Consider the following 60,948-nt stretch of genomic DNA (forward strand, 5'->3'; position numbering starts at 1 on the left):
ACTTTCCTACTAATGCTATCCAATTTTGCTGCAGGAACAATTGTTGCAGACTGACAACGGCAACATGTATCGTTGGGTAAGCAAATCATCAAATTCATAGTAGATTATTAATCACAGTTGATGCTTGTTACAGTACATCGCTTTAGTCTTTAGGAATATGATGAAATTAATTCCCAGAAAGATATGATTATCATTATTAAGTGTATTGCATATATATACAACTGATGGGAGGTGGGCAGCTTCATGAGCAGCAGCAACAGCAAGTAATGGGCAGATGCCGTTAATCTATGGAGGAGAAGATCAGCCAAGTAGTAGCTCCATACTGCAGCTAGCTACTTCATCTTCATCACCTCATTAGTATTATCCCTACCGCCTTCGGCCTACTCATCCTAACCTTCAAGATTATGGTAACTAAATCTTCAAAATCATCATCATGGTTTTAATCGTTATCATGTCATTACATTTTAGAAATCAAATTCGATGGTATTAACAATTTGGTCATGATAATTTTTGCAGAGTGACCAGTTTCGAAGAAGCCAGGCTATGCTGCAGCCCAGAAGATGAAAACTACTTGTGACTTTATAGTTTTAGAACCTACTACTACAAAAGCTTGCTACTAAGCATATTGATATGATGCTGTTTAATTACAAAACTGATATTTCCTCTAGTTTCAGAAACATATTTGTAATGTAATGGTTGTTCTGATTGCTGAGTTAAACATCATTTAATTTGTATACAATGTGTGGGATTTTATACACAGCCTACTCATGTAATGTTTTAAGTGATATTTTACAGACATCTAGTCCCTATTATATGATCTTGTTTTTACCAGTATATAACTAGATGTATGTAGGCATCACCATCACAAGCTATCAGCTACGGCTTGCAAGCTATACATTTGAATCGAGAGATCAGTAAGTTCATAAAATCGCGAATAGGAAAAGGATTATATTCACAAGTCCACAACATTAATAATTTTACTGATACTTGCACAGTTGCATTTCACAACACTGTCCACAAACTTCAGAGAATCACCAACAATACAGGATTGATATCCTCGGGAGATCGAGGAATTTTTACAGTACACACAAGCGGAACAGCTCGACAATAGTTTTGCAAGTTCCAGCAAGAATAACATTAGTAGCAGAAGATAAATACTACTATATGTGTGCAAACTTCCGTGGCAACCTCAGAAACAGACCCTGATGATGGTTAGTCTGATCCTTTCTTTGTCTTCTGTGGTTAGTCTGAGATCAAAATCTAATTTTCTTACTTTCATGGGGCACTTGTGCTTACTCACTCAATCGTCCTTGTTTTATTTTATTTTTTCTTGTTTTGTTTGTAGAAGCAAGATATGTGTCCTAATAACATGATGATTGAACATTTGAACCACTTTGTAGCACTTCTTAAACCATTTAAGATTACAACATTATGTAAACATGTATAATGTACAATTCTTTCTGCTTTTGATATTCGTTATTGATGTGATGTGTGTTATCATGGATTGTTTGGTACAAATAGGTTAAATTTAGACATGTCCCTTTATATCACATTTATGGTCCATCTAAGATGCTACTTGCTCATATGAGGAAACTAGGATGGTCCATTTAGATCATCTTTAGCATGATAGGATTCTAGGAACATAAGTGTGCAACTTTTCTTTTGTTGTCTTGTGGGTTGGAAGATGTTCAATATTGATTGAGGGATTTGTATCTGATCTTAATTCCTTTGACAAGCAATCCTCCCTTAGGAAAGTGGAATTTACATCTAGGTGTAAAACTAGTGCTATTCTAATTGCATAAGCTTCAATTTTGTTATTTGTTTGTTATCCATGGGCATTACTTGTATTCAGCGATATCTTTATCTCATTCATTGAGAAATTGGACCGGTAAATGCAACAATAACAACAAACCCTTGGTCCCAGATTGGATTGGTAAATAACCTAGGAAAGCTTATTTTACTTGACTTTTCTATGTATCTTATGTGTTTAATTATTCATGTTAGTCTATTTTGTTTTGGATTTTGTGGAGCATGAAGGACTGTACACCTGAAGCCTAGTGCTGCAATTCGGCTAAGCAGTCAATTGGTTTCGTGATTTCTTCCATTTACGTCCCTAGGCTTCTTGAACAAAAATGGGTCTTTGTTGAGCAATGTTTTCCTGACAGAGATTATGGAATGGGCAAATAATGTTGGACAAAGGGAGGGTTAGTGTAACACAATCAAGAAAAGTGAATGAAGCCTTCTAGATATAGACCAGACCTATTGACGAGCCTTGTAAAAAGCTTACATTTTTATTGCATGTTATTTAATCCTTTCCCTTTCTTTTTCTGTTTGTGCATGCCATCTGCTATGTCTTAACATATCAGACCACCTTCTTTCCCTTGAAGTTCAGCAATGATGAAATAAAATCCATCCATTTAAAGATTTGTAGCCCTAAATTGAATTTGGTTGCTCATTATGGACTCATGCAGTTACTGGATTATTATCCCTCAAAGCAATTTGGGAAAATGTGCCACCATCTTGGAATGGTTTTCGCGATCCTTGTGGTGATCGCTAGGAAGGAATTGCCTGCAATAACTTGCGAGTGATTTCGATGTATGTCACATAGCCATTACATCTAGAGGCAGCCATAACCATGTATAAAGCATATTTTGATTTGATTTAACAAGTTGTTTCTCAGAACTTTATCAAGCATTGGGCTGATGGGCATACTGTCAAGTGATATCCAGCAATTATCTGAGCTACAAACTCTGTATGATTTCTTATGTGCTCTCTCATTCTCAAACATCTATGTCTTTTCTGATACGGTAGATATATACCAAAAAATTCCGTCATCTTTCCTATATTTACTAATTAAATACTTCGTATATGGTATTTCTGTAAGGTTTTTTTTTTTGGTAACTTATTTTACTTATTAATTATAAAATACGGAGTACTTTATATAGGCAAGAAAAGAGAACATCAGGAAACCCTCTTCACTAGGGTAGCTCACTGTTTAGTATTAAGCTGATATTTTACAGACATCTAGTCCCTATTATACGATCTTGTTTTTACCAGTATATAACTAGATGTATGTAGGCATCACCATCACAAGTTATCAGCTACGGCTTGCAAGCTATGCATTTGAATCGAGAGATCAGTAAGTTCATAAAATCGAGAATAGGAAAAGGATTATATTCAAAAGTCCACAACATTAATAATTTTACTGATACGTGCACAGTTGCATTTCACAACACTCAACACTGCCCACAAACTTCAGAGAATCACCAACCATACAGGATTGATATCCTCGGGAGATCGAGGAATTTTTACAGTACACACAAGCAGAACAGCTCGACAATAGTTTTGCAAGTTCCAGCAAGAATAACATTAGTAGCAGAAGATAAATACTACTATACTAGCTACATTCTCTTAAATGTGCTGGTAAAGTAACAAAAGCATCCCACTAATAATTACATAGCAAAGCATCGAACACGATGTCCAAAATCATCAGGCCAACCAGAAACCAGTATCGATAGAGGGGGAGGGGTTGCTGGAAGTTGAAATTTGATTAACTCCACTCCTTGTTGGACAGTCTAGAAGCAATGAAGTCGTAGCCAAAACTAGGGAAATCCACACACTTGTGGTACTTTTTTAGGAGCCTGAATTCTTGAAACCACTTTTTCCTGCAACGGACCTCCGGATTCCTCAAGATCCTGTGCATAAGCATGTCAAAGTCACTTGGAGGCGGACGAGCAAGGGCGTCAAAGTCAGCCTCAGCAATGAGACTACCACGGTGAGAAAACTTCAGCCCAAGCCATTTAATGTTCACACAACCAATATGATAGACCATGCGGGCTGAGGAACATTAATCGTGAAATAGATCCAAGTCGTACAAGCGACGGACAACAATCGGAGAAGAGTCGAGGAAGGCTAGGATGTCAAGGTTGTCTGGATCCAAGTCAGTGACAGCAGCGATGGGCAATTCAGGGTAGCAGTCCCTGATAGCCCTAACAAACACATAGGACAATAAGTTGCGGTCGACACGGAGAACAACGTATTCTTTGTTGTGTTTCTCATTTAGGGCGTAAAGATGGTTAAGAATACGATCATTGGGAGCCAAAAGGATGGCAGAAGCCGTGGTGAGGAGATACTCGGCGTCCCAAAGCTTGGCAACGGGAAGGGGGTGGTCCTTTTCATCCAATAGCTCAAGATCGCCATCAATACCTAGGTTAGGCTTGACAGAAAATGTTGGTGTCTTACCCCTTTTGCCTTTGTAGTAAATAGCAAGATCTATCTCGTCATCTACTTCTGTGTTAGCATCTTCATCCGAAGAGGACAATTCCAAGTCCGAGTTCTCACCTTCACCAGGGTACTCCATCACCTCACCATTAGCATCAATCACAGCTGGGAACAGAACTAGGGTAATGGTGGTGTTTGAAGGACCAATTAAAATGTCATTACCTTTGGCTGATTTGAGTACAGATGCTAGGGAAGTATCCCATTTAAAATTTTTAGGTTTCCAAGGCAACATCAATCTGAAACCTTCGGGATGAAGACATAACATGTTAATTTCCTTTTCTTTTTTCACAATTGCATCCACGACATCACTGATGGTATCGGACAATTTAAAACCATGCAAAGTTAATGGGTCAGCCCAAAGCGGTTTTACAAATACCTGCAGTTGATCCCAAAGATATGCTGTTACAAATTAATGGAAAAAACACAAATAAAAAACAGAGAAAAAAATCAATACTATATTGTGCAAAAATGTAAAAGTTATCAATATATTTTAAGCATAAGCATTGAATTTTTTTTACTCAAAGACCAAAAAAATAATAAAAGCGTTGGTAAATGCAAAAGTAGATTATCAAATGCAATAATTGTCAAATAACAACTAACCCTATTACGTCTATAAATATTTAAAAAAAAAAGTTAATATTTTGACCTTCATTATCATGTGGCGGTACATAGATTCTCCATTCTATTCTCCAATCTCCCAATCTTCTTACCTGATTCCTCCATTACCCAATTATCATTAATTTCCTCCATTAACAATCATGTTCATGGCCTCATGGGTATACGTCAAATGGAGGATAGGGATAGACTGATACTAGCTATACATTTTACGGACATGTGAGTGGAGAAGGGGTGAGGAGAGAAACATACAGAGTATATGAGTTAAAAAGGTAACAGGGTAGTTTTCTCCTTTACTTTTTTTTTCTCTACTACTTTATAAGTGAGAATAGAAGTTACTGTTCATTGTGTACTTTCAATTGTGCCTTTTTTTTTGTGTCTCACCGTCATCTTTCCTTCTCTCCGTAATTTTCCTCGATATTCTTCCACCTTCTCCCTTTCCTTTTCTTTTTTCTTCTTCACTTCGCGTCAATGGTGTACGGAGCTTCGGTCGGCGCGACAACAAGATTCCCTCCCACAAGAGTTCCTTCACCCGATCAGATGCGACCTGTGCCTGCTTAAGGTATATTTGGAATTTGCTTACATTGTGTATTTTGGTCAATTACTTCCTTTTTTTTGGGGAATCATTGGGGATTTGCATTGAAGATTTGATTTTAATGTGTAGGATTATCAATTTTCTAATGAGAATAGTGGTTTTTCTTTATTTTTTGCTTGTTACTTACTAACTATTTTTAAATTTTCGAGGGTAGGATAACAATGACTTATTAGATATTTTTTCTGGGCTACTTCATTTGCAATATATTTCTCATGATTTTTTTTCTAAATTCTTGTAACTTTCTCATACAATTAATTTTTTTAATGATTTACATTCAAAAGAAATTTTGATAACCTTGATTACTTGAATTTGCATTATGCAGATTTTACTAAAGAAGTTGAAAGAACTATACTTAAACTTGGAACGTCATACATCTGATCAAATTGTTCTCACGGTAGGGCTTAATGAAGTTGGAAACACCAAACTTGTGTTCTGGGAATTGGGTGGCTAGGTGTTTATCAACTCATACTAAGTACTACAGTAGTTGTTTCATGTAAAGTTTTCTTTGTGATTACATATGTCATGTTCAATTGAGAGTTTTAATGAGTCATTGATCTGTATATTGCTCTATAGCCCTTTGGCTACATCAGCATCACCATATAGCCAACTATTGTTATTCCTCTTGTCTTAGGTTTCACTACCCTATTTGTCTACTGACCAACAAGATTTACGTGTCCTATAGGTATCTTTTGCTCTTGTTCATACATTACGTTGCCCTATAAGTTGGTACAGACTTTAGTTCATGGTTAGTGGACAGTACTCTGTAGATAACAAAACATTTTTGTTTTGAAAATAGATGGTGCAGAGGATGCAATGTTGTCATTGTGATGAAATAGATGGTTGTTTTTTTTTTTTTTTTTTTTTTTTATTGTGATTGATGTTAATACTGGTTGGTCTAAAGGCTACAGTTTTGTTAGGTTTAGGATAGTTGTTGTTAATGGTTTTTAATGCTTAATAGTTTAGTCTTTCTTACAGATCTTCTTCCTAGGGATTTCATACATATAGTTGGGGATACTTATTTTTATCGCAACCATATTGAGCATCTACATGAACTTTAAAAAAACTGCCTCAGCCTGTTCCTAAGTATTATCCGAACATGAAGTAATGTAGTTTTGATCTCAAATTAGGAAACCTTTTCTTGATCTATATGGTTTCTCTTTAAAATGAAACTTGATAGTATATTCTTGTTAGGATGGTATTCTGTTTAAGAAATTTCCATTGATTTTTTCTGCTCTTATTCATTTAAATGGCCATTTGATTTTTGTTGATCACTCAGTAACTTATTGAAAATTTTCAAACTTCTCCCTCTCAGTTAATGTCCAGTTTTGCTTGTTTGAAGTTGATTCTCAATGGGATTCCTCAAATTAAATACCACTCGAAACTTTGTTGGGTACTCAGTACGTATTCTGCTTGGTGATAAAAAAGGGTTAGTGTTAATGTAAGTAATTACTATCCTTATTTTTTCATTCCAAAATTCAATCTTTTGGCTTTTTTTGTCAATGGGGTCTTAGTATAATAAAGTAATTCCCATGTAAATGATTGCTTTTAGTGGAAGTAGCTATATTGGAGTGCATTTAGAGCTAACTAATCTTCCACATTATAGGTGCATCAGATATGTTCATCTTAGTATTAGGGTTAATTTGTTTCTGTCATCGACAATGGGATAATTTTTTTGTCTTTGTTAGTCACAAAAAATGTCTGAGATAAGTTGTATAATGCTTAATTAAAAACACTATGTATGAAGATGGCAAGCTTTATATCAAAATTACATTATATTAGGAAAATTAAACTGGTACATGAAGACTATAATAGTTAAGAAAAACATGTTAAGATATATATTAGTTTGGAGTGACTAGAATATCTACCAAGTCAATTAGTAATCAATCATATTTATAAATCTTCCCTAGGAAAGTGTGAACTTGAATGTCGGTGATTCTTCCCTAGGAAAAGTGTGAACTTGAATGTGGATTTTGTAAACCATCCATTCATAATGATGAAAATTTGGCTGCTTAAAATTTTGAGTTATTAATAGTGATCATGTTTAATATGGGACTGGCTTGTTGCAAGCTGCAAAGGTTAGTTTTATGAGAGATGCTATGAAATTAAGCTGTCAAGTGTCAACTTATGGTATGATCATTAAAGTAAATGTTGTAAAGTGACTTTACAGGATTTGGAAATAGCTATAGATGAAAAAAAATGTTATTCCTTGTTTTCATATATCAATTGTAATTTCAGAGTCATTAAATCTAAATGTCACTAATAGAGCAATGTTAATATAGACTGCAGCGACTGATCTTTCAAGAGCTCATGCTGTGATTGGAGTTTGTGATGGACCTATGTTGCTAAAAAGTAGGTGAAACCTGTGAACCACTTACAAGGATTGTTGATTACTTAGTATTACTTGCAAATTAGATATGTATCCCATGTTTTTGCTTGATGTTGTTCTTTTCTTACTCCATGACGCAGAAATGTGATTATATATGTGAAATATTGAAATATTTTAAGTTCATTGCTTTTTCCTGCTTATTTTCTTAAAGATTATTGTTTCTTGAAATCCACACTCATAAATGTCAAGAGCTGTTTGTTATAGCAGAGAAGGGAACATGCATGCCAGAGAAATTGATAAAGCAAATCCTATCTTAAGTAATATTTTTGTGCCTAGCTATCTTATTACACATAGTATTTTTGTAAATTTAAATAAGTAAATATCCAAGCTTAAAGGTTCTTTTGTCATAAAGGTTTGGTAATGTAACATGGCTATTTTTGCACAAAGTTGAAATCTTTTAGATTTTCATATGTTAATTCACAATGATGATTTACGTAATATGGGTACACATGTTTTTATTATGGATAACTACCATAATTGAAAGGAATGATTTATCACTAGCAATTTGTTTCAAACCAGTTGTTCACAACAAGTACAACTTATATTATGTGGTCTCACAAGATTGATTAAGGTTTTTGTGTTTGGCCTTTTTTTGTCCCTTATGCTGCCTTTGATACTTGAGTTGTTTAAGTTTTGTAAAACCTGCATGTAAGGATATGTCTAGCTTATGTATCAAGAAGTGGATACCTCAAGACCTGAGATACTCTTATTATTACTCTTTTCCGTTCAAAGTATTTGGTTGCTTTCTCTTGACTTATGTACATCTTGTGTTTGGCCAATCTATCTGCTTTAATGGAACTTGTGTTATAATCCTTATTGATTTCTGGTGACATATAGTATTGCTGGCTACAAATTGACCTTGGTTTCTTGGATGAGATGTTTTTTTCATTTTAGAATTATATACTCCGATGCTTAGGAACAATGTTCTACAGTTAGCTCCCTGTATTATCAATTGAAACTTTTGTTGTGTTAAAGTATGTTTATCTTAGTATGTACTTGCCAGCTAATCCCTTTTATCCTCACTTCCCACAAATTCTAGGATGAGATGGAACAAGTATCCTTCTTTACAAAGATTGTGAATATGATTACTTTAGTAGCTGCCATTTTAGGTTTTAATTAGGTTTAGTTAAGTTGTTTAGAACTTTGGATTCAACAAATCAACGGGGTAATAAAATTTAGGGTTTTTCTCATTGGTAGCCATATAGATTTGCACATTCTCATTGGTAACAAAATTTTTCCACAAATCTCTTAAATAGCAATAGATTAATAATTTTTCTCTAATAAAGCGTTATTTTAGTAATTTTGACATAATTAAGCGATTAATCATGGTTAATTACATTCCCTTACCACCACACCACCACCCTCACCACCCTCCTATCTAACCCCTACCATCAAAAACACCCAACCACCACCTTCCCACCCCTCTACCTTCCTCTACCACCCTTATTCACATCCCTCCTTCAATTCCCCCCACCCTTGAAACACCTTGCCGCATCTCCTGTGAACACGCGCATCCTAGCAGCCACCATCCAACGCAACAACAACCAACCAATAACTTCCACCACGCCTCTGTCTCCACCCGCATCAATCACACTCACACAAAATGACCCCCTGCCGCCCCTGTATTTGGCACATAGCACCCACTAGTCAAACTCTTCTTAAACGCTGCACAAAACACCAGTGTTTAGCATTGCCTCAAGCACTTAAGCACACGCAGCAGTCCATTAACAATAATAGTCGCATATAGTAGCCGCAAGAGTCAATTTCATCCCTAATTCACAATGAACGCTACATAAAACCATTTCGGGGAGGGAAAGAAAGGATGGTTAAGGGTTTCGGGGTAGGGGGAGATGTGGCTGGGTTGTTCGGTAGGAAAGAGAATGGCGGCAAGCTGTTTTAGCGGTGGGGATTGGAGGAGGTGGCTTGGTGGTTTGGGGGTGGTTTAGTAACTTACACATGATTATTTAACCCTGGTTAGTGATTTTAGGTTATTTAGCTCAAAATTAGTAAAATAATGCTATGTTATTGAATATTTAGATTACTGATGCTATTTAAGAGAATTTGCAAAAAAATTTGTTACCATTGAGAATGTGCAATTTTATATGGCTACCAATGAGAATTTCCCTAAAATTTAAAAGAACTTCATTTTGCAAGAAACCAACATTTATATTGATGCTTATTGAAGAAGTTATTTTATGTGTTCTAATCCTTTATCTCTTTAGTCAAAGTTATTACATGCATTATTAACCAATCCTGTATGAATATGTATGCTGGTGCATGTATAATCATGGTCGTTTACATATGTGACCTGATTTTAAATGACACAAGGCAGCAATTGTTCAATCTTTCCAAGGTTTATATGCAAGGGATGAGAATGTCTAATTCAAAGTGAAGAGTGCAAAACTCTTTACTTGATATACAAAGAAAATGAGCTTCCCCCACTCAAATAACTGTCACCATAGAAAGTTCTTAATTGTGATTCTAATTAGTCATAACTAATGCCCAAAAAAAAAAAAAACTAATATGGATGTTTTCTGTGCGTAGGATATCCTTGTTTCATGCGAGAAGAAATTTTAAAGACCTCATAGATGAGGGTAAGATTGGGAGGATCGACAATCAACAAAACTTACGGTGTCCTTCCCAAGCGTGTCAAACAAGAGGACGACATATATCGCCTGGTGCTATTGAAAGGCTTGAAACAAATCTTCATCAGAGTTAAAAAGTTGGTGTTATACGTTTGTATCGTATATGGATATGTAATACAAACTACTAAACTTAAACTCTAATATGCTGACCAACACCAATGTAAAGGTAGCAAAGGGAATATAAATCCGTTCTCATGATCTTCCTTTATTAAGATACTCTATGTTTGGAAGTTGAATTGTATTATGTGAATTAATCTTTTTAGGTTTGGACAACAACTCCTTGATTTGAATTCATTTGATTTCTCTCTTATTTTGGCTAACAGGGTATTTGTAATTGGTTAGTCATGCAAATTGAAGTTAAACCTATCTTTACATATAAATATCCAAGCTCAGAAGGTCTTTAACTTATTTCGGAAATTGCTTACAACTTTTTTACACAATAACTAACTCTTGCATAAGATCCAAAACTTAATTTTTTTCCGATTAAGAGTAAGGATAAAACTGTGCTATACTACATATCCTACTATTAATTTCAACAAATATTTAATTGGCACGGCGCGCTTCCAACTAGTTAAAAAAAAAGACATTTATCTTATTGCATTCAAAACCCATAATTAATTTAAGAAGGAAAGAATCCAAGCAAAACAAAACACAAACATAAAGAGATATTCAAAGAAAGTTATTGTTCAATTGGAAAATCATTTGATCAATTTTTTTTTTTTTTTTTTAAAAAAAAAGCTAGTGAACAATCCTAAAATAGAAATTTATGAAAAGGAAGCTCACCGAAATGGAGTCGTGCCTCTCGTTCGCCATCATTGCATCGTAATTGTGCGGTTTTGTCTTCATCTCTCTTGCTTTCTCCATAACCCTAAGATGTATTTGGGTAACATTAGAATTTCAAATTCAGAATTTCAAATACCAAATGTTGGAGATGAATACGATTTGTTATGGTGGATAACCAATTAAAAAAAGTAGAAGCCCTATCAACTCTGAATAGATTGATTCATCAAAAAAAAAAAAACTCTGAACAGATTGGGAAAAAGTAAACTGCCAACTCTAAATATTACTACACCAAAAAAAAAGAAAAAAAAAGAGCTTGAAATTGAATGTTTAGTGCCAGACAATTGATTCTTAAGCCATTCAAACTATTGAACAACTTGTGAACAAAAAAGTGATTCCTTTTCACCCGAATTGCAATTAGGTGTTTTTTTTTTGTTTCAAATCACAATCAAAGTTTTCAATTGGAATTCTAAACCAAATTTTTGCCCCAAATGATTATTTAGAATGAAAAACTTTGATATTAAATTACCAAATTGTTATAATGATTAGATTCAGACGAAATTGAAGCTTTCAAAACTTGAAACTTGCTTCAAATTGAAGATGTGAAACAGGTCGGGATGGGTCAGACTTGTGAACCCGAACCCGATCTGTTTCAACCCGTCTAACCCTAAACCCATTGAAAATACGAACTCAAACTAAAAATTAACAAGAGTAAGAAGAATCATTCCCAAACAGAAACACAATTCAGAGCAATTATATCAATTCGAGCAACTATCTCAGATCGAAGTTCAATCAGAACAAATTGAATAACAAATTTAAGTAGATGTAATATCTCCGCAGAACAAACAACAGCTGAACAATAAGAACATATTTAAGTAGATGTTGTAACAACAGCAGAACAAACTGGACAGTACAACAGCATCAAACAACAACATCAAAATCAAACACTTTCAAACTAAATAATTAGAATAAACTCAAATAAAACTGGAAAAACAATTGAATCGAATGATACCTCCGCAAGAACAGCAAGTAGGTAATTAAACAGGAGGAACAAAAACTCCCAATTCTGCACAAAAATAATAACTAATTAGGATGGCATTATTGCATTATGACAATGAAGAAGACATGTATTTGAAATTCTACCAGCACACTCAATCTGACTCACATTTTTGTGTTAGTACTCTTAAAAACATGTTGTATTAATCAATGAACCCATTATACAGCAAGAAGATAAGCCCCAGCTCCAAACACAAGACAACGAAACACCGACCACAAAATACTCCTTTTATCTCAAACTCTCAAGAAGTTGTCAGCTTCTCTACTCTTATCCGAGTATCAAAAGTATGCATCTCATATTCTAGCACTTTTACATCCATCTAACATTATATATTACACTCATATATATAAAAAGGTCAAAAATTTTACACTCATCTGTCCAAATAAAAACCCTGAAAAAATCGAACCAAAAACCCCCTTAATAAACCTCACAGATTTCGAACCCTAAAATCCCCTAAATTCAAAAACAAAAAAAAATCGACAAAAACCCCTGAAATTCGAGTAGAATAGCCCCAAAATTTTGAGTAGAACACAAAATTTCGAGCCAAATAGCACCCAAAATTCGAACAAAGTAGCCCCAAAAATTCGAACCAAAAACCCGAAACCCTAATTTGACAAAAAAAACCTATATTGAACCCCAATTTCACCCAAAAATTCGACACAAAAACCACCAAATTTTGAGCCTAAATTAAAATCTCAATTTAAAACCATATTAAAACATCCAAATTTCACCCTAAATTTCGACGCTTCATGAAACCGAATTTCAACCAAAAATCGAATCGACAACATGAATGAAACAAGAAAACAACGAAAAACGGCCCCAAAATTCGAACAACAAAGAAGAGCAATATACCACATAATTCGAACATTAAAAAGGGAAAAAGAAACACCAAAATTAACAACATGAATATAAATAACTGAGATGAAGACGAAGAAACAATATAGAATATAACAGATAATCAATTACAGTACCTTGTTATGTTGTTAGAGAGAAAAAGTGTTGATTTTTTTTTTTTTTTTTTTTTTTTTTTTTTTGAAGAGAAAAGTGTTGATTTTAGGATAAAGAAGAGAGTGAGGATTCTGATTTTATTTTACTTATTTATTTTTATTAGATGATTCTTTCAGGCACTAACTACTATATGCACCACCTTAGTTACCTAAATGCACCACACCAAAAAAAAAACTAATAAAATATACTAGTATGTATAAATTTAATTCCACATTTACCCTTATTATAAAACTAAATCTAATACTTTCTCTATTTTTTAAATTGATACATTTTTCTATTTTGGCAATTTCAAATTAGATGATACACTTTTCAGTATTATCTTTCATTGATCATTTCACTTAATACATTCAACAATTGATACATCAATTTGAAAGGCAAAAAAATGATTAGATAATGAAGCCTATCAAGACGAATATTTTATGGTACTATATTCTCTTTTTTTATATTTTTTGTTGAGTTGGACCGGTTGTGATAGGTCCAGTCCGGTCCAATTTACTGTGCTGGACTGAATTTTGAGCCAACCTAAAAAGTAAAACATGCACGGGGCGTTTGGTTGGAGGGATAGAGATAAGAAAGATAAGTTAGATGGATAAGGATATGGAATTAGTAGGGAAAAAGGATAAAAATAACGAAAAAAGTGCATAAAATGACACAAACTTCACCATTGTGCAAAAAATGACACAAACTTCACCATTGTGCAAAAAATGACACAAAGTTGGCAGTGGTATCGTATATATTATTTACAAGTCACAATGCATGAGAGCTCTCTAAATCTCCAATCGAGCTCTCTTATTAAATCCCACCAACTCACCCCTTTCCATATTAACTCCCGCCAAAACTATTCATTTTCAAATTCAAATTAAAGTTAAAAACATCATTTAAAGTTCTAAGACGAAATTAATTAGACAAGTTTCCAATTAAATCCAAAAAATAATTAGCAGGATAATAAACAGAGTATATACTTTACCTTTTATATACGGAGTACTTCTAATATACATAACAAGAATTGAACATTAAAAATAGCAAACACAATTCTCTACCTCTTTATAATTTACAATGTCACTATCATTAAATTTATAAGAAAATTATAGAGTAATAAACGAATATAATTTGAATAAATCTCAATATTATGTAAGTAATATTATACTCCGTAATTGATATTTTTATTCTCCAACATTCAAAAGTACGAATAAATCAATACTGATGATTATTTTTTCTATTTTCATCCATACACGTTAGCTTGTGTGTCCGGTTTAATATGATATAGAGCATTTTATAATTAAGGTCATTCACACCTGCGATTTATACTCATGATGTTTTTATTATTATCTTACCTACTTTTTATTAGAATTAGAGACGTTTTTATTTAGTGTTTTTTTTTTTTTGAAACCACGTTAATGGTGCCTTATATTGATAATTTGTCCATCAAAACATAAGGGGAGACCTCACAAGGGCAATGGTTCTCCCATATTTGTTCTACACTAAACGGAATTTGACGAGCTAAATTATGGGCTACAGCATTCCCATCCCGTCGGACATGGCACAAAAAAATAATTGGTTGGTTGTCACGAAATAATTTTCCGTAGTTTCATTAGAGTATGAGAGGTGTATTTATACAATCCTAACAAGAGATTAGGGCTCATAAGATAGGCTCGTTAGCTATACAATATACACACTAAATATAGGCCCTAACACCCCCCCAAGTTGGAGCATGCAAATCACAAATGCCCAACTTGCCAAGGAAATACATGAATTGGTTTTTACTCAAAGCTTTGGTGAATATATCTGCTAGTTGATCAGTTGTTTTCACATAAGATGGACTAATAACACCTTCCTGAATCGCATCGCGGACATAATGACAATCAACCTCAATGTGTTTAGTATGCTCGTGGAAGATCGGGTTCTGCGCAATATACAATGCACACTAACTATCACAAAACAAACTCATCGCACGGGATGCACGACTCCTAAACTCAGAAGTAGAGCCTTCAACCACGTCAACTCGTTAGTGATTTTAGACATCGAACGGTACTCTGCATCGGTAGAAGATTTAACCACAGTATCTTGCTTCTTAGTCTTCCAAGAAATAGGGGAACCACCAAGAAACACCAACTAACCAGAAATTGATCGCCGCATCAAAGGACAACTAGCCCAATCCGAATCACACCAACCTGTAATATGTAAATCACAATCTGAACTCAAAAGGATTCCCTGACCCGGACATCCCTTCAAGTGACGCACCGTATGGAGGGCGGCCTCCCAATGATCCTGTCGCGGTTGTTGCATAAATTGAGACAAATATGCACCGTATACGCCAAATTAGATCTAGTAAAAGACAAATAAATCAAACGACCCAAAAGCCGCCGATACATTTCAGGATCAGAAATAAAAAGGGACTATGATCTAGCCAGAGTATGATTTTGCTCAATTGGAGTACCTGCCGAACGGGCCCCTAGCAAACCAGACTCTGCAATAATATCAAGTGTATACTTCCGTTGACATAAAAATATGCCTTCCGGACTTCGTGCAACCTCAATACCAAGAAAGTATTTCAACACACCCAAATCTTTCATATGAAAACAGTCACTCAAATATGATTTGAATATTGAAATTGCTGAAAAATCATTACTAGATATTATTAAGTCATCGACATACACCATAAAAAGAATTTCATATAGGGTTTTATTGGCTAGTAAACTGGAAGGAGTACAATTAATCAAATACATCGCCCCCAAAACACATTCTCCCCAAAAACTTATCAGTAAATTACCTTGAAATATCAAGGCTCGACTCACATTTAATATATGTTGATGTTTTCGTTTCACCCTACCACTTTGTTGAGGTGTACCAACATAAGAAGTTTTAAATAAAATGTCATTGTCATTGAACACGGAATTAAGTGTTTGAATTTCGTACCATTGTCACTCCGCACACATTTGACAGTAACATCAAATTGGCATTTTACCATAGCAAAAAAAGAGAGAAAAGAAGAATAAACTTCAGTTTTATCATTCAACAAATAAACCCAAGCACCTCTTGAATAATCATCAACAATAGTCAAAAAATAGTGAGCACCACAAGTAGACGGCGTCTTATATGATTCCCACAAATCACAATGTATTAATTCAAAAATCGACTAGCCCTATTGTCACTATTGGGAAAACTATCCCGAGTTTGTTTTGCTTGTGGACAAATATCACATGCTTTATTCAAGAATTTTCTACTAGAACTAGTACTAATAGCAAGAACTAACTTGACAATCTTATCCGACGGATGACCCATACATATCTTCCAACAAGTTGTACATATCCTTTATCAAATAATACATATTCTCCACCAAATACTACATATCATATATATGTTTGCCGCTCTTAGGTGCGACCAATACCTTCTCGTGGTAATTCGGTAGTGTGTATAAAGTAGGTTGAATTCATGCGAAAGCAATGTGGATAAAAACATTAGTCATCTTTATTACGGAATAGAATGTAGTCAAAATATTAAATTGGTCTAAATGAGCATGGCTTCTTTGATTAGTAGACAAGTTTGAATTAAAACCTTAGCCGATGGCAGAGCTAAGATTTTTATAATGGTAGGGCACCATACCATTGGAAAATTCGGCCTGACCTAAAGTCATTGAAAAAAAGGAAATTAATCAAGACATATCTACATAGTACATAGCAATTGTGAAAATGTTCTTAATATCATCAAAATTACTTCACAATTGTATTTACAAACCTTAACTATTCCATAACCCATCAAATGAGACCCTAATTCAAGATTTTAAGCAATGACCCATTTATTTACTACCTCCGTTTCATATTATTTGCAACGATTAGACATTTTTCCTCTCTACTTTATGTCAAATTGTTGCAAATAATATGAAACGGAGATAGTTTTTTTTTTTTTCAGTTTAGATCACTAAACTTAATAGATTTTTCGTAACAAAAATACCAATTATAAGTTATAACTAACAACTAGTTATTGGCCTGAACGATGCCCCGGGTCATGTAATGTAATACAATATGAGATTAAAGATAAACTAATTATGATACATTAAAAATGGTTTGCAAATATGTTACAATTAGTGATTGTGCTTTTTTTAGCCATATTAATAATAATTTCATATTAGGTATGGAGTATTACTAAAACTAAAATGATTTTTTTTTAATTAATAGTTATGAACATTTAAAATGGGAATTGAAAAGACCCTGAATCATGTGGAGGTGTGTTTATATATTTTAAAAGCTAAAATATTTTCTCTCATCTTAAAGTTCTTGTTAATTAACAACATTAATTTAAATTGTAATTAATTGCTTTGGTTTTATGAATAGTATAGATGAATAGATGTAACTATACATGTGACTTGGCGTCATGTCATTAGTTAAGAGAAGGTGACATATGGCAACATACATATGTATTGCCATTGACACATGGCAACATAACATGTATTTCCATGAGTTTTAATAATAATATAGATTTAGGCATGTACATGTTAAAAGAAATATTACATCATATAAAAAAATAATTTACAATTAAAGTAGATGAGTCTTGAGTCATCAACTCTTGAAAATGGTCTATCAATTATCTTAACTAGAAAAGTAATATTTTTCAATATTAATAACAAATCTACAAACCATATAAAAGTTCAACTCGGATGCACTGTAGCTTAGTAACAGTAGCTCCTTATGAATAGTAGAAACTGGCGCTATTACACCTTTGCCCTCAACATTAATACATTGCCGATTTTGCCCTCGCTTGCTTTGACTGCAATTATTACTTGCACAGATGGATTTCCTTTTTGCTTGCAGTGGTGGATTTTTGTGACACTGTAATAATTGCAGCCAGCTAAGACGTGAGATTGGTTTGATGGGTGATAATTCAATCATAGTTGTTTATTCAGAGATAAAGAGGGATGACATCTGTAAAATTGTGTACTGTTGATTACTTATTCATTCGTATGGAAGCCCTCTTATTTGTGATTTTGAAATTAATTTGAGTAGTAATCTGGTTATGCTAATGTAATTTGGTAATGGGAGTAGGTGACTGAGGGTTGACCTGTTGTACTACACAGTACTTCTCACTGTTTGGTTACTTAAGTCGATGTTCATGGGCTTGAAAAAAATTGCTTATTTCTGAGACAATATATATAGAGACATACACATTCATTCATATGGGGTGTGTGCGATCTTCTCTGTGTAAGTGCATTTCTGTTATTTTGTTGTTAATGTCATTATTTTCCTTATTTTTCTCAGTTTAGTGTTGATTTTTTTTGAAGAAGAAAAAAAACGCAGGGAATTGTTTTTTGTAAAAGGCGTTTGTATAGTTTGGCTTGCATTTGTTGTTTTCCTTTCTTTGTATACATATTTTGTATTAATCGGTTTAATTGTTCACTATTTTTGTTGTTTTCTGGGTTGTATGGTGATTAGAGATACAATTGACGCATTTGTTTGTGATCTTGCACGAACACCTACTATTCAATTCTGTATTAGTCAATCTAATTTCCACAATTTATGTTGTTTTTGGTGGTGTATCATATTTTAATAAACTCATGTGGGAATTTCAGGTGTCTTACAAGCGTCGAGGTGCTTGTTGGTATTGTTGGTTGGTAGTTGCTTTGCAAGGGTTGTGCTTTTAAATGGTATGTAGTTTTGCGATTCCTTCTTAAGTGTATTGCTTTGGGTTTGCACATTTTAAATATGGTTTTTTTTTTCGGATTCAGTGCTTATTTGTTGAAAGTGTAGTGTTTAATATTTAGGGTGTCGTAGGAAGGTAATATGGTTGCTCATATTCTGTTTGGTTCATTCTGTTATTTTTTGGGAGGGCAGTGGTGGGGCTCTTTGTTGTCTGGGTATTTTTTAACAACTGTAAAGTAGATAAGTGTGGGCCTATGTGTTGGTTAGATGAGGGGATATGAGGTATAAGGTAAAGCAAACAAAAATGTTTACGGTTAAGTCACTGGTAGTGTGTTCGTACATAGTTTCTACTACCTGCCATACCCTCTTAAAAAGGGAGCTGAGTTATTTAATGGTATGGGTTTGCTTGGACCATGTGTTTTGGTTGTAGTGCCTGTTATGGTTTCTGCAGTTGTCCGGCTTTTCCTTGGGGAATGTCCACTTTTGCCTTTGTGTAAGGGATTCCAATCTAAATGTGGTTCTTGCCATTGCAAGTTATGGTTGCTTGACCTAACAAAGTTTTCATTCCTTTTGAACCTCTTTTGCAAAAGATCACTGCTTGGTTGCAGTTCCCAGCACCAGTTTATGGATTCATAGATAGTGCTAGGAATAATGTCTGGGTGTAAGTTGTGCGGTCAAACAATCGAGCACGATTAACATTCTTTGGTGGTGATGCAAGCACGGTTCAAGAATCTCCTGAGAGGGCAGCTCAAAAGGCTGTGAAAAAACTGATATACCTGTTTGGTATTAAGGTGTCTGATTTCACATATGATCAGATTAGACTCCATGAATTATGCATGAAGTTGTTTAGGAATAAATGTGCTGAGTTATTGCAAGAGAAGAAAAAATCCCCTAGACCAGTTGCAGGGGACAGTTCTGGACATATCCTGGTTGGTAATGGTGTTCATATTTCCATTGATTATGCACAAGTATTAGTGATTGTTGTGCGAAAGACTGGTGCATCTGTGACAGTTATAGAAACTACTTGGGTGGAAGGTCATGGCTTTGTTTCATGGGTTATGGTTAATTGTTCGCGTAGTAGTAATGGGATGGAGTGCATTTTCAGTGAGTTATGTCCTTTGGCAAGTGTTGCTGAGCAAAGGGTTGCAAAGAAGGCTGTGTTTTACTTAGCTTGCAAATACAATCTGGAAATAGTTGATGCTAATTATGGGGCTACAGCAAAGATGAGTAGAGAGTGTTACTTACTAAGGGAGAAGTATTTAATCTTAAAGGGACATCTTGAATGATTGGAGAAGACTCCTTAGCTTCCTGTTGCCATGAACTCTGAGGTCCGGGAGGAGAATGTGTCTCAAAATGATGAGGAATTACAGGTGCCTGGCAGCAGCACTGTGTATGTTACTCCTGCTAAGCGGAAAAAACTACTACAGATTGCTCATGAGTAAGAATTGGGGGTAGGCACTTCAGATCAAGCATTATCTGGTTTGTTGGAACTAGGACGGTTATTTGGTAATGCTGAGCCTAATTAGTTGTGCTTAGAAGTTGTAGGGGATTGACTTGCTCTGTTTTCTTTACTTATGTAGAATGTCAATCAAAAGATGGTTATTTTGTTTCTGTTTTAATTTGTGTATAGGAAGTACTACTAGGCTATGGAAACTTGTTATTTTGGTTGTATTGTCAGTGTAATTAGAGTGGCATTATAAGGTTGCCACCTCTTTTGTTGTAATGGTACTTTTAATGTAAATATCTTTGGAATAGTATTTTCTTTACATGTATTTGTTGCAATTCTAATGGCATTAGTAATCCTTTCAGTTACCTGCTTAGTATTTGTATTTCTTATCATGTTGTGGTACATAATAACAATTCAAATCAGCTGTGTATTCTAACAATATTAGGTGGATCATACATTGTACATGTTGCATAATGGCTGACCTATAAATGCTAATGTATATTACTTAGGTTAGGATGCAGCTCTGTAGCACATAAATTGAAATCCAAAATATCAGTGTTGTTGTTATTATATGTGGAACTTACTAAAACAAAAAATGTGGTTTGATTTGTGGGTATTATTGTTTTGTAATTTACAAAATGGTTTCATATATATTCTGCCATGCAATATTTAGAAATGACAAAAAACAACATGGTGGACTACCAATATGATATTCCTTATTTATCAAGTAGAAGTTGCAGCAGAGCTAATCGAGCTCAACAACGATCATCCCAGACAGTAGTACATAGGTAAATGCTTACATATAGTTGTTGTATATTCACTTAGCCTTCTACCCCTAAGGAGTGACTTAATGTAATTATTGGATTTTAACAATTGCCTATTAATAGCCAACAGCAAGATGGACAACCTTCTTATGTACGAGTTTCAAGGAGAAATCGTCTCTTGAGTGGATCACCAGAGGTGCATTCACATAGGTAAACGACTGTGTGTTGATGTGTTTTTGGGGTGAGGTTTATTAGCTTTTGTAATGTGCATGACCATATGTGCAGAACTCAATTACTTTGTGCTTCTCTTACGTCTGGTACCGATGTTGACCAAGAATATCTAAGGTAATTACCATTGAATTTAGAAGAATATATAATTGGAATATGCTGTGCAATAACATGGTTGCTTTGTATTGTTGTTGTTGACACACTCTGATTGTATTCAGTAATTAGCATGGAGCTAAAAAGTTACCTCGACAACGTGCAACTAAGAAAAAACGCAGTATCGATGATATGGCTCAGTCATAACCAAAGAGGTACATGGTCTTGGTAACTGGTGTTACAGGTTGCTTAAGATAGACAATAGTGCTGATTTAGTTTTTGTATGTAGTGTTTCAGTACCGAAGAAAAAGAAATCTACTTCAAATCCAAAGTCGCATTGTATGTCTCTGAGCAACTTATACTAACATGGGTATGAGTTTTATATTATTGTATTTGTGAACTATGCAAACTAAATTGTATCTATTGAATTTGTATCGATGCCAGTTATTCCTGCTACTATGTCTGGCCAGCCACTGCCAGCGGAGCCTCTGAAATTATCGTCTCCTATATAATGTTTAAAATGTGCTGTGAAAAAATTTGCTTTTGAAACGTTGAATTTTTGTTGTGGTGATGGAGAGATCAAGATAGCAACAAATGAATACCCTGCTCAACTGCGGCGTCTGTTTACATCAAAAGGTGAAGATGTAGTTCACTTCAGGACCTATGCTAGGTTATACAATAATTTGTTTGCCTTTAGTTCTATAGGAGGGAATTTTGTTGCATGCACTTACAAGGGCATATATGTATTCAAAATGCATGGTCAGATGTATCATTTTGTTCCAGATTTATTGCCTGATAAAGGCACCCCAAAGTATTTGCAGCTTTATTTTAATGATGGACATAATAATGCTTTCCAGAAGTCAGGCAAGAAGTGATTGATATTCTTATGCAAGTTTCTGAGCAGAATCCATATGTAGTGTTCTTTCGACCCCTCAGAGATAAACATGTAACTGTGGATACCAAAATCGTCCTCAATCATAGTTCAGTACTAGATCAGCGTGTATACAATGCACCTGTTGTAGATGATGTCGCAGTCATATGGCTAGAAAATGCTTCGTCTAGCAAAAGTTTAAGTCCTTATATCTTAGTAGCTGGTAAATCTGCTACATCTCATAGAATTTATCATAATTATGGTTGTTATGACCCATTGCAGTACCCTTTATTATTCCCTCGTGGGGAATATGGTTGGACTTAAGGCTTAAAAAAAAGTCTCATAGTGGATTAAGAAGCACTATTCCGTTGCCAGATCCAATCATGTCATGTGCTGTGCACAATGCTGAGGACTTGCTGAATGAAGAAGATAAAAGTAAATTTCCCAAACATACCTACACTGAAATGCCTAATTCATATTGTTGTTTGTTATCTATCTATCATATTATGAATAACTGTTAATGCTGCTGTTATGCAGGAGCATGTAAAAAGAACACTAGAGCTGATAAATTCATTTTTGTAAGAGAGTATTATGCATACAAGTTGCAAATTCGGCCTGAAAACTTGTTGTTGCGGGCTGGCAGATGTTTCCAGCAATATATAGTTGACATGTATGTCAAAATTGAAAATACTCGGCTTGATTACTTTCGAAATAATCAACAAAGTATAAGGGCTGATCTATATCAGGGTATTTTAGATTCATTAGACTATGGAGAAACTGTTGCTCGAAATGTAGGACGTAAATTAATCTTACCTCCAACATTTATCGGAGGACCTCAAGATATGAAGAAACGTTCCTAAATGCCATGGCCTTGGTTCAGAGATATGGGAAACCGGATTAATTTGTTACTTTACCTGCAATGCTAATTGGCCTGCAATAAAGGCTGAGTTAGCTCCAGGTGAAACAGCACAAGATCGGCCTGATTTAGTAGCAAGGATTTTCAGAGCCAAATTGCTGATGCTGAAGAAAGAAATATTGGGGAAGCTAATCTTTGTTGAAGTTGCTGCATTGGTGTATATTGTTGAATTCCAAAAACGAGGATTACCGCATGCTCATTTCTTGATCATCCTGAAATCAGATTGGAAAATGAAATGCCCTGCTGATTATGATAAATATGTGTGTGCTGAATTACCCCCTGTCAGTAATAGTAACTTACGACGGACAGTGCTTGCACATATGATGCATGGCCCTTGTGGTGTGTTAAATCCGGAATGTCCTTATATGCGTAGCAAAGGTGGTATATTGTCCTGTAAAAATAAATATCCTAAACAGTTTTCAAATGAGACGACTAATAATAAAGATGGTTATCCAATCTACCAAAGACGTGATACTGGGGAACAAGTGAAGATACGCAACACATACCTTGATAATCAGTGGGTTATCCCATATAATCCTTATCTTTCTTCACTGTTTGATTGCCATCTGAATGTTGAGGTCTGTTCCACAATTAAAGCAGTGAAATACCTATATAAGTACATGTACAAGGGTCATGATAGGGTTTCATTCAATATAGTGCCTGGTGAGACCAGCGTTGTTGATGAAATTAAACAGTTTCAGTCAGGTAGATGGGTTTCCCCTTGTGAAGCAGCGTGGAGAATATTCAGTTTTGATCTATTTGAAATGCATCCTCCTGTTCTTCCCCTACATGTTCATTTGCCTAATGAACAAACCGTGCATCTACATCCTCATGAAAGACTACATGCTGTTGTTGCTAATTCTAAACATTCTTGCACTCAATTAACTGAATTCTTTTCAGTCAATGCAGCTACTGAAGGTGGGACAAGCCACTTATATGGTGAATTTTGTGAACATTATAGATGGGACGCAGGTGCTAAGAAATGGAAAAAAAGGGTGCTAGATCTATTTTCTGTTGGGCGTTTGGCATTTGTATATCCTGCAGAAGGGGAACGTTTTTTCCTACGGTTGCTATTACTCAATGTCAGAAGTCCAACTTCATTTGAAGGGCTTCGAACTATGAATGGCCATGTATACCCAACTTTCCATGATGCAACACTGAAGTTAGGACTAATAGAAAATGATGATATTGCAAACTTAACATTGTGCGAAGCTTCAGAGGTCCAGATGCCTGCTGCCTTACGCCGTTTATTTGCAACAGTTCTCATTTTCTGTCAACCAGTTGATCCGCCTGCCTTATGGATGCAATTTTACCCCTTTCTGTCTGAGGATTTCAGTTACAAATACCCTAACAATGCCCCTAAAATTCAACATTTAACTGTTCGTTCTGTTGAGGGATACCTTGAAGCTATGGGGAAATCACTGTCAGCAATTGGCTTGGATCATTTAGTTGCTCATGTTGATGCTGAGATCAGAAGAACAAAGGATATTATAGATGCTCTTGAAGCTCCTATCCCACCAGAAAGTCTTACATGCCATTCTAGATTAAATCATGAACAAAATGGTGCCTTCTCATGTATCATGCAGTATGTGATGGAGGGGAAACCAGGTGTTTTTTTTGTAGATGGCCTAGGAGGAACTGGAAAAACATTTTTATATAATGCGTTATATGCAGAGCTTCGACTCATGAACAAGATTGTGTTGCCTACAGCAACATCGGGTATTGCTGCATCAAATATACCTTCAAGACGCACTACTCATTCAAGATTTAAAATCCCACTTGATAGTGACGCTTCTCTGGCTTGTGTTGTTCCCAAACAGGGAAGTTTAGCAGCATTACTTAAGGAAACATCTTTGATAATATGGGACGAGGCTTCAATGGTCAAGAAACATAATATTGAATCCTTGGATTTACTCTTGCAGGATGTGTGTGATAACAAAATCATGTTTGGAGGAAAAGTTGTTGTGTTTGGAGGTGATTTCAGGCAAGTTTTGCCAGTAGTTCCTCACAGATCAATGAAAGAAGCAGAGGAAACCAGTATCGTTACTTCGTACTTATGGCCTAGATTCATAAAGTTCAGGTTGATAGAAAATATTAGAGCTCGGGAGGATTTACCATACTCTGAATTCTTGTTTGCTTTAGGTAATGGTGAGCTACAAAGTTCAGAAACAACTTATGTTCAGCTGCCACACCAAGTTGCCCAATTTTGTGAAACTGAAAATAATTTAGTTTCTGATTTGATAGAAGCAACGTTTCCTGAAATGATGCAAAGTAACCTGTGTTCTGACAGTTTTATTAATCGAGCAATCTTGACACGCTAAATGATGAAGTGGATTCGATTAATGCGTTCATGATAGAAAAATTTAAAGGCAGAGCTGTTACATACAAGAGTTTTGATATCATGTTGAATGATTCGTGCAATATATATCCTACAGAGTTCATGAATAGCTTGTGTCCAGGAGGAATGAGCCCTCATGAGCTTGTGCTGAAGGAAAATTGTCCAGTTATCCTTCTAAGGAATCTTTTGCCTTCATCCGGTTTATGCAATGGTACCCGTCTTACTTGTAAACGTTTTTTCCCAAATGTTATCCAGTGTGTAATTGCTATAGGACAATACAAAGGAGATCATGTTTTCATCCACAGAATCAATTTAAGACCATCTGGTTCTATGAATTAAGCTTTACGAAAACAATTCCCCATCAAGTTAAGCTTTGCAATGACAATAAACAAATCTCAAGGTCAGACTCTTAATCAGGTGTCTATACAATCTTCCATGCCCATGTTTTTCTCATGGTCAGCTGTATGTTGCTTTGTCAAGGGCTAAAAAAGCAACAGATATTGCTGTCTTTTATGCTAAGCCTCCAGAACAACACCCACACAACACTGTAAAAAATGTAGTTGCTTTTGAAGTGTTGAGGTTGGCAGGTATTATGCATGATAGTACAGAAGAAGAGACATGAATAGCTTCTTTGATCAGAGCACTAGAGCAGGACTTAAAATATGTTTTCTTTTGTTTTTTTACACTAAACATGTATTATATGTTCAATCTTTTTGTGGCAGATTAGATTATTAAAAAGTAATAGCATTGTTAGATGTCTTCCTACTTAACATTTGTAGTTATATATAAATCTAAACAGATCCAGTTAATTATAACCTTATCAGAGTATATAACCAACATTGAAAGCTTGCCATTTCAGTAATAACTAGCATGTACATTGTTACTTATGCCTATTCAATATACTTAAGCAACAAATTATATACAGCATAACAACCAAAAGGTATGCTTGTTCTAATTGTACAAATACAGATTGTCTGTTGTGAATCCATATTACTTATTTAGATGGTGCATTGTACACATCATCAGAGTACCCAATTAGATTACTAGTAGATGTAATAACTGAGCACCTAGAATAGGCTATGTAATTTTCTCATTATTTTCATCAGTGAACATTAGTTTAGTTTATATTGAAATAGCATTTACACTAAAACAAATTAGAGCCATAGATAATATTTAGACACATTAGAGTCATACATATTTATGTCTCTTAATTTAGTAAAACTGCATAAGACTGTAATTGACAGTATCTAAATGTAGTAATTTGTGAGCACCTGTCGTGTTATATGGTTTTAAAATCACCGAAGCCAATGTTTAGGCCAGCTAAAACATATGGTTATAAAGTACACAACGATTATGAACTTCAAACATGATACCTGCCATAGTGGCAGAGTTACATTTACCCTCCTTAGTGAACGTTCTTATGATCTGTAAGCTTGCAGTTCGAATATTGGTCCTATTTTAAAAACGGTTTGAAGAACAAGCCCAGATAATGACTCTAGCTTACATGAGACATGTTTGCTTTCTGCACTCTTTCCATTAGTTACACAATGGACTCTTACAGAGGCATTACCCTGAATAATTTAATATTGACTGCCTGATTTACTTAATTAATAAATATCTTTTCTGCAAAACAAGATTGTTATACAGATGCACACATAGTTGTCTTTCCAACATAAATATCAAACATTGACTAACCAAGTTTCCACAGCTTGCAATTAAAACCTAACAGCTTTATTAACACACACCCAGGTACTTCAGATAATACATATTGATGCTAATACAGCAGCTAAACATGTGAACTGGAAAGCAGTTCTATGTGAGTGACTATGCTAGTCTAAGCACCACCTCAAATAGAAGAGGAAAACCTAGTTGATAGACCACTACAGCACCTAAACCAACCACAACACATACGTGTTCATAGAACATATTAACACCGTTACATAGTAAACATGATATGATGCTGCCTTCTTCTCGAACTACTTGTAAATCAACACACCACTGGTCCCTTTTGTGACGGAGAAGAACAGTTGTGCAAGGATCTGCTGTCTAGAAATGTGTTATAGCAAATGAGACTGGAACAACCTTTTCAAAATAGATTTTACATAAAATCAGTAGTTAAATATTTGCTAATAATAATATGTTTTGCACATAATCATATAATATATACAGATATACAGCTTACTAACTCCAAAACTTACAATCATTCCTTGGAAAATAGACTGGGGATTAAAGACATATGTGAATGATGGCTCAGGACGTTGTTGTTGCATTAGCCTCAAGTGATTTTCCATTTCTGCAACAGACAATGGAAGCCTTCTTCAAGTAATTATGGTCTGTGTAACTGGTGTACCGACATGGGTTTTATCATGCCCATCATATGAGAAAATTTTAGTATGGAATATTCTTCTACCTTTATATTACATTATCAAGGTATCTCCAACTTCGATATTATTATCTGAGATGAACTCTTTCCAGCCTCCCTCGACATACATTCCAGTGATCATATTTCTAGATTTAGTTCTTCTAATAACAATATCCCATGCTAGTCCATCACAACCGCACAATATTTGACCTGCTCCACACCAATTGAATAGGATATGATAAAAAAACAGTTATCTCCTAAATCAAATCAACAACACAGTTAGTCAGTAGGATTAATTTACATATCAAAGATGTCCAAAGGGCACCTGTTAAAGACATATCTTCTAAATCATATCAAAAACACAGTTAGTTAGTAGGACTATATCTACTCAATGCTAATAGGGATAAATACAAATACATACTATCATATCTTTGTGTTCTTCTTCGATTCTCAGTATCAATTTCATGAGAGCATAAGTTTCAGCCTAACAACATGGGAAGCTGAGGAATTAGTTAAAGGCAAACAAAAACTTACTTAGAACACAAATGCAAATAATAGACTTAACAAAGTCACCACAGACTGTACTTACCATCTTTAGCAAAGCTAGGTACCTAAAGCAAATATTGGAAGTTGAGTTCTTACAATGCTTTGGACATTCCCTTTGTATAATATATGATACCCTTGATGGATAAGAGCCCATCTATAGCACTGGAAAGAATCTAACTGTTAACTGTGGCCATGTGAAATGCACCATATCCCAGTATCTACCAAATCTATTGTGTAAGTTATATGTTGTCGATCAATCAGTACAAAAATAAGACTACCTTACAATAATCAGACCGTACATTATGTTTGGTATGTCAATGAGCAGGGATAGGCAACAACATCTCTAAAAGTGATGTTACATGGGTTACAACTCCAATTATAATCAACTAGGTAGTAGTGGATTGTTATAGATATACAAGTCTACATGTTGAAATTCAGGACTAATGGAATTATTTAGACAATTACATGTTTATATCATGCTTAGCTTAAGGGAAATTACAACTTGGCTTGTTTAGTACACTTGTATCTTTTAAATATACATAGTAGTTAATTTGAATGCTTTTTAAACAAACAAAAAAAGGGAAGTTTAAATAAAATGAAACAAATAACTCATTATTTTGTTCAGATATTATATAAATAGAATGTGGGTACATATTAACTATCAAACTCTTCCTACCTTCACTTTACATTTCAAGCTTATCTCTTTTGACACTTCTACAAACACTAGCAATTGGAATTCCCTAATTTACATAAACATAGATTAGCACACGTACAGTCCTATTAATATGTGCGTCGTATACCCTGCATGTAGATCTCGTTCACAGTATCAATACCAAGCAATTCCAAATCTAAACTAGCACCAAATTCAAATTTCTTCTCAAAGGTTTCCACCTCCTCCCGCACTCTTGAGACAGGTAAACTTGGATCATTAGTCGACTATTCATTATCACATGATATCATATAAATGGCACAATCTGTTACAAAGTATTGTACAATGCCATCTTCTAGGATTAGATATCTGAATAAGACAATTAAATATTACACTACGCTTCGACAATTAAAAATCCATAAATATACTTGAACACATGTGAGAATTTGCTTTTATTAATCCGTGGTAGACAACTTTGTACATATAATTTTATAAGCTCCACAAAAGCAAGCATGAGTTCCAATTCCTGTTGATTATAATATCAAACATATGTCACATATGAAGAGTTCATTTCTAGATTACAAATAAATACAACAAATGTAAACGTTGCTTCTCTACATATACGAGTTTATGTAAGCATAATAGATGCACCCAATTGTAATTAATACTTTGTAAATTATTACTTGTACACGTATTTTAGGACATGGACCTTGATGTTTTACTGACTATTGGTTTTGCATATTTTTCACGTCTCTAGAAACATACCCAGTACTAATAGTTTGGTCCGTCTGATCAAAATACAGAGTGTATGAGTGCCCATTTCTTAATAAACTACGCATCATTTGATTGTAATTGATCAAACCTATGAATTGAGGTTAATGTAGTCAATCTATACAAATTACAATTTGCCAATTCACTGACTACATTACTTAAAATATAGACAATTTACTTACTTTTGAAGGAAGTAGTACAAATGGTCAAAATGACTATTAAGAAAAGATACTTAAAGGACACAATATATTGTACTTGTTTGGTCAAGAACCACATAAAAACTTTTTTCAAAAATAAAAACTTGGATGACATTTTATATTAGAACCCTTCACAACCACTTAAAATTACCACTTATATCATTTTTAATATGTTTTGTGTTATTATATTATTTATATGTGTTACTATTCCCTCAAACAGTACACTAAGCTTTGCAAGCCATACTTTCAAATGTTTGATTTTGACATCACTTATACAAGTAGGTGACCAACACCCACTTTTTAATAATTTAAAAAAATGAACAAGAAACAAAGGCACAAAGGACAAGTAGAAAATAGATCAATTAACAAACATAGTAGTTGTAAACAACAACTAAAATATCGCAATGCACGACCACAAAAAAAAAAAAAGGAATTGCAATGTTTGGCAAACAATTAAATTGTACTTTGCTACTGCTGAAACCACCCTTCAGTATGGGTTAGCTACTGTTTAAGCCTCTGCTCATTGTCGAGCTTGTTCATTTGATTACTTAGCTACTACTTCCTGTTTTTATCTATAAATAACAACCTCACTTCTGCCCAAAAAACACCTTTTCCAAGCTTGCAATTTCACTTTCCCTCTTAAGGTACTCCTACCTCTAAAGCCTTCAAAGCTAAAAATGTATTTCTTAGTACCATTGCTGTACTACATATTCAATTTGAGCATCTGCTTATTTCTATAATCGTAATAATCATTAAAAGTAAAAAAATTCTAAAACAAATGAACATAATTGCATGCTAGATTAAGAAAATAGGCTAGCATGTATTGTAGTATCTGTTGTGTAATAAATACATGTGCCTGAATGTTTGTTGCTTTTATAATTCCCTGATGCATGTTGCATGTAAATGCTTTTCTGCTTTATGAGAATATGTCTAGGGAATATTTTCTGCACAATATAAATTTCTTTAAATAGATTCTACTTATTAAATACCATAGCTTGAATTCTTTAAAAGTTTTTTTCACGAATATTTATGACTATGTACAATCTATGTAGAATATTCCAAGCCTATGAAACTTCTACATGCAATACATACCAGACTGTACAAAGCTGTTGGTTACATTTTGAAAACGGGTAATATCATCTGTCTGAAAATATATTAGCCATTCTGCATGTGAACTGCCTGCATAGACATTGTAAAACTGCTATTAAGAAGTTGTTTTCCTGAGATTCATAACTTCTTAATAGCAGTTGATTTTATGAAATTGGAGTACATTTTGCTATTTTGCATATAATGTATTTTACAAGTTACATACCTTTTGAATCACCTGCATAGTCTGTTTGTGACACTGCTATATTTACCATTGTACATTTACAATTGAGCAAAAGCATTAATGATCATGAATATCAGCTTTTAAAAACCTCTGTTTAAAATTTATCTATATAACTACATCAGTACTGATCTTGTGTTATTTCAGACTGCAATTGGAATACAATATGAAGCTTGAACCAGTTTATTTGGATGAACTCAATACTCGGAGCAAAGATTACAAGGTCACAGTTATAGTTACTTAAAAAGGGTTGTCCTCGAGAATCACCAAAAAAACCTGGATTGGTCTTCTAAACTCTCATCATGGAAGATGAAATGGTGAATTTGGTTGTACTTAGTACTTTATTCTTTAAATTCTCTTTATACACAGCTATTTGTGAAATATCTTTCATTTGAAACATTGTTTCATAAGTCATGATATGTTAAAAAGAACTGGCTGTAGCATTATCTTATTAGATAATCATATCCAGTTCATATTATAATACTTATGTATAATGAGAGATAGGATTCTGTAGTTGTAATTATATATGAATGCCTTACTAAAGTTGCCCTTATGTATTCAATTCTGAGCAAAGAATTATGTACCTAAAATTGCTTTTGTTAAATTCTAACCATATGTTAAGATTAAAATATGCCGTTTCACTTTCATTTGACTCTCAGAAAAACAAGATGCGTTGCTCTCTTTTTGGAGAACAGATAAAGGCCTATGAGGAGATCCTGAAACCCACTGGGAAATACGAGATATTCGGGGCTTCCATAGGTGTTGTGGATGATCAGTTCAAATTCAACCTTGAAGAACTTCCATACCAAATGACTATTGGACAGCAAACTGTTGTGCAGAGGTTGAATCCTGAAGCTGGCCCTATTGTTCCCAAATATCAGCCTCTGTCAACTATTCCAAGGACAGTTGAACCAGACAACATATTCGATATACACTTGGATATAGTAATTGCAAGTTCTGCAATACCATACCATGTAGCCTATTCTCTAACTTAATGCTAATTACGTTCCTTGGCTTCAGATGTTGTTGTCGTAGTCCTCTTTATTGAAGAACAGCCACGCATGATAGTTGTCACTGATACAAGGTTACTTCACATTTGAACAATTGCTCCTTTACCTTTTACAAGGCTTATCACTTATCACTCAATTGTTATACTCACTTGTATTTCCAAAACCATGTAATAGCCATGATCAATCTATCACCATTTCGGCATGGAATGATCTAGCTATGAATGACTGTAATGCACTCAACAACTGGGCTAACAGGTTCAATGTCGTAGGTCTCACTTCTCTTAAAGCTCAGAACACACCTAGAGGTTAACTGATTTCATACCTTTAGAATTCTATTTTACAATAACAAATACACACCGTGAATTTAAGTGTTAACAGTTAATGCTACTGCAAGGTTCATTTTGAGCACTACTATGTCAACTTGATTCATTCATGAACCTCAAGGAGATAGAGCAGATGTGCTTCGTGAATGGTACATTCTTTAGAATTCCAATTATCATGGTATATTCCCTTTTTATCCTAAAACTGATCATGATTACACCTTGATTATAGGGCAAGAGTGTACCCACAATTCTTGCTTGATAGGCAGGCTAGGGTGCTTACTGTCAGATACCCTAGTGACGAGAAAAAAATCTACACAATTTCAGAACTGAGAAACAAAATGGTTCAACTTTTACCTCCAGTATTAGGAACTTCATTCAATAATTAGTAATATTATCTATCTTTTGACAACAGCTGACAATTTGCTCTTGCAAAAATTACAGCCATCCAATACTATGCAAGAAGAGGTAGCATGGATAAGAGTCACCATACCAAATGCTGACCTGAATAAGATTCATGTCTATGCTGGCTGTCATGAATGCTCTAAACGTACAAATCTTCCTGTGGGATCTCGCTATCGTTGCACTGTTTGCAAAAAACAGATACTATTTCTACTCACAAGTAAATTACTCATGTGCTCTTCCAACTTGTACAATATATACCCAAAGCTGCTTCTAACTTCATTCCATTCATGTTCAATAGAGTTACATTCAAGTTTAAAGCAGTGGATGACACCGGAACGATGTCATTCACCACTTTCAATGATGGCACAGAGAAACTCCTCAGAAAGTCAGCAGCTGAGATTTCTAGCATGAAGAATACTGTAAGCAATCCTTTCATTTTCAAATTCCCATGCTTTTCCCTTTCATCTATTCGAAAGTATGCTATCCATATTTAGTATTGCTCTGCTGAAAGTAATGCACATCCTTGTGTTTGAAATTTGTTTTGCATTATTAGCATTAATATTATGCATTATTCACTCTTAATACCAATCACAACCATTATTTTGCAATTCTATTCAAATATAACTTCTATATTGTTTGTCCCTTATTCATTAAATTGCATGGAATTTCTACACTCTTGTAGGGAATATTTCAAGCCATTAACCCCAAGCTTGAACCCCACTGTGATCATACACTTAAGCATGGTGGCGTCCAAAGGGAAGGAAGCTAGAGCAAAAGAGTCACCAACAAGTTTTAGGAACTTGTAAACCGTTCACAAGGTGAAGATTACACCCCTTAACGATCCAGGAGATCGTCAACTCCACCTGAACCAAATAGGGTTCGGGGATGAGGGTACAAATCCAACCTAAAAGAGATTGAACCTGCCCTAAATAGGCCTCTACTTCGTTCTTCTCGTATTCATGTGCGCTTTCTGACTAACATGCAATCAATAGATTAACCCTAAACCTGTTTATCTATGTTGGTTGAATTTAATACACAAGCAAAACTATTATTGGCGATCACTTGAATTATAATCAAATTAACCCTAAACAAGATTATTAATTATCTTATTAAGCGTGATTACAAGTACAAATTCCCTTTAAACATGCATAAAAGGCGTGATCAAGCAATAACAATAATCATCAAGCAACATAACAATAATCATAACAATTATTATAACAATCATAATTGAAATAATCATGTTAAAGCATAATAATAGCAAGATCCTAGGCATGATACTAACAAGATTAATAACAAACCCTAACATGTTACTAAGCAATAAAGATCAAAGTTTTAGCCCTAACATGATACTAACATGATGTTAGAAAAGAGTAAAAGGCACCCTAAACATGATACTAGAAAGCAATAATAACATCCTAACATGATACTAGGAATTAAACAAATTTAAACATGCTTTCTACAAGAATAGAGCAATAAGATTACATACTTTGATGCCTCGTGCCTCTTTCTAATAACAAAATACACGCGTTAGTAACTTCAAGGAAAATATTAAACAAAATAATTAAATTAAATAATTGAAATAGAGATTTGGGACCAAACCCTCAGAAATTATAACCTTTCACGTCTAGGGCGAAGGCAACTTCGAACTCGGCTAGGTGTTTCTAGATCTCGTGAATGCGGAATTTTGTTTGTGAAAAGCTAGAGAGAGTTTAGAGAGAGATGATTGATTAAAGATGATGATAATTGAGAATTGATGATTGTTGATGATCGTTGATGATAATTGATGATGAATAAAAACGGAGGTTCAGGACCCTATTTATAAGAAAACAGTCCGGAAATAAGTAGAATTTGATAAGGAATAAAACTCCACACTGTCGCTGCAAAACCGACCTTGCCGCTTAGCGACAAGCTCTGTCGCATGGCGACAGCCTGGATTCCTACGCGCTTTCAAACACGGAGTCCACTTATCAATCAAAATCAATTTGTAAAGTCCGTATGGAAACTGAAATCGTATTTTTCATAAAATAATATTTTATTTCAAATAAAACTTATCAAAATATAATTATTAATTCTAATTTTATTAGGATTAAAGAGAACCTTCTAAAGAATTCTAGAAAACTATAATTAATTCTAATAACTTTAGGAATAACAATTAACATTGGGCCCTCCCCTAGATCATTGGGCCGCATGTAAAGATCAAATCGGGCCCAATTTAGTATTTTGGCCATAACTTCCTCATTATTCATCGGAATTGGGCTTATAATATATCGTTAGAAAGCTCTTTGCAAGCCCCATCCAACTACACTATTATTGGACCCTTGTCGTAGACCAAACTAAACTGGATTGGCTGTTTTCATAAAATAAAGTTGTTTTTCGAAAGCAGAAAGAAAGAATTTTTAAAAACCAACCGCAACATTTGACTTTTCACACTTTCACCTCATTCGATAATCATTCGACGCAAAAGGTACTCATCACTGGGTTTGGTTTTGGGGAGACACATTTGGGTGTCTACAGAAGCCCCCCACTTTGACTGAGTTTGGAGAAACGCAAGTTTCGAAAACGAAAGTCAAAGTAGCGATAGGGACGGAGAATGATTTGGAACGTTCTGCGATCCTAAATCATTATTGTAACACCGATACCTGCAAACTAGTGTTAGTTAAACAGATAAAAGAGTTAAGAAACTGCTAAAGATAAACCTCCTCATTGCTTATCATATTCCTAATAACATCTACACTAATGACAAAACAGCAAACCAAAACATTTTACATTATTAGCTCTTGTACCAACAGAAAGCCATATAAACTCAATTTGAATTCTTGCTGTAGAAGAACAAGTCCATTAATACTTCGCGAGGATGTTGACCATCTATCCTAGCAGCATCAACAGCAGCCTGAAGTTCTTCCATCTTTCTAGCTGTCTACAAGATATCCTCATCCACCTGCAGCATCGACCTCTGCAATATAGCCATTTCTTCCTCTGACTCACTCTTTCGAGACTGCAAGTTCTTTAAACGACGGCGTAGCAAAGGTATCTGCATCCAATTGGCATAACCAGCAACAGGAACACTTGTACGTACTTTGGATGAGGAAGATGAACCGTCAATCTTATTTCCCATTCTAAGATTCAACAAACTTTCAGGCAGATTAGTATACAGAGAAACAAAGGGAAAAACATAAAACTTTCCAAGGAATTCAAAAAATGAGGACAATCGAACTACAAGGACCAAGACTTTTATAAAGTTCTAATCATTCATTATTATGCATTTCATACATATACAAATTCACTACAGTATTACATGGGAAATATAAAAACAACTTTTTGCATTCTTGTTGTAATTAATATTCAATTCCATCTTTACACTGTACATCAGATGTAGCCTAGAAATGTACCTCTTGCCATGTAATTAGACACTGTGATTCCTCCCCTCTGAAAACAAGCAGAGCAAGTACTTCTGGTACAAAGCGCCTGCTCCTACTCAACTAATTGCATAAGCACATGGATTACACAGCATATGTCATAAAACCCAAGATTCATTGCACTATATCCTAGAAAATATTCTCAATTCAAAAAAACCATGTCATGTACCTTTGTACAAAGTCCAAAACTATAGAACAACTAAGACAAAACTATATGTAGATGAACACAATAAGAAACCAAAAGCCAAATAGAAGATTCATTTAATTAGTTATGCATATACTCTAAACAAGAATAGACATATATATAGATAAAAATAGGACACAACTAACTTATTTAATAAGCTACTTCAACATAAAATAAATACTCTATCCTACTCCATTAGTTTATCAATAGGAAACTCATACCATGATAACAATGTTGTAAGTGTATGGTTATATATTTATAGAGATTCTCAATTTTGTAACTCCTTGGACAATAAGAAGTCTCGAATGAACTATTTGATTCAGAACCATGATACCAACTTGTTTTTAAAACCATAAACAACCTAAGTTCTGTTGTCAATGTTGTTCACCATAGTGTCTAACATAGAGTTCATTCCATCAGTAATGTAATTTCCAACTAACCAAACAACAAATAAAGACATAGAACAATATCCTAAAAACATTAGATGTCCGAAATGTACAACCTTATGTGCATTGCTAGCCATATCTTTCAAAAAACAAGATCCACTAACAAATCTATCTTTGTAATACCAATCTAAAGCAAGAATTAAGATATACAAACTAATGTCCTCGATCTTTGAAATCATTGCAGAGATAAGAAGAACAAGAACCAGAAGGTAGCAACTGCAGTTCAATAACAGTTACATGTGCATAAATTCTTTAACAAAAACCAAAGTAGAAAAAGTGCCAGCCACAAACAATATATTACATAACAAATTAGTCCCACATAACTTAACAATAGTCCACATTGCACTTGAGACTTAGTTACTAAAGTTGATAGACAAAACAAACTTCAGTCACCTTAATACACCTTATTAGAAAACTTCCTAAACTCTTCCCACTGGCTAATCATACTAGCACTAAATCCACATCGAACACTATAGGATGACCTTTCCTATATTTGAAAAGGCCAGCTTCATCCACCTGAACATTGTAATAGTCAATGAACTCTCTGACTCCATTCTTCAAAGAACACTGAATGATCTTATTGTGCTTCACTATAATCTTCAATTCAACATCAAACTGTTTATCAAAATTCTGTAAGATTACAGCAGTTGTTGGAGGGAATCCCATGAAATGTGCTTTTGCAAAAGGCAAAGGAATATTTAGCCAACACAAAATTAAAGCATTACAGACAGCAAACAACCACTACCATACAACAGAAAACACCAGTAATATACACCTATGGATTAAGCTAAAAAGGGTCTACAAATCATACTACTTAATTTCATAGCAAACTTACAATTATGGCCTGCTCAAAGTATTTTTTAGTGAAGATAAACTTGAAGAAATCTTCACCACAAGCATCTGCAAGTGCATCGAGCCATGCATTTGCCTCCATCATTTTATCTAAACTACCTTCAATGGCTGGTTTACAGCCACGCTTCTTGCCAGTGTGACCAACTACATGAGCTTCTCCTGCTCCCACACCCTGTGGAGCTCCAGTACGGTAAATAATTCTAACCGCGAAGGAATTATTACCTATGTACTTAAACATTAAAACATCCCCAACATTTAAAGCATTCTCATCCATAAAATCTGACCACCCCATGTCAAGATACATCTGCCAACCACCGTCAGATTCTTCATGCAACAGAGTGACAAACCAAGATTCATCACTACCATCTAATACCAATTCAATGTCGAGAAATCCGTCTTTTAAAATCTCTTCCAATCCATCAGGGTCACGCTGTAACACATGAACATCTGCATAAGCAGACAGCAACATGTGAAACCAAACTACAAATACAAACCTTACAACCTATAATGCGACACAGACCAACCAGTGATTCCACTCTCTTAAAACTACTAGACAATTAGAATACTGCACAGGCTCAATAACAAACTAATCATCAATTCCACATCCAACCGAACAATTCAAGTTTATATGAGAAATTTGTTACAAACACACATCATAGCATCAGATTAATTATCTCTCAAACAAAACCACTCAACCTATATATTCTCAGCCTAAATTCTAAAGCTTGTGTACCTGTCAACTGCCCTTAGCCCTCCTTCATCCCGCACAATTTTCACATTGCAAAACCAATCATCAAAATTGTACTATATTAAACCCAGTTTTAAACATCAGGTTTAGAAGCAGTATACCACATCAACCCTAGAATTCACAATTCAAAGACTTATTACATTTCCTCAGAAAAAAAAAACACAAAAAGGGGAAAAAAAAAAACAATGCACGACCCTTTAAAATTGGCAAAATTCAACGCAAAACATATCACAAAGAAACACCCCCAAACCAAAAAAAATAAAATAAAATAAAATAAAAAGTATGCAATATGCAGAATTCAACAAACCCTTAATTTTCATATACAAAATTCAACAAACCCTTAATTTTGACTTACCAGTTTGTCTCGAGTTTCTGTTTCCACACGAATAGTAAATGACAATGTAAATTCACCCATGGCAATTTAGATATCCAATGAATATCTGTAGCAATTAAATATGAAACAATATAAAACAGCTACGCTAACAAAGTATATATAGCCTCATGAAACTCAAAAGACTCAATATACAATACCATTAAATGAAAAAAAGCCTAATTAAGTAGTTGACACATATCTCAATGTCTATGCTTGTACTGCTAGACTTACAAGAAGATCTTTTCTCAAAAAAATATTTTTTGTTTAAAAAAAAAAAAAGAAGAAAAAAGAAAGGCTTACAATAAGGCATAAATATTACACAACTGTATTTTCCCCAAAGTTCAACTTACACATGATTAATATTCCTTTTTACCACTGATATAGAATAGCAGTACATACTTCCCAACATAATACATACAATTTTCAATGATGGAATGCATCTATCTTCTGCAATATTCCAGATTGAACTTTCTTTACAGATTACCCTTGTTTCATCATAACATCCTGAACTTATCAATTCCTTATCCCTTTGTAGTCAAAAAATAAAACAACCTTGTACAGTTTAAAGAGATCATACACTAGAGCTACACATAACACATGAGCTGGACCTTAGTCACACCTTTTGTAGACACCAACATGTTCTCCAACACATGACCCTCCACCCGCATGAACTATAGCATTGTCCCAGTAATAGAGTGGCATCGGCATGTACTAAAATTGCTCACTGTAACTACGATACCTTCAATTGACAACTACATTGTGTAAATATAAACTCGATATTTGTATTGTTAAACCACATTGTGATGACATGCTTATTGCAACGTTTCTCCAAACCACGACATTCAAACATCATCCACATCATTCATAGCATAGCGTTGGGGGGGCGCACGCATATTTGCGCGCGCACCAACAACTAGTTATAAAAAAAAATACAAATAAAATTGGATGTTGGGCAAGAGAATTGAACCCATGACCTTTGTTAGAAAAGGTATGGTTCTAATTACTTGGCTACTGCAAAGTTTGAACACAACAGTTAGCTTTGTATTGTATTTATCTAATTTTTAACTATTTTTAACTAACTTACACTTTTTTTTTCCTGGTAGGGCACCTATGGTGGCTCCGCCACTAACCTTAGCTTAATACTTAGGATAATAATCAATTATTATTGAGACTCATTTGGTCGATTTGGATATACTACATACTATGCTTAGGCATGCATTGTGTATTAGACTAGGAGCTAAGAATAGGCATACCTAGAGGTGTCAATTCGGATAATAGGATGGACTTTTGGTCAGGTCTATTTGGGTCGTGTCTGTTAAGGTAAAATATGTTCAGGTCAAAATTATTCTTTTAACTCGGATTGGGTCGAGTTGGGTCAAATTCGGGTCATGGTCTATTAAGTCCGGATCAGATATGGGTTGGGTCAACTCTAGATCAGTTCAAATAAATTCGGATCGGGTTGATTTCAGTTAGAATTATTTCGGTTCAGTCATGTTCGGTTTGATTAAGATAAGGTTGATTCAGTATTTGGTCAATTCCTATTCAAATCCTTTCCGTGTTTGTCTAGATTTTGGCTGAGTTGGCCAAATTAAATATCCAAATAAAGTCATTTTTAAACTAGAGTAATTATTGAATTTTTACCTTATTATTGGGTCAATATCAAGTCATTCATGTGTCATTTCTCATATTGTGTGGTTAATTATTACGAAATGCGAAGAATTGGTTTTTTCATTCAATCAATTCTTGTGTAATATTTATCTTGGAGCCAAATTTGAATTGAATAATTATTGATGACTTATCATACCTACGTACATAAGTGAGACGTTTAGTAATGAACTAGTGATAAATTATAGATTGATAGATGATAGTCACATATGGTGATATACAAAAAAGAATGTCCTTTTTTTAAGGTACTACTATTAAATTGTTTAATTAATCTCATTAGGCTGCAAGTAATATTATTAGTTTGCTTTATTATTAAGGGTCTGTTTAGTTCAGCTTAATTTCAGTTCACTTCAATTCAGTTCCTAATTTCCTTCTCTCATAAACAATTCATTTCAGCTCTATTCAGTTTAGTTTAGTTCAGTTCAGCCCCAATCATTTCATTTCAGTTGTTTTTAGTAAATCAGAACATGCCCTAATTGAATTTGTGTAAGATATTTGTTAGAGTTTTAGACTTTCTAACTTATTAATAATTAGTAAATTTATAAATATATATAGTAGTATAAGAACTTGAAAAAAGGTCAGTAATAGGTTAGATTTAAAATTATGGCCGGGTTAAAATCGGATCGATTTAAAATCGGGTCAGGTTAATATCAGTTCAAATCGGTTCGGTTTAAGTTCAAGTCATGTCATATCGGGTTCGGGTTGAGTTCAAGTCGAGTCAAATCAGTTCCAGGTAAAGTTCAGATCGAGGATTCGGATTAAATTCTGGTTGGTAACAAATTGGATTTGGGTCTTGAATTTCTCGGGTCAAATCGGATCGATTACAAATCGAAACGGATGATTTTTTTTTCGAATCAGTTCAGTTTTGCCACCTCTAGGCATAATAAAGAAAGGTGAATAATATAAGAAAAATAAAGAATTTAGAAGTTGCGCAGGTGAAATAATAGGTTGGGTAATTTTGATTATTGAATGGCTACCCAAAAATTGTGACCATTGTATTAGTTTTCAATCTAATCCCTATCTTTTAGGAGGAAATCTTATCCATTCATTTATTTGACCCTTTATTTTTTAACCAAAAAAAAATAAAATAAAATAAAAATTCAAAGCAAAAAAAACTAATCAAAAACTACGGTTACCCAATCAAAAAAAAAGCTACTTCTCCATTAACGTACTTAATTAACGTCTTGACATACTCCGTATAAGTTTCAATTTTCACACCTGGTTTCCAACAAACCTTTCTTTCAATAGGAGATTGGTTAATTTCCATACACATAGTATATAATACGGAATAACTATACCCGGTAGCGTTAGATTACAATTTATGGATGAAAAGTACAAAGGACATGATTAATGGTGAAATTTGGCGGATGAAGTTATGATTTCTGTTTAACATGACCTTTGATTTTTTGAAGATAAATTCATGGTAACTGTAAAGTCCCTATGTCCTACCAACCCTCGAACCCCTGACCTTGTTAGGCTTGGAAAGATACTAACCAAAAAGACAAAGGGAGCACTGGTGTAAAGCCCCTTATGTTATTACTTGTTACCCCGGACCACGTTTGAAACCCAATTTGATCCTGTCCATCATCTATTAATCATTAGAAAGTACAGGTTATTATTAATCTGTCCAAGTTTTGCCACTTGAAAGTACATCTATAAATAGCAACCAATGATTAGTGATAGAACTTATTTTAATATCTCTCATTCTCTCTCTAAAAAGTACATTTCATTGACTTGAGCGTCGGATGGGCATTTTCGGGTCAACCCCCCAGGACAGCTTACTATCTCTTTCTTGCAAGCATAGCTCGATCTCAGACATCCTTGCAAGGCATAGCTCAAGTATGTTCGGACGTTGGACATCAAACCTTAAATATCTTGATACCCAAAATACCCTTACACACCGAGTAGAATTCTGTTTCCAAAAACAGGTGTTAACCAACCAATTACTTTGTAAATGACTTTTCAATTCTTATAAACTTTATTTTATTTTTAATATTTTTATTGTCAACCAAACAAACACAAAATAAAAATTGTCTCTAATAAAAAGTTGGTACGACAATAATAAAAACATCATGAGTAAAATTCGTAGGTGTGAACGACCTTAATTGTAAAATGCTCTATATCATATTAAATCGGACACACAAGCTAACGTGGATGGATGAAAATTAGTCCAATTTTAAGAAAAAATTGCGTGTTATTCCTACAACACTTGAGTCTAAAAGACCATTTATCTAAGATTGACAAAATACCAAAATACCGGCGCATCTTACCAACCCATGCTACCTCAGAACCACACCAACCCCAACCCTTTATTTTATACTAGTAACACATAAAAATAATATTAGTACGTATTAATTTATGATATATGACGTGATCTTGTTGATAGCGTTACTCCATGCACCTAACACAAAACAAAGCATGCACATAATATTCCATGCATATATCTAGACGTAATTAACTGGCCTATTTGCTACAACTTACATCTATAAATGTTATAGTCATAGCTTTGACGTTGCACACTTAATTAATTTCAAAATACTTGAGAATTGATCTATCATTATGGCTCTTATGGCGCAAGACACTAATCCCCTTGTGTTAAATGTAACACGAGGGGAGCCGAAGCTTGTGTGTCCAGCTGAGCCTACACCACGACAACAAAAACCACTTTCAGACATTGATGACCAAGAGGGACTCCGATTTCATATGCCAGCAACTATGTTTTACCGGGCTGACTCTTTCATGCATGGGAAAGACCCGGTGAAGGTTGTAAAGGATGGGCTAGCTAAGGCTCTTGTGTTTTTCTACCCTTATGCTGGTCGGCTAGTAGAGGGACCAAATAGAAAACTCGTTGTTGATTGCACCGGTGAGGGTGTACCCTTCATCGAGGCTGAGGCAAATGCAACACTTGAGGATTTTGGTGATGAGATTCATCCTCCATTCCCCTTGGAGGAGTTGCTTTATGACATTCCTGGCACTAATAGAATGCTAGGCACTCCTTTGCTCATAATTCAGGTACTTTGTATTAAATATTTTACGTATTGAAAACAAAATTGGATCTAGTAGCAGGATTCAGTCCAGATCAGGCCTGTATAATCCCTAGCTAGCTTTAACACCCTTAATTGATCTGAATTTGATAATATAATAAATATAATACATAGGTTTTTATGTGTGTCAGTGTGTGGTACTAGCTTGTACAATGATTGTTGATAAATTTTAAACTGTAGTATGAGTATGATTATGATTTTAAAACTATATATAGTTCGGTAATTTTCAAACCTTTAGTTTCAGGGCCTATTTAGTTTATAAATTTTGTTCTAGATGAATGAGTCTAGTATGTTGGCCACAAAAATAAGTTATAGAATAATATATTCTTTAAAAAAAATTAGGTTCAAATAATTTTAGTTATAAAAAGGTCTACAGATTTAATTTATTGTTAAATAAGTAATAATATGTTCAATAATTCAAAAACAAAATCAAATTATTATATAACTTCATATTTATTAATAGTCTATCAATAGTGGGTTATATGTCAACTATCTAGTGAATAGATGCAGTAAACATTTTAGTTAAATTTATATACATTGACTCAGTGACTCTCACATAGCTCAAAATTTTAAAGAATACTAAAAGTCTGAAACAAACACAATGAAATTTGTCAACTAGTTCAACATCACTGAAGTGGAATAAATTTGCATGCACACGCAAAATCTCATAAGAAACGCAAAGAACTCTGATTTTTCTCATACCAAAAAACTTACTTTTTTTGTTTGGTTCAAAAAATGGTATAGATTTGAAATCTAGAATAAAACTAGGATGGCATGGGCCAAGGATAAAGTCAGGATTTTAAAGTCCTCAGTATTAATTAAAAAAATTAATATTAGCAAGTAAAATAAAAACAAAAAAGAATATAACCCTTTTTTAATTAATGGATAAAAAAATTAATTAAAAAAATCAAAACTTGCCTTTGAAGTGAAACCCTCTTGTTGCTGATTATTAGCTTTTTTATATAAAAAAAAATCTAGTGTTCTTGATTTCATGATTTACCTATATTTATACAAAAACAATAATTATCAAATTAAATATTAGCAAGTAAAACAAAAAAAAAAAAAAAAAAAAAAAAAAAAAAAAAAAAAGAATATAACCCTAAAAGTTTGGTATTTCATATTAAATGCAAGCAATTAGCATAAAGGTACATTGAAAAAAAAAAAGCCCAAATTATTAAATAAAATTAACATGTTAACCAAGTAAGCAACTAATCACAATCATGTAAATTGCACAAACAAATATATTAATTGAATGACAATACATAATTTATATAAAAAAAAAAATCATAAATACGATTTTTTGTAAAAAAAAAATACCTGATATGCTACTGAATAAGCTAGTAAATTAGAATATGATTTCCCTCTTATTAAGTTAGGGCATGTTCACATGTACTTAATTTCAGTTCAGTTCAGTTTAGTTCCAATCAGTTCAGTTCAGCTCTTAATTTCCCTCTCTCATAAAATATTCATTTCAGCTCAGTTCAGTTCAGTTCAGCTCCAATCAGTTCAGTTCAGTTTAGTTCAGTTAAGCTCCAATCAGTTTAGTTCAGCTCCAATCAGTTCAGTTAAGTTCAGTTCAGTAAATGTGAACATGCCCTTACTAGATAAAGTCCGTGTGATGCACGGTTTTGTTTGTATTTTTTCAAATAAAATATTATACTAATATATATTTATTAAATAAACTTTGTGATATTCGCTTGCTTACTACTTGAATTTTTTTTATTATAAAATGAATTATTAACTCTGTTTCTCATATTTAGATAAAATTCGTAATATGAAAAGATAATATTTTATCTCACAAACTTTTATGTGTGGCTGGTCATACCGTACTGTGGTCGGGATTACTTGGTCAAGAGTTGTCAATTTAGTTGTTTGATGAAGGTATTCGACATAAATTAGTTGTTGATTTAAAATGATAAACTAAAAATTTATTGTGTATGATACTTTAAAGAAGAAATAAGCTAAGTATTTTTAATTTTGACAAACACGTACTAATTTAAAAGTTAATTTTGTTAAACACCATTATCGAAGTTAAAAGCTATCATTCACGACTTCACGTACTACAATTTAATTAGGTAGCCATTACATCTTAAATTAAGTAGTGTTTTAACTTAGCCAAAATACAAAAAGTACACCTAGCTACTCCAAAACTTATTGCCGTGCACGTATGCATATGTGATATATCTATAATGTCACTCAAAACACTAAATTTTGTTGCTGCTTTACATCAAGTACTTCACGCTTATCTTCAATTCATTTGAAAAGGACATATATCGTATTTTATATAGTTTGATGTTGACTCGAATGAACAATACAAGAGGGGGGGTGAATTGTATTGTGGAGGAATTGGGGTAATTTTTGCGGAATTCTAAAAGAAACTTAAACAAAAACTTTAAAGTGCAAGAGAGATTTTACGTGGAAAACTTCTTGGCCCTAATCAAGAAGAAAAACCACAACCACAAGGGATTTTAAACTCAATTCTTAATAATAATAGGGCAAACAACCTATTACAAATTAAGACTCTAAACTCAAGTTCCTCTACGAACTTAAGTTCCCCCTCAATTGATCCCTCAATCAGTTGAGCTCTCAAATCTCTCTTTTTCTCCTTGCTTCACTCAAAGCAATCTCAACACTCTAGAGTTTACCCAAACTCTTCCCCAATACAACTCGAATTAAAACTCTAAGATGCTAAGTACAAAGACACTCAAGGACTTAAGTGGATTTTGACTCTTTTCGAAAAGCTTAGAAGATTGTAATGCTCAAGTGTGCTTTTCAAAATAGAAAACTAATTCTATTTATACTAGAGGAAATCAGTTGAAAACTCCCACGTCTGCCTTAACTCCCACTTCACCACAACTCCCATGAAACTAGGAAGTGCAGTTCGTGGAGGCTTGGGCAACAAGCTGAAGTATACTGAAGGAAGTGGTTTACTGCTTCCTTAAATTTCTCAACCTCCTTGACCAAGTAAAAGATCCGTTTAAAAAGAGTTTTCAAAGGAGATTTTACCAAGTCAGATTTTCCAAAATATTAGGATAGAATTAAAACAGAAAATCTTTAAATAAATAGAATAGTTTAAAAGATAATTTTCCGAAAATAAAATAGAATCTTTTTAAACAAGGAAAATAAAATCTTTATAAACTGAAATTAAATCCACTTAAAATCCTATCAATAATCAAAGTACTTAACATATATACAAGAAGCCTAAAATAAATAATAAAGTTACAATAGACTTCTTGGAACTCAGTGAAGCTTCGACTCTGGAGCTTCAGTTCCTCACTCAAGGAACTTGGCTTCTGATTGTCTTCTATGCTCATCCAAAGCTCTTCCTTTGACCTTGTTCCATGCTCCATTCTGACTCTAGAACTTCGTTGCATATAAAATATGTCAACATATCAAAGCTAATAGACAAATGTTAAAGCCCTAATGGGTTTGCTTAGGTTCCTAGAGTCATCTTAAAACTTAAGATCAACAATATTCCCCCTTTTTGATGAATGACAAACCTAAGCAAACTCATAAAATAAAATTGAAAGACAATCAGAAAAAGAAAAAAAAAACTTAAAATAAAAATGAACTAGTTTTAAAAATTAACAAGGAAATGAATGAAATGAAAAATTATACCTTCTAGTTTTAGATGGATGGAGAGCTTGTCAACAATTGAGTTTGCCTTCTTTTCCCCCTTTTGGCGTTCATCAAAATTAATGCACACAAATATATATATCTAAACACAGCACCATGATAATGGTTTGTGTCCAAAGCATAGAACAAAGCACATATAGGCAGAAATAGTATGCAAATAGTCAGAAAGCAAGCATGCAACATCCATATAAACAAACTGATGTTCCTCCAGAACATCCAAAAAGCAAAATACCCTGTTTTAAGTGTTTACAGACCAAAAGAAACAATGTTCAATCCAGACCAAGTTCAAAGATAAAAAGTTTGATAGCTAAGACATAAGAGAAACAGAATTAGGCTTCAGGGGCAGAGGATAGATGCTCTTCTCCTGCATCTTCTGCTAGAACTTCTTCAATGACCAGATCCTCCAGCTTCTTCAAAAGATCTGACTGCCCTTGAGATATAGTGGAGGTGCTCTGCTGCACTGCTGATGTGAGCTCAGTAGAAGCCTTTGCCAAGTCTGACACCATCTTCTCTAGAGACTCAATCCTCTGAACTAGAACAAGCTGAGCATCAACAAGCGTCTGCACTGTATCCTTGAGAGCCCTCAATTGTAGAGTAGAGCTGACAGAACCAAGACCAGTCAACCCCACCTCATCTTCTACTTGAACTGCAGCCTCAGTGAAAGTGCCCTGTTCCCCTGAACAAAAGTTCTCTCTTCTCCCTTTTCATCACATAAATCTACTACAGCAGTAGATTCAGCCTTGTCTTTTCCTTTTGGCCTAAAAGCCAACCTTGTACTCTTCCTCTTTCCAACACTAGGAGCACTCTTTGCAGGCATTATGAGCACTTCCTTAGTCTTCTTTTCTCCCTCACCCTCACTGTCCTCCCCTTCCAGCCATCTATCCAACTCCTCTTCCTCCAATTTCTTCACACTACCTTCATCCTGCTTGGTTTTTGGGAGAGATCTGGAGAGGAATTGGGTTACTCCATTTACAACAGTTAGGTTTCTGGCCTCAAGGGTTCTTGGTTGCACATAATGGTTTGTTTTTAGCTTGAGGCTTTCATAATTAGTCATGGAGACACCACAACTTTCTAGGAGAGTGATCAACAAGTTAGCATATCTAACCTTCAAATGGTTGGCGATGCAGTGAGAGAGGTGCTGGATCATTAGGGAAAGGAAGTTTATTTGTATTTTATTTTCAAGGCAGTACATGAGCACAGCATCAAGGTGATTAGCCTCATTCATGTGCTGAGTTCTTGGTATTATGGCCATATGAACAAAGATAAACAGCAATTTTTGGATAGGAGAGAACAGGTTATGGTTGGTTTTCACTTTGGAAGCTTTACCCCCAATTGACTCAACAATCTTTTCAATAGAAACGTCATCAACACTTAATTCAGTTTCACCTTTAAAATACTCATCAAACCCCTCATTAGGAGTTCCAAACACAGCAGCCAAATCATCAGCATCAAAACTATTTTTCTTATTTTTAACTCGGCTAGTACACACACCATTCACATTCTTAAAATTTGCACAAAATTCTTTTAATGGAGCATGAGCAATCACATTGTCATAACATTCACTAAACAACTTAGCCCAATTTTAAGCTTCAAGAATATCAAGAAGTTCAGTATACTTACTTATCTCACACCACTTGAGATTAATGCAGAGACTAGCGATGAATCGATCAGAGCTTGCTTCAAGCCTCTTGACAGCAGGTGACTTTGATTTTTCCCCCTGAATCGGTTCACCGAGTTCCTCGTAGTCCAATTCCTCTTCTATCTTCCTCTTCTTCGAATCACTGCGAGCCATGGGTTTGTTTTATGGGGTTTCAGCAATAGCTTGAGTTGAGGTTTCAGTCTCAACTTCCATGGGTGGTGCTTTTTGAGGTGAATTTTGGATTTTTGGTGAGATTTCCATGGGAACTGGAGAAGAATCACTGAAGACAAGTGTGTATTTTACGGAGTAGGGTGGTGAGGAACAGTGGTTAGGGTTTGGTTTCATTTTATAGTGAGGTGAATTCTGAGAGGTGAATTAGGTCGGTGGAATAGTGTAGAAGGTGAATTGAATGGGGTATGTTTCGTTTGAAGAAGGATAGAAAAATTACTTTTCACTTGGTCAGATTAAAACGGAAGATTCAATTAATGTGATTTGACATGAAGAGTCTTGATTAAATAGAGAAGTTTTTGATCAGAAACTTGAATTGAATTCGAAAAGACTAGGGTATTTAATTGAAGATAGATTTGAATTTAAAAAGATAAACTTGAGAGATTAATTCAAAAATAAAAAGATAAGATTTTTTCAGAAGATAAAAATTAATTAACTGACTAGCTAGTTAATTCAAGAAGTGGTAGAACGAAATCTTATGAAAATATTAGGAGGAACTTGGAACAAATCAACATAGCTTGTTAGTAATTTAGATAAGCAAGTGCAATTTGATTTCTTCACATACAGCCACAATCCCATATGTATTGCCATACATTCTAATACTCAGGACTATGTTTTCACATATACACATTGTGTAAGACACATATAATGCATGCACGATTGACTTATACCTTGGGGAAACTTGAGGTCTTCTAACTCAATTGTATCATACCAAGTTCCATGCGCATCTTTTCAAATTTGTCCCTGCTCAAAGGCTTAGTAAGAATGTCAGCAATTTGATTTTCAGTCTCACAAAAATCTAATTTAATTAAGCCTTTTTCCACATTATCCTTAAGAAAATGATGCCTTATATGAATATGCTTCACGCGAGAATGATGAACTGGATCTTTTGAAATGCATATGGCACTAGTATTATCACAGTAAATAGGAATGCAATTATACTTCATACCATAGTCTCTTAGTTGTTGTTTTATCCAGAGTACTTGAGAACAACAAGCAGCAGCTGCCACATATTCAGCTTCAGCAGTTGACAAGGCCACTGTATTCTGTTTCTTGGATCCCCAAGAAACTAGACATGGCCCAAGAAACTGAATCATCCCTGAAGTACTTTTTCTGTTCACCAGATCCCCTGCATAGTCAGCATCTGCAAAACCTTTTAAATCAAAAGTATCACTTCTAGGATAGAAGAGACAAAGATGGTCAGTTCCTTTGAGGTATCGTAGGATCCTTTTCACTGCTGTAAGATGTGACTCTTTAGGATTAGATTGAACCTTGCACATAAGCCAACACTAAATGCTATATCAGGTCTACTAGCAGTTAAGTATAAAAGAGATCCAATCATACCTCTGTATCCAGTTTGATCTACACTAGTTCCTTGTAGATCTTCATCTAACCTTGTGCCTGTTCCCATAGGTGTAAGGTTGGTCTTTGCTTGGTCAAGATTATATTTCTTCAGTAGTTCTTTGACATACTTTTGTTGGTGAATTGCAATACCTCTTTCTGTTTGTTTGATTTGTAGTCCAAGAAAGAAGTTGAGTTCCCCCATCATGCTCATCTCAAATTCACCACTCATTAGCTCAGCAAAGTACTTGCACAAGTTTTCGTTAGTTGCTCTAAAAATAATATCATCAACATATATTTGAACAACTAGTAAGTCAGTTCCTTCAGATTTTAAAAACAAAGTTTTATCTACTTTTCCTCTTTTAAAATCATTTTGAAGAAGGAACTTAGAGAGCCTTTCATACCAAGCTCTAGGAGCTTGTTTCAGCCCATAAAAATCTTTATCAAGCTTAAAGACATGATTAGGAAATTGGGGATTTTCAAAACCAGGAGGTTGTTCTACGAACACCTCCTCTTCAAGGAAAGCACATTTAACATCCATTTGATACAGTTTGAAACCCATGAAAGAAGCGAAAGCAATTAACATTCTAATAGCTTCTAATCTAGCAACGGGAGCAAAATTTTCTTCGAAATCAATACCTTCTTGATGATTGTAGCCCTTCACAACAAGTCTGGCCTTGTTTCTCACAATTGTTCCATATTCATCCAGCTTGTTCCTGAACACCCACTTGAGCCCTATAACCTTTTTATGTTCTGGTTTCTCTTCAAGATGCCAGACCTTGTTCCTTTCGAACTCATTGAGTTCATCTTGCATGGCAATTATCCAGTCAGCATCCTTCAGAGCTTCATCATGATTTCTTGGCTCAATTATGGATAAGAAGGCTTGGAAGGCACAGAAGTTCCTCATCTGTGATCTGGTCTGAGTTCCTCTACCAATATCACTTATAATAAGATCTGTTGGATGAGAGCCTTGATATTTGAATGGCTTTGGATGAAACTCTCTAGCAGGAACTCCAATTTGAGGCACTTCTTCTTCGGTTTCTTCTGCGTTTTCCTCGTTGCCGGATTCTCCATGATCTTGTTCCTCCGGGGTTTCTTGATCAGGAACTTCAGCATTTTCTTGATGTTTTTGCTCAGGTTCCTCTCTTACTTCCTTAGTTTGCTTGGAGGCTTCTTCCTCTTCTTCCCTGTCTCTAATCATTCCAATTTCATAATCATTATTGTCTTGTTCTTGTACATTCATAAACATATTAGATTCATCAAATATCACATGAATGCTTTCTTCTACACACAATGTATTTTTATTGTAAACTCTGTAAGCCTTGCTATTTGATGCATAGCCAAGGAACACAGCTTCATCACTTCTTTCATCAAATTTTCCTATGTTCCTTTTCCCATTATTATGGACAAAACACCTGCATCCAAAAGCTCGAAAGTGAGAAATATTGGGTTTTCTGCCCTTAAACAGTTCATAAGGAGGGTTATTGATGATTGGTCTCATCATAACTCTATTAATAATATAACAAGCAGTATTAATAGCTTCAGCCCAGAAGTTCCTTGGAAGACCACTTGCTATGAGCATAGTTCTTGCCATGTCTTCTAGAGTCCTGTTCTTCCTTTCAACAACTCAGTTCTGTTGAGGAGTTCTTGGAGCTGAAAAGTTATGATCCATGCCATTTTCTTTGCAAAAGTCATCGAATCTTGAATTCTCAAACTCTGTTCCATGATCTGATCGAATGTGGATAATTTGATTTCCACTTGACTTTTGAACTCTTTTGGCAAAGGACACAAATTCATCAAAAGTCTCATCCTTGCTAGATAAGAAAATCACCCAAGTAAATCTAGAAAAATCATCAATAATAACTAAAACATATTTCTTTCCACTTCTATTTTGAACACGCATGGGGCCACACAAATCCATATGGATTAGCTCCAATGGCTTTGTGGTGCTGACCATGTTTTTGCTTTTGAAAGAGGACCTGACTTGCTTGCCTCTCACACATGCATCACAGATATGTTGTATGAGGAACTTGACTGAGGGAAGCCCTATGACCAATTTCCTTGCTCTAAGTTTATCCATGAGTGAGAAGCTAGCATGTCTAAAACGTCTATGCCATAATAAAGGATCATCATTAATGGCACTCAGGCAGGTAAGGTTGTTCCTTGGAACAGAATTCAGATCCACAATGTATGTGTTCCCTTTTCTAGTTCCTTCAAGAACAACCCTTCCTGTTTTATCATTAATGATGTTGCATGAATCAGAGGTAAAACTTACAGAGTTTCCTTTATCACAAAATTGTGATATGCTCAGCAAATTGTGCATTAAACCCTCGACCAAAAGTACATTTTCTATTGAATGAGAACTGGACCTTCCTACTTTTCCTTTAGCAATTACTTCACCCTTCTTGTTGTCTCCAAAGGTCACAGTTCCTCCTGGATAGGCCTCTAGTGAGAGAAACTTTGATTTGTCTCCTGTCATATGCTTTGAACAACCACTGTCGAGGTACCACGTGTTGTTCCCCCTCACTAGGACCTGCAAAAGAACTCATTGGTTAGATTCAGGAACCTAGGTTTCCTTGGGTTCCTTGGACGTTGAAGCAATATCAGATTTCTTTACCCAAACTTGCCTAACATTTTTGTTAACAGACTGTTCCTTCTTGTTGCAAGTAGCAACAAGATGACCAGTTTTACCACAGAAGGTACATACTTTATAGCTAGGCAGGTCTACATATTTTTTCTTGCCCTTATGCTTAGAACGTATGAATCCTACACCTTCAGTTCTTTTGGTTTGAGCATTCTCAATCCACTTAGGAATTCCAACATGACTAATGCATCTTTCTTTTCGAAGCTCAAGTTCCTTCTCCAATTTTGCCTTTTCAATTCTTAACTCATCAAGATCAAATTTTAATTTTTCAAAATCCTCATTAAATTTAGGCAAAGATTCAGAGGAGGAACTTGGAGATACTTCAGCATTAGCTAGTTTGTATTGAGTCAGTTCTACATTAACCATAATATTTTCAAACTTGAGTTTCTCATTCATTTCTTTTAAGAGAAGATTCTTGTCAAAAAGTTTAAAAAATCTGCTTTGCACATCAGTTCGTTGATTTTCAATCCACGTACTGTGTTCCTTGCAGACTTTGAGAGCTCTTTGACACTCACCTAGACGAACACTAGTGTGAGTCCATTCATCTTCCATTTCAAACACTAAATCAATGAGAGCATCTTTAGTATAAGTTTTAAGTACATTAGGATCAAGGAATACCTCTTTAGCAAGCTCATCATTGTAAGCCTTGTCATCACGTTTGGCCATTAAACACAGATGAGCTGTTTCTTCTTCAGGTTGTTCCTCTTCATCCTCACTTTCAGAATCTCCCCACGCAGCTATCATAGCCTTCCTAATGTCTGTTTTGTTGAAAGGAGTTTTGTTGTAGTTGCTCTTAACTTGTTCCTTTGCCTTCCCTTTACCTTTCTCTGTTTCCCAAAGTGGACACTCACGAATGAAGTGTTCCAGTGATCCACATTTGTGACAACCAGAGTCAGCCTTTGAAGTAGAGGGTTTCTTGGTGAAGTTCCTTGACCTGTTGTTTCTGTTGAACATTCTTTTGAACCTTCTCACCAGCACAGCAGCCTCTTCTTCATCTACTTCAGATTCTTCTTGATCTCCAGCTTTGAGAGCCAAGCCTTTTCCTCGGTTTCCTTCACTGTTGGTTGTTCCTAGGTGCAACTCATGGGTCATGAGGGAACCAGCAAGTTGCTCAATGTTGAACTTTCTGAAGTCCTTTGTTTCTTGTAAGGCTGTTACCTTGGCTCTCCATCTCTCATCTTGAGGGAGGCTTCTTAGAACTTTCCTGACCTGCTCATTAATAGCGATTTGCTTTCCAAGAGAAACAAGCTCATTAATAATGTTAGTAAATCTAGTTAACATTTCCTGAATTGATTCTTTTGGTTGCATTTCAAACCGTTCATATTTTGACATAAGCAAGTCAATTTTAGAGCGTTTCACTTCGTTAGTTCCTTCATGAGTTACTTGAAGTAAATCCCAAATTTCTTTAGCATTTTTACAACCCATAACACGATTGTATTCATGGGGTCCAAGACCACAATGAAGTAATTTAACAGCAAGTGCATTAATTTCCATTTTTTTCAAAATCTTCCTTATCAAACTCAGATTTAGGTTTAGGTACTACCTCATTTTCACTGTTGGTTTTGGTAATTTCAAAATCACCAACTTCGATGACTCTCCAAACCTGGTAGTTGTCAGCTTTGATAAAGATCTCCATCCTGTTCTTCCAATAGGTGTAGAATTTCCCATTGAACATAGGAGGACGCTGCGTAGAGTAACCTTCTTCCAGTTTCTCGTGATTGTTCATCTTGATTCCAGGAACTTAACTCGTCAGGGTTTCCTGATTTCTTCGAGGAACCAGCTTTGATACCAATTGTTGACTCGAATGAACAATACAAGAGGGGGGGTGAATTGTATTGTGGAGGAACTGGGGTAATTTTTGCGGAAGTCTTAAAGAAACTTAAACAAAAACTTTAAAGTGCAAGAGAGATTTTACGTGGAAAACTTCTTGGCCCTAATCAAGAAGAAAAACCACAACCACAAGGGATTTTAAACTCAATTCTTAATAATAATAGGGCAAACAACCTATTACAAATTAAGACTCTAAACTCAAGTTCCTCTACGAACTTAAGTTCCCCCTCAATTGATCCCTCAATCAGTTGAGCTCTCAAATCTCTCTTTTTCTCCTTGCTTCACTCAAAGCAATCTCAACACTCTAAAGTTTACCCAAACTCTTCCCCAATACAACTCGAATTAAAACTCTAAGATGCTAAGTACAAAGACACTCAAGGACTTAAGTGGATTTTGACTCTTTTCGAAAAGCTTAGAAGATTGTAATGCTCAAGTGTGCTTTTCAAAATAGAAAACTAATTCTATTTATACTAGAGGAAATCAGTTGAAAACTCCCACGTCTGCCTTAACTCCCACTTCACCACAACTCCCATGAAACTAGGAAGTGCAGTTCGTGGAGGCTTGGGCAACAAGCTGAAGTATACTGAAGGAAGTGGTTTACTGCTTCCTTAAATTTCTCAACCTCCTTGACCAAGTAAAAGATCCGTTTAAAAAGAGTTTTCAAAGGAGATTTTACCAAGTCAGATTTTCCAAAATATTAGGATAGAATTAAAACAGAAAATCTTTAAATAAATAGAATAGTTTAAAAGATAATTTTCCGAAAATAAAATAGAATTTTTTTAAACAAGGAAAATAAAATCTTTATAAACTGAAATTAAATCCACTTAAAATCCTATCAATAATCAAAGTACTTAACATATATACAAGAAGCCTAAAATAAATAATAAAGTTACAATAGACTTTTTGGAACTCAGTGAAGCTTCGACTCTGGAGCTTCAGTTCCTCACTCAAGGAACTTGGCTTCTGATTGTCTTTTATGCTCATCCAAAGCTCTTCCTTTGACCTTGTACCATGCTCCATTCTGACTCTAGAAATTCGTTGCATATAAAATCTGTCAACATATCAAAGCTAATAGACAAATGTTAAAGCCCTAATGGGTTTGCTTAGGTTCCTTGAGTCATCATCAAAACTTAAGATCAACATTTGAGATAATGTTATTATCTTTAAACCCACAATGATGATATGTTACTTAATAATAGTGGTCCATTAAGTATTTCATTTAATGTAATAGTGGTCCACATCGCGTGTTATATTGTGGCAAAAGAACTTCATTACTGATAGTGCGAGTATGCGACAAGTATTATTCGATTATTTTATCCCATTCAAATTAATTGACATAAACGTGTTTCACATCTTTTGAATTACACCTTTAAGCATAAATGATGGGTTTTTTTTAAAAGACAAATTATATCAACATTAAAAGATTATATACTACATAGTAGTATATATTATAGCTGATAGGTTGAAAGTTCACTAAATCTAACACAATATTATTGTTTTTTTTTTTCCGTTATAAATTGATCATGGTAATTTCTAATTTGTGATCAAAGTTTGTAAATATTGGTTTTATATAAGCATTAGTTACAGTCTTAAAGACCATAGTTAATTTGGGATGGAGAATTGGAGGGATTACTTGTATGGTTTATTAATTTTGATGTAAAATATTTTATAGATAACACCAAAATACGGATTTATACACATACTCCCTCCGTCTCTAAAACTTCGACCCTTTTGGCCTAATTTTAGTCCCAAAATGATCGACCCATTTGCATTAAAATATCCACCAATTTACAACAATATTTGTGCAAAATTAGCTTTTCCATATAAAATTTTGTTTTTTCATGTATTTTTAACACTTTATCTCTCTACTTTTTTACAAACCCCATGTAAATTTATCTTACCAATATGTTTTTATTTTTTTTTTATTTAAGTTTCTTAATAACCGCGAAATCAACCCAAAAGGTCGAAGTTTTGGGGACGGAGATAGTAGTAATCATGAACCTTTTTATTTTCATGGAATACCATAGATTAATTCGCTAATTAATCGATGGCGTTCTTCAATTATTTTTCTAGTTTTAATGAAATATGGAGTGTAACAATTAAAATGAAATAAAGAGTGACATCTAAAGAATATTAATAATCACCAAGTACATTTAATTTGTTTGTTTTTGATCCATACATTTAATTTGTTTGTGATAGGTAACCCGTCTCAAATGCGGAGGATTCATAGTGGCCCTTCGAGCAAACCACACCCTTAGCGACGGAACAGGCATTATGCACCTAATGAACACCGTAGGCGAGATGGGAAGAGGCTTTACCGCTCCCTCCATCCGCCCTATTTGGGATCGCGAACGCTTATTCGCTAGAGAATCCCCAAAAATCAGCTTCCCTCACCCTGAGTATGACCAACATGAAACTAACCACCACTCCAATAATGGTCAAGCCAACTTGGTTCAACAATCCTTCCTCTTTGGACCTACTGAGCTTGCTGCCCTACGCCGCCATGTACCACAACATACTAAACAATTCTCCACCTTCGATATCCTTAGTGCTTCCCTATGGCGATGTAGGACCATAGCACTTGGACTTAACCCTAAGGACGAGGTACGTTTACAATTTGCTGTTAACGCGAGGAACAAGTTTGATCCCCCACTTGAAAAAGGTTACTATGGAAATGCATGTGCATTTCCGGCTGTCTGTGCTAATGTAGGGGATATATGCAACAATAAAGTTGGCTATATTTTGGAGTTAATAAGGAATACTAAAAATGAAGTGAATGAGGAATATATGATGTCTATTATGGACCTTATGGTGACCAAAAATAGGCCACATTTCACGGTGCATCAAACGTACGTGGTGTCCGACCTTAGGCATCTAGGGTTTGCGGACGTGGATTTTGGGTGGGGAAAACCCATTTACGGAGGGCCGGCTAGTAATGGGTCAGTACCGGATGCAAGCTTCTTTATATCTTTTAAGAACAAGAAAGGAGAGACTATGGTTATGGTGCCTATTTCCTTGCCTCCCACGTCAATGGATGTTTTTGTTAAGGAATTGCAGGATATGCTTCGAGCTCACCCCTAAATGGTGGTCTTTTCTAGTATATTCATACAATTTAATTTTGTTGTTGTTGTAAAATTGTATTTTACAATACAAAGTAAGCTTGGTTAAAATTAGAACAAGTTGTAGAAACATTGTTGTTCCTGTACTATAGCTAAGGTCACTTTACAAGTGTAATGTGTGAAATGCATTGGCTAATATTACCTCCGTTTCATATTATTTGTAATAATTAGACATTTTTCTCTCTCTACTTTATGTCAAATCGTTGCAAATACTATAAAACGGAGATAGTAATAAGCTTGGTTTTCATGGTGTAATGTGTGAAATGTATTGACTAAGTTTATAAATAGTGTCAAAAGTCAATTGTGTTTTTAATTTGATGTACATGACATACTCACTTTTACCATTCTACTTCAGTTCAATTTTGGTACATACATTTTATTTTATTATCTTTCGTACCACCCCATAATACTTGCACCTTTACATTCACCCTCACTATTGACCTATTGTATTTAGGTTTTTTCTCACACCAGTCCTCCTTTACATAGCTATTCATCGCTTTGAAAGAATAGGTTATTTAAAAGGTAATGCTATATGCAGCCCTTAGGATTGCATATAAGCATTTAACATACTTTATTTTTTATTATTAAATTGAGAATTTATTGACAATTCACGAGTAAATCGGTGTAATAAATGTTTATTTACTAGGTTAGCACCCGTGCTAATGCACGGATTTCACAGTAATTTATCTTTGGATTTTTGTAAATTTTGTATTCCTATTTTTTTGAGTTCAAAATGTTCATAAGTTCACTTTAATTCACCTTAACTATGCTAACAACTCCTATAAAGAGTCCAACAACCTAATATCAATATAAATTACCAAAATAATAGGTACCTAAATAATAGCTATTACCTATTTAAAATTAATTAGCATTTTGTTTCAAAAAAAAAAAAAAGCATTTGAGCGGGAAATATTTTCATGAGATAACGCCACGTGTACAACTTTGAAAAAAAGATGACATCAGTGGTAGCTATTTTAGTATTAGTTATACATTGTCAATTCTTTCCACTTTTAGCTTCTTATATGCAGCCCTAAGGCCTATATATACCTTTTTCCTTATTTAAAACCTACAGTTAAAAAGAAACGCTCTATCATTTACTTTTTTTCTTTTTAATGCATAACTTACCTTTTTTAATTATTCTTTTTAATGCATCACTTACTTTTTTTAATTAGTCTTTATAAATTAATTACTTTTACATCTAATAACCATTTCTATCATATTTATCATTTCTTTCTCTTTTCTAAAACGCCGCTCAAAATATTTATATTATATTTAATTTAGTTGAAAAAATAATAGAGAATCAGTAAAAATAATTTTAGTTTGATAAAAATAATTTCATTTCTTGTAAATATAATTTAAGTTAAATAACAATAATTTCAAGTCAATAATAACATACATATCTATTTACAAACAAAACTACAAAAAGTACACTATTCTATTAAAACAAACATTGGAAAAATCGGATGTATAATAAAAGATAGTACATCCGTTATAAATTTATCTTAAAATGATCAAAAGTTACCCTTAAATTACCTTGATATAAATAAAAGTATTAATTGATAAAAGTTACCCAAAAAAGTCTAAAAGCTACCCTTAATTCAATAAAATTTACCTCGATGTTCAGGAACATTATTACTGTACATCAATTGCATACAAAAACTTTTGCTCTATAAATAAGCGATAGGATATCGTATGTTTAATTTAAATATAATTTATTATCAAAAGTCAAAAAATTTATCCAAAAATTTTATCAATAATCCGGACATCGCCCGAGCACAAAACTAGTGACTCTTACGTCCTCACTGTCAATCTATCATCACTGTCAATTTAAAGTGGGTCTTACGTCCTCACTGTCAATCTATCATCATTTGTGTTGACATGGCACGTGTTCATTGGTAGAGTTTTAGGAAATTGATTTTTTATTTATTTATTTTTTATAAATTTCAAAAATCATTTACTCGCATTATTATTTTCGGAAATCTATTGTTTTTTTAAGCAATTTATTTTTGAAATTCTATTTTTATTATTATTGAAATTAAGAATTAAAATCAGATATTTAAAATAAAAAAAATATGTGTTCATTGTTTTCATCCATTAATCTAAATAACCGTCTATCATTAAACTCAGTCTTAAACGCTTAGTAAACTCACACTTTGCTTAGAATACAATTCTTCTTATTTTTAGAGAAGATCACCAAACAAGGAAGGGTGTTTAAAGAAATGATGAGCTTAAGATTGAAAAAGATTTATCATATTTATCATGCTAAAACATAAATGCAATAAAACTGATTTTGTTTCAAGAAACCTTTTGATAAAACCGGAATAAAAAAAGATGAAGTTTTAATGAAAAGGATAAAAGCAAGTAAAATAGATTTTATAAGCTAAAACCTAAGTTGATTCTTTTTCATAAACTCAAGATTATCTTTACTAAATTATTCTAATTAATTAGCTTGCCAAACTTGATTTGATTTCTATTAAATCTCATGCATAGCAGTCAATTTTATATTTACATCAATCCTAAATAACAAACTTTATCTTTC

The 60,948-nt window shown here is 34.3% G+C and overlaps 3 protein-coding genes across 6 annotated transcripts; 2 read left to right on the forward strand and 1 right to left on the reverse strand.

Moving 5' to 3' along the window:
• Positions 1 to 3,340: 3,340 nt before the first annotated feature.
• On the reverse strand, positions 3,341 to 13,435 carry LOC145589439 (uncharacterized). Of its 4 annotated transcripts, none has more exons than XM_081646001.1 (4): positions 13,331 to 13,435; positions 12,315 to 12,368; positions 11,306 to 11,390; positions 3,341 to 4,657 (listed from the first exon to the last, which is right to left on the reverse strand). In XM_081646001.1, exons 3-4 carry the CDS (start codon positions 11,384 to 11,386, stop codon positions 3,848 to 3,850), a joined length of 891 nt encoding a protein of 296 aa, XP_081502127.1. In that variant the 5' UTR covers positions 11,387 to 11,390; positions 12,315 to 12,368; positions 13,331 to 13,435; the 3' UTR covers positions 3,341 to 3,847. The 4 variants fall into 4 exon arrangements, with proteins under 4 accessions (XP_081502127.1, XP_081502130.1, XP_081502128.1 ...); XM_081646004.1 differs by lacking the exon at positions 13,331 to 13,435 and adding an exon at positions 13,212 to 13,266; XM_081646002.1 differs by lacking the exon at positions 13,331 to 13,435 and adding an exon at positions 12,468 to 13,179.
• A 6,881-nt stretch (positions 13,436 to 20,316) lies between these two features.
• On the forward strand, positions 20,317 to 26,384 carry LOC145588566 (uncharacterized). The gene is made up of 12 exons (XM_081645200.1): positions 20,317 to 20,438; positions 21,335 to 21,421; positions 21,497 to 21,556; positions 21,777 to 21,871; positions 22,316 to 22,396; positions 22,450 to 22,626; positions 22,686 to 22,838; positions 22,941 to 23,201; positions 23,284 to 25,590; positions 25,755 to 25,948; positions 26,118 to 26,244; positions 26,380 to 26,384. The coding sequence occupies exons 1-12, from the start codon at positions 20,317 to 20,319 to the stop codon at positions 26,382 to 26,384; spliced, it is 3,669 nt and encodes a 1,222-aa protein (XP_081501326.1).
• Positions 26,385 to 43,487: 17,103 nt separating this feature from the next.
• Positions 43,488 to 58,371, forward strand: LOC145587490 (benzyl alcohol O-benzoyltransferase-like). The gene is made up of 2 exons (XM_081644225.1): positions 43,488 to 43,940; positions 57,490 to 58,371. Exons 1-2 carry the CDS (start codon positions 43,488 to 43,490, stop codon positions 58,369 to 58,371), a joined length of 1,335 nt encoding a protein of 444 aa, XP_081500351.1.
• The last annotated feature ends 2,577 nt before the right edge of the window (positions 58,372 to 60,948 follow it).

This window comes from Chenopodium album, chromosome 17 (assembly GCF_948465745.1).
Source record: "Chenopodium album chromosome 17, dcCheAlbu1.1, whole genome shotgun sequence".
In the NCBI taxonomy this organism is placed as follows: Eukaryota; Viridiplantae; Streptophyta; class Magnoliopsida; order Caryophyllales; family Amaranthaceae; genus Chenopodium; species Chenopodium album.

Bases quoted from the DNA above. Each gene is read 5' to 3' on its own strand.
- LOC145588566 (XM_081645200.1), top strand. From the start codon at position 20,317: ATGAACTCTGAGGTCCGGGAGGAGAATGTGTCTCAAAATGATGAGGAA. The intron at 20,439-21,334 runs GTAAGAATTGGG...GCCTATTAATAG, and splicing joins CTACTACAGATTGCTCATGA to CCAACAGCAAGATGGACAAC. The intron at 21,872-22,315 runs GTATGTCTCTGA...ATTTTGTTCCAG, and splicing joins TTCAAATCCAAAGTCGCATT to ATTTATTGCCTGATAAAGGC.
- LOC145589439 (XM_081646001.1), bottom strand. From the start codon at position 11,386: ATGGAGAAAGCAAGAGAGATGAAGACAAAACCGCACAATTACGATGCA. The intron at 4,658-11,305 runs GTGAGCTTCCTT...GATCAACTGCAG, and splicing joins AGAGGCACGACTCCATTTCG to GTATTTGTAAAACCGCTTTG.
- LOC145587490 (XM_081644225.1), top strand. From the start codon at position 43,488: ATGGCTCTTATGGCGCAAGACACTAATCCCCTTGTGTTAAATGTAACA. The intron at 43,941-57,489 runs GTACTTTGTATT...TGTTTGTGATAG, and splicing joins CTCCTTTGCTCATAATTCAG to GTAACCCGTCTCAAATGCGG.